Consider the following 71,688-nt stretch of genomic DNA (forward strand, 5'->3'; position numbering starts at 1 on the left):
GGATATCGTTGCTGGTTGTCACTGTACGCTGAGGTATGGCTATATTGATTGAAACAGTTCAGTCCTGGTACCATGATTTGTTATGTTCTAGGTGTAACATAAGCGGCTTCCTTGTGGTGCACTTGACAAAGGAAGGTTCAGACATGGAGATAACTTCAACACGTTTATTAAACTATTTACACTTCTATTACTCGGGTTCGACACTACTGCTAATCCTACTATAGCTACCCAGACTGACTAACCAGTTGCTGCAATCCACGTGGTGGGTGTAATATTGAATCAACCCTGTGTCTCTACTCACTGACTGTCTCCACTGGAAAGAGGCAGATCATGTGTGTGGTGTCCTTTATATATGGGTTGGTGTAATGCCCTCTTGTGGTCGTGTCACCTCTGTGTGTATCGTGAATGTCCATTGGTCGTGTCCTATCTAACTGATCTGTTGGTTGAGTGTGTGTGTGTGTGATGTTTCTAGAGCTCCCTCTAGTGTCTAGCTAGCCTACATGCATTTACACTGATGCACGTCACCACACCACCGACAGTGCGGCTCCCTCAGCACTGACCCTCCGACAGTGCGGTGCTCCCTCAGCACTGACCCTCCGACAGTGCGGTGCTCCCTCAGCACTGACCCTCCGACAGTGCGGTGCTCCCTCAGCACTGACACTCTGACAGTGCGGTGCTCCCTCAGCACTGATCCTCCGACAGTGCCGCTCCCTTGGCAGTGAACGTCCGACAGTGCGGCGCTCCCTCAGCACTGACCCTCCGACAGTGTGGCGCTCACTCAGCACTAAACTTCCGACAGTGCGGCTCCCTCAGCACTGATCCTCCAACAGTGCGGCGCTACCCTAGTACTGATCCTCTGATAGTGCGCTGGTCCCTCAGTACTGACTCTCTGACATTGCAGCGCTCCCTGAGCACTGGCCCTCTGACAGTGTGGCCCTACCTGAGCACTGACCCTCCAACATTGCGGCTCCCTCGGTAGTGAACGTCCGACATTGCGGTGCTCCCACAGTCCTGACCCTCCGACAGTGCAGCGGTCCCTCAGCACTGACCCTCCCACAGTGCAGCGCTCCCTCAGTACTGATCCTCCGACAGTGCAGCGCTCCCTCAGTACTGACTCTCTGACATTGCAGCACCCTCAGCACTGACCCTCCGACAATGCAGCGCTCCCTCAGTACTGACTCTCTGACATTGCAGCACTCCCTCAGCACTGACCCTCCGACAGTGCGGCGCTCCCTTAGCACTGACCCTCCGACACTGCGGCCCTCCCTGAGCACTGACCCTCCAACAGTGCGGCACTCCCTCAGTACTGACCCTCTGACAGTGCGGTGCTCACTCAGCACGGACCCTCAGACAGTGCGGCACTCCCTCAGCACTGACCCTCCGACAGTGCAGCGCTCCCAGCACTGACCCTCCGACAGTGCGGTGCTCCCTCAGCACTGACGCTCAGACAGTGCAGCGCTCCCCCAGCACTGACCCTCCGACAGTGCGGCGCTCCCTCAGCACTGACCCTTCGACAGTGCGGCGCTCCCTCAGCACTGACCCTCCGACAGTACGGCGCTCCCTCAGCACTGACGCTCAGACAGTGCAGCGCTCCCAGCACTGACCCTCCGACAGTGCGGCGCTCCCTCAGCACTGACCCTCTGACAGTACGGCGCTCCCTCAGCACTGACCCTCCGACAGTGCGGCGCTCCCCCAGCACTGACCCTCCGACAGTGCGCTGCTCCCTCAGTACTGACTCTCTGGCATTGCAGCCTCCCTCAGCACTGACCTTCCAACAATAGAGTGCATTCCTTTTTAAAAAAATATTTTTATTCTCCTCCTTTTTCACATTTTCTCCCAAATTTACACCCAACAATGAACAATAATCAGTAACGATGCAATGTCAATCCCCATATCAATAACAACGATCCCATCCTCCCACCAAACCCCAAACATTAGCCCGCATGTTAACAGTAACAAATAAAAAGGAATCTGGAATCACCCATAGTCACCGTTAACACATACAGTGCCCCTCCCCCCAACTCTCCCAACATTCTCTCCCCCCCACCCCCCCCTCCACAATGTTCGATGTAATCCAATTCTCGAAAGTGCATAATGAATAACGCCCATGAATTGTAGAATCCCTCCATCCTTCCCCTCAGTTCAAATTTGACCTTCTCAAGTGTCACGAATTCCAGCAGGTCCCCCTGCCACACTCGGGCCCAGGGTGGAGAGGTTGCTCTCCACCCTAACAGCATCGGCCTTCGGCCGATCAGCGAGGCGAAGGCTACAACATCTGCCTCCACACCCGATTCCAACCCCGGCTGGTCTGACACCCCGAATTTGGCCGCACATCTTCTACCCCTCAAAGAGCCGGCTCACCCTCGCACTTGTGAGGTGTGCTCTATACACCACCTTCATCTGTATCAGCCCCAACCTTGCGCACGAGGTGGGGCACCTCACACCAGAACCCCTCCTCCATACCCTGTCCCAACTCTTCCTCCCACTTTGCTTTGATTCCTTCCAGTGGTGCCTTCTCCTCTTCCAAAAAAGCCCCGTAAACCGCCAACACTACCCCCTGCTCCATTCCCCCTGTCGTCAGCACCTCCTCCAGCAATGTGGAAGCCGGCTCCTCCGGGAAGATCTGTATCTCCTTTCAGGCAAAGTCTCGAACCTGCATGTAATAATAATAATAATAACTTATTGTCACAAGTAGGCTTCAATTAAGTTACTGTGAAAAGCCCCTAGTCGCCATATTCTGCCGCCTGTTCGGGGAGGCTGTGCGGGGATTGAACCCGCGCTGCTTGCCTTGCTCTGCCTTACAAGCCAGCTATTTAGCCCACTGTGCTAAACCAGCCCCTATGTATATAAATGCACTGTACAGTGTATTCTTGTGTATATAAATGTATATAAATATTTCTCCCTGCTCCAGCCCATACTTTGCTCCCAGCTCCTTCAATCCTGCAAACCGACCCCCAAGGAACAAATCTTTTAGTGTCCTAATTCCTTTCTCCTCCCAACTCCGAAAATTTCCATCCCACTTCCCTGGCTCAAATCTGTGGTTCCCCCGAATCGGCATTTCCCTTGACCCTGCCCCCAACCCGAAGTGTTGGCGAAACTGCCTCCAAATTATTCACTCGTGTCTAGATTTAATTTGTACCCCGAGAAAGACCCAAACGCCTGAAGCAGCTCCAATATTCCCCCTATTGACACACTCGGTTCCGACACATATAACAGCAAATCATTGGCATATAGGGAAGCCCTATGCCCTATTCCCCCCCCTGCTCCCCCCCCGGCACTATCCCTTTCCATACCCCGAGCTGATGCCTGTCATTTTGCTCTGACTTGCAATCCACCTTGTCACCTCCCCGCACTCCCCATTCTCTCTGATCTTTATACAGCCTGTTTTGCCACATTTCTTCCATGGCTTTTGATTTGCAGTTGTCATTTTCATCTCTCCCCTACTTCCTCCCCTGCCCTCACTCTTCTTCTATTCTCCTCCTTTCCTGGTCTCTATTTCAACTCTGTCCCCTGCCCTTTTTTCTCCTCTCGCGCCTTCCTCTCTCTACTTCCTCCATCTCTTCTCCCCTCCTTTCCCTCTCTTTCTCTCCTATTCCCTGCTTCCACCCTCCCTCTCTTCTCCATGCCATTGCTCTCTCCCAATCTATTTCTCCTGTCATGTGAGAGTGCCTTTAAGAAATGGATGTTTAAGCAATGTACCTTTAAGAAATGCAGTGATATCAGAGTGTGGGTGGAGCTTGGTTTTAGTTCAGCCATTTTGCAGTTTAGTTTTGAGGAAAAGAGCTTGGGTGTGTCTGTGTTTGCAGTGAGCTGGATCTGCTGTGATCTCTGCCATGAAAAACTATCTCTGGATCATTTGGGTGATTTAAACTCGTAATAGTAAAGCCTTTAACCTGATGTGTTTCTGTTTAAAGGTGTTAAGACTCTTGGATGTTGAAAGGAATAACTGAAGGATTATTTAGTGTTGTAATATTTTCGGGGTTATCTTTGAAGTAAGGGGTGTTAAGAGATCCAATGTTTATTTAAAAGGGTTAAGTTGAGTTCATGGAATAAACATTGTTTTGTGTTTAAAAACCATTTGTCCATAATTGCTGTATCACACCTGGAGAACAAGCCGTGTGCTCGGAAAAGCAACAATACATTAAAGGGGGAGGTTGGTTGAACTCCATGATACATTTTGGGGTTCGGAAAACGCCTCGCCAATAACGCTCCTTTGCCCCTCTCTCTCATCTTCTCCCCTTCACTGCGCTGTTCTCTGCCCTTCTCCCGGACCTTCTCTCCTCTTCTTCGTATTCCCCCTCCCTCTCTCTGCGCTCCACCGCTCTGCCTCTTTCCTCTCCTCTGTGCTTTCCCTTCTCTTCTGCCTCCCTCTCCCTTCCTCCACCCCCGTCTCCTCACTTCACTCACCTTCCCCCCCCCTCCACTTTTCTCTCCTCCATGCTACCTCCTGCATCCACTCCCCTCCCCTCCAGCTATTTTCCTCTCCTCTGACCCTCTCTCTCCTCCCCCCCTCTTTCTCTCCTCTTCACTTCTCTCTCCTCTTTCTCTCCTCTTCACTTCTCTCTCCTCTTTCTCTCCTCTTCACCTCTCTCCTCTTTCCCTCCCCGCTCTCTCTTTTCTACCCCTTCTCTCCCCACTTGCTGTCCCCTCTCTCCTTTCACCCCCTCCCCGCCTCCCTCTTTCCCTACCTCCTTCTCTCCCCTTCTCTCTACCGCCTCACACTCAATTCTCCCCACACTCCTCTCTCACTCTGTCCTCTTCCCAACCCCTCCCCCACCCCATCTCTCTCTGACTCTCTCTACTCAATGATCAGCACGGACATCATGGGGCCAACGGGCCTCTCTCTGCTGTAAAAACTCTCTGAGTCTCTCTATCCCCTTCCTGACTCTTCACTGCTCGCCCTCGTGCCTGTACGAGCCCTGTCTAGATTTCCCCCATGCAGTTGAGGGTGACCTGTGAACCACTCTAGTCGTTGACATTGCAGCCTTTATTCACAAATGAAAAATGGTGGATGAGCATGATCCCGGACCAGACCACAAACGTGGGTAAATTTTACTTAATTTTGTTAAACTGAGGAAAGGATACTTCGCTCCAGGAGTGATCACATCCACAAACAAGGGTTTGCCATGTTACAAAAACGTTATTATTAACACAGTATTACTACCTTTAACATCATAAACAAAATAGCTTACAATTATCGTGGAAGTAGTTGAGTCGGAAACATTAGGGACCTTCAAGCAGCTATTGGATAGGTACATGGATTACGGTAGAATGATATAGTGTAGATTTATTTATCTTAAGGGCAGCACGGTAGCACAGTGGTTAGCACAATTGCTTCACAGCTCCAGGGCCCCAGGTTCGATTCTGGCTTGGGTCACTGTCTGTGCGGAGTCTGCACATCCTCCCCGTGTGTGTGTGGGTTTCCTCCGGTTTCCTCCCACAGTCCAAAGATGTGCAGGTTAGGTGGATTGGCCATGATAAATTGCCCTCAGTGTCCAAAATTGCCCTTAGTGTTGGGTGGAGGTGTTGACTTTGGGTAGGGTGCTCTTTCCAAGAGCCGGTGCAGACTCAATGGGCCGAATGGCCTCCTGCACTGTAAATTCTATTTTTCTATTTTCTATCCATTGAACAATACTTAACAATGACAATAAAAGACTAAATCCTAACTGCGATCTTTTATCTCCACTCAAGCAAAACCCATCTCGGGTCAAAACCCACTTTTAAATACAGTTAGCCAACCCAGGAATAGTTTGATACCCCCACTTGGAGAAAGCAATAGCCTTCAGGACCCAGCGTGCAGTCTCTCGCCTGCCTCAAACTTCTATTTAAACCCACCAGCCTTTGAGAAATTGCTCCTGTCCTGTTCACAGGCAAATCTTTAACTCGCTGTTTGAGAGAAATTGCTACTTGTTCACAGACCGGCCTAAACTTACTGATTTGAAAGCAGCTGCTAGCCTGGCCTGTACCCAGTCCAATCTTTTAACTGAACTGAAACTCTACACCTGACTGCTTCAGCCCCTGGCTCCCCCCAATTAACTACATCATCCCATGAGATAAACACAGTGGGCTGGATTCTCCGCCGGCGGGATGCTCCGTTTTGCCTGCGCCTGGGCTTTATTGACGGCGTGGGGCTGCCCCATAATGGGAAGCCCCATTGACCGGCCGGCGTAACGGGGAACCCCACCAGTGGGTCGGGGCGGAGAATCCAGTCCCAGTGTCTCGAAATATCTACTCCCCAGGCAACCCTTTTTAATATAAAATTCCACTTGCTCAACTCTAATGAACAATATCCATGGCCGGAATGAATTATGATCTTACTTTTATGATGCTTTAATTGCACCACCGTCTCCAAAAAGTGTCTGCTGGTTTTCAAATCAGGATTCTTTAAAAACGCTGCTGCAGCAGTCAAACACACAGTTACCCAGGCTTTTAACCCTTACTGCACGAAATACATAAGGGCAGCACGGTAGCATTGTGGATAGCACAATTGCTTCACAGCTCCAGGGTCCCAGGTTCGATTCCGGCTTGGGTCACTGTCTGTGCGGAGTCTGCACATCCTCCGCGTGTGTGCGTGGGTTTCCTCCGGGTGCTCCGGTTTCCTCCCACAGTCCAAAGATGAGCAGTTAGGTGGATTGGCCATGATAAATTGCCCTTAGTGTCCAAAATTGCCCTTAGCGTTGGGTGGGGTTACTGGGTTATGGGGATAGGGTGGAGGTGTGGACCTTGGGTAGGGTGCTCTTTCCAAGAGCCGGTGCAGACTCGATGGGTCGAATGGCCTCCTTCTGCACTGTAAATTCTATGACATATGCTACAACATATCTGAAATTCCTACATTCATCACACCACCCCTCTTAAAAACATTACTCTAACCCAGTCTTTTAACCCTTATTGCACAAAATATATATAATACAATATATCTGAAATCCCAACATTCATCACACCACCCCCCCTTAAAAACATCACTCTAACCCAGGCTTTTAACAACTACTGTAGCAGATACATATCATACAATATATTTGAAATTCCTACGTCCATTGCAGGAAGGAGTCCCAAACTTCAAATCACAGCATGTCATAGATCTCCCAAAGAAGAAATGACGCCGCTGAGGGCAGTCGAATGGTGTTTAGATGCTGTTTAAAAGTCTGACATCTTCATTCCCGCTGGTTCCGGCGTCGCTGGCAAGTCCGAATTTTGTTGCCATTCCTAGTTGGTCCTCGAGAAGGTTGTGGGTGAGCTGAGTCATGTTGAGCTGCTGCAGCGCCCCTGTGTGGCGTAGGTACACCCACAGTGCTGTTAGGGAGGTAGTTCTAGGATTCAGACCCAGCAACAGCGAAGAAACATCCAAAAGGATTCTAAATCGGGATGGTGTGTAGGGGGGAGGGGGGGTGGCTGGCTCAGCGGGAAGGGGGAACTTGCAAACACTGGTGCTCCCCGAGAAGGATGCGACCCGCCAGGTGGATGGGAGGCACGGCTGTGCTCTACGCACAGGGAGATGCCACTCGGGCCCATTCCAACCAGGCCGTGGGTTCATCTGGACCACAAGTCCATCACTCCACATACCACGCAAGAATTAGAAGCAAGAGTAGGTCACTTGGCCCCTCGAGCCTTGTTTTGAGCTTTTCTCATCCAGAGAAGCAAGTCTGTGTCTGTGATTCACCCCCACCGCCGCACGTGGTTATTTGGACGTGGGTCCGTGTCTGTGATTCACCCCCACACATGGTGATGGGACGTGGGTCTGTGTCTGTGATTCCCCCCACACACAGTGATCGGACGTGGGTCTGTGTGTGTGATTCCCCCCGCACACGGTGATGGGACGGGGGTCTGTGTGTGTGATTTCCCCCCCACGGTGATGGGACATGGGTCTGTGTGTGTGATTCCCCCCCACGGTGATGGGACGGGGTCTGTGTCTGATTCCCCCCCACGGTGATGGCATGGGGGTCTGTGTCTGTGATTCACCCCACCCCCACAGTGATGGAACGGGGGTCTGTGTCTGTGATTCCCCCACACGGTGATGGGATGTGAGTCTGTGTCTGTGATTCTCCCACACGGTGATGGGACGGGGGTCTGAGTCTGTGATTCCCCCACACGGTGATGGGACGGGGGTCTGTGTCTGTGATTCCCCCACACGGTGATGGGATGTGGATCTGTGTCTGTGATTCCCCCACATTGTGATGGGACGGGGGTCTGTGTCTGTGATTCCCCCACACGGTGGTGGGACGGGGGTCTGTGTCTGTGATTCCCCCACACGGTGGTGGGACGGGGGTCTGTGTCTGTGATTCCCCCACACGGTGGTGGGACGGGGGTCTGTGTCTGTGATTCCCCCACACGGTGATGGGATGGGGGTCTGTGTCTGTGATTCCCCCACACGGTGATGGGACGGGGGTCTGTGTCTGTGATTCCCCCACACGGTGATGGGATGGGGGTCTGTGTCTGTGATTCCCCCACACGGTGATGGGATGTGGATCTGTGTCTGTGATTCCCCCACATTGTGATGGGACGGGGGTCTGTGTCTGTAATTTCCCCCACACGGTGATGGGACGGGGGTCTGTGTCTGTGATTCCCCCACACGGTGGTGGGACGGGGGTCTGTGTCTGTGATTCCCCCACACGGTGATGGGAAGGGGGTCTGTGTCTGTGATTCCCCCACACGGTGATGGGATATGGATCTGTGTCTGTGATTCCCCCACACGGTGATGGGAAGGGGGTCTGTGTCTGTGATTCCCCCACACGGTGATGGGATATGGATCTGTGTCTGTGATTCCCCCACACGGTGATGGAACAGGTGATGCACGATCAATTACACTCAAGAAGAAGTGATTTCATAACTGAAGTCTTTAATAGACTAGAACTTGTTCCCCAGCAGCTTCGGTACTGAATGAGGGCTGCTGGGACGGCATCTGTTCTTATACCCCGCCTGTAGGGCGGAGCCACATACCAACATCCAATGGCAAGCTGCTAGGCTTACCCAATGGTCTACAGCCTCTCGGGTACCGCAATACCTGATACTACCACATTCACCCCCTGTTAAAAAAGAATCCGGCGGGGGTGGTGGCCAGTGGTTGCAATTGCAGTTAACATGGTATGATCAGATATGGAGGTACCATGAGTATTTACAAGTGTTTGCAGATGTATATAGTCAGTGTTCATGTACAGATACAGTTAGTGTAGCAATCAGTCGGTCGGATGGTCTGGTCGTCCTGGATCGTCTGAGCCTCTGTGGTGGTCCTGGTGGGTGTCCGAGCGTCTGCGACTCCGGGAGCGTGGCTTTGTTGTCCATGGCAGCTTCGTCACCCCTAGGCGGCGCTGGTGGGGCAAATGGTGGACGAAAAGGGGGGCGCGCCTGTAGGGGGCGTCGGTGGGTGGGATGGCCTAGGCAAGATCCCTCTACGACTTCCAGCACATTTCGGCAGCTCCCGCTATAACGGACTTTTGGGCTCTCCAGAGTAGCCCCAACGGAAATTTTTTGATTTAATCCCATGTGGGAAGGTGAAGTAAGGTCCCCCCCCCTTACGTTGTATGGCGGAAATTAGCGGTGGAGCGTCCGAGAAAGAGGCTCTGGAGCAGCGGCAAAAACGAGGGGGAAAAACAAGATGGCGGAGATCGAGCAGCATGGGGGCCGGACCAGCAGGAATTCCTCAGGCGCTGTGTGGAGGGGCTTAAAAAGGAGGTGCCGGCGCCAATCCGGCTGATCACGTGGAATGTGAGAGGCCTAAATGGGCCGGTTAAGAGGGCCCGAGTGTTCGCGCACCTAAAGGGACTGAAGGCAGACGTGGCCATGCTTCAGGAGACACATCTGAAGGTGGCAGACCAGGTCAGGTTAAGGACGGGATGGGTAGGACAGGTGTTCCATTCGGGCTGGATGCGAAGAATAGAGGGGTGGCAGTATTGGTGGGGAAGCGGGTATCGTTTGAGGCCAAGAACATAGTAGCGGACAATGGAGGCCGATATGTGATGGTGAGCGGTAGGTTGCAGGGGACGGAGGTGGTACTGGTGAATGTATATGCCCCAAACTGGGACGATGCTGGATTCATGAAACGGATGTTGGGGCGTATTCCAGACCTGGAGGTAGGGAGCTTGATAATGGGTGGGGATTTTAACACGGTGTTGGACCCAGCATTAGATCGCTCCAGATCTAGGACGGGGAAGAGGCCGGCTGCGGCCAAAGTGCTCAGGGAGTTTATGGATCAGATGGGGGGAGTAGATCTGTGGAGATTTGCCAGGCCTTTGGCCAGAGAATTTTCTTTTTTCTCCCACGTACATAAGGCCTACTCCCGGATAGATTTTTTTGTTCTGGGCAGGGCATTGATCCCGAAAGTGGAGGGAACGGAGTATTCGGCCATAGCCATTTCAGACCATGCCCCGCACTGGGTGGAGCTAGAGCTGGGGGAGGAGAGGGACCAACGCCCGTTGTGGCGGTTGGATGTGGGACTGTTGGCAGACGAGGAAGTGTGCGGGAGGGTGCAGGGTTGCATCGAAAGGTATCTGGAGGCCAACGACAACGGGGAGGTGCAGGTGGGAGTAGCATGGGAGACGCTGAACGCGGTGGTCAGAGGAGAGTTAATCACCAGGGCTCATAGGATGAAGAGAGAGGGCAGGGAAAGGGAGAGGTTAGTGGGGGAGATTTTAAGGGTGGACAGGAGATATGCAGAGGCTCCTGATGTGGGACTACTCAGGGAGAGACAAAGTCTCCAGACGGAGTTTGACCTGTTGACCACAGGGAAGGCAGAGGCACAGTGGAGGAAGGCACAGGGGGCGATATATGAATATGGGGAGAAGGCGAGCCGGATGCTGGCACATCAGCTCCGTAAGAGGATGGCAGCGAGGGAAATAGGTGGAATCAAGGGTGGCAGGGGATCTACGGTGCGGAGTGCGGTGAAAGTGAATGAGGCATTCAAGGCCTTTTACGAGGAGCTGTATAGGTCCCAGCCCCCAGGGGGAAAAGAGGGGATGCGACGATTCTTGGACCAACTGAGGTTCCCGAGGGTGGAGGAGCAGGAGGTGGCTGGTTTGGGGGCGCCAATTGGGGTGGAGGAGCTGGTTAAAGGACTGGGGAGCATGCAGGCAGGGAAAGCCCCGGGACCGGATGGGTTCCCGGTGGAGTTTTATAGGAAGTTTGTAGACCTGTTAGCCCCGTTGCTGGTAAGGACCTTCAATGAAGCAAGGGAGGGGGGGGACCCTGCCCCCGACAATGTCGGAGGCGTCGATCTCTTTGATCTTGAAGCGGGATAAGGACCCACTGCAATGTGGGTCGTATAGACCGATCTCGCTCCTCAACGTAGATGCTAAGTTGCTGGCAAAAATGTTGGCTACGAGGATTGAGGACTGTGTCCCGGGGGTGATTCACGAGGACCAGACGGGATTCGTAAAGGGTAGGCAGTTAAACACTAATGTGCGAAGGCTCCTAAATGTGATAATGATGCCATCGGTGGAGGGAGAGGCGGAGATAGTGTCAGCCATGGACGCGGAGAAGGCCTTTGACCGAGTAGAGTGGGAGTATCCCTGGGAAGTGTTGAGGAGGTTTGGGTTCGGGGGAGGGTTTATTAGTTGTGTCAAGCTTCTGTATAGAGCCCCAGTGGCGAGTGTGGTCACGAACCGGCGGAGGTCGGAGTATTTCCGGCTGTACCAAGGGACGAGGCAGGGGTGCCCCCTGTCCCCTCTGCTGTTTGCATTAGCAATTGAACCTTTGGCCATGGCGTTAAGGGAGTCAGGGAAATGGAAGGGGGTGGTCCGAGGGGGAGAGGAACATCGAGTGTCGCTGTACGCAGACGACCTGTTGCTGTATGTGGCGGATCCAGTGGAGGGGATGGTTGAGGTCATGCAGATTCTAAGGGAGTTTGGAGACTTTTCGGGCTATAAGCTCAACGTGGGAAAGAGTGAGCTCTTTGTGGTGCATCCAGGGGATCAGGGAAGAGGGATAGACGACCTACCGTTGAGGAGGGCGGGAAGGAGCTTTCGATACTTGGGGATTCAGGTAGCTAGGAGCTGGGGGGCACTGCACAAACTTAATTTGACGCGGCTGGTGGAACAGATGGAGGAGGATTTTAAAAGGTGGGACATGTTGCCACTCTCGCTGGCGGGTAGGGTACAGTTGATTAAAATGGTGGTCCTCCCAAGGTTTCTTTTTGTGTTCCAGTGCCTTCCAATCGTGATCACCAAGGCCTTTTGTAAGAGGGTAGGCAGGAGCATTGAGTTTTGTGTGGGCGAGCAAGACGCCGAGGGTAAGGAGGGGGTCCCTGGAGCGTAGCAGGGATAGAGGAGGGCTGGCGTTGCCGAATCTGGGTGGCTACTACTGGGCAGCCAACGTGACGATGATCCCTAAGTGGGTGATGGAGGGAGAGGGGGCGGCGTGGAAGAGGTTGGAGATGGCGTCCTGCAAAGGAACGAGCCTGGGGGCGCTGGTGACTGCACCGCTGCCACTCTCGCTGACAAGGTACACCACGAGCCCGGTGGTGGCGGCAACGCTAAAGATCTGGGGCCAGTGGAGACAACACAGGGGAGCGTTGGGAGCCTCGGTGTGGTCCCCGATTAGGGATAACCATCGGTTTGTCCCAGGAAGGATGGACGGGGGGTTTCCGAGCTGGCATCGGGCAGGGATTGGAAGAAAGGGGGACCTGTTCATCGATGGGACGTTTGCGAGCTTAGGGGCGCTGGAGGAGAAATTTGGACTACCCCTGGGAAATGCCTTCAGGTACATGCAGGTGAGGGCGTTTGTGAGGCGGCAGGTGAGGGAATTCCCGCTGCTCCCGGCACAGGGGATTCAAGACAGGGTGATTTCGGGCATATGGGTCGGGGAGGGCAAGGTGTCGGCGATATACCAGGAGATGAAAGAAGAGGGGGAGGCTTTGGTAGAGGAGTTGAAAGGTAAATGGGAAGAGGAGCTGGGGGAGGAGATTGAGGAGGGGCTGTAGGCTGATGCCCCAAGTAGGGTTAATTCCTCTTCCTCGTGTGCCAGGCTTAGCCTGATACAGTTTAAGGTAGTGCACAGAGCGCATATGACGGGGGCGAGGCTGAGTAGGTTCTTTGGGGTGGAGGACAGATGTGGGAGGTGCTCAGGAAGTCCGGTGAACCATGTCCATATGTTTTGGTCATGCCCGGCACTGGAGGGGTTCTGGAGGGGAGTTGTGGGAATAGCATCTAAGGTGGTGAAAGTCTGGGTCAAGCCAAGCTGGGGGCTAGCACTATTTGGAGTAGTGGAAGAACCGGGAGTGCAGGAGGCGAAAGAGGCCGGCATTCTGGCCTTTGCGTCCCTAGTAGCCCGGTCAATGATCTTGTTAATGTGGAAAGAGGCGAAGCCCCCCAGCCTGGATAAATGATATGGCAGGGTTTATCAAGTTGGAGAGGATAAAGTTTGCCTTGAGAGGGTCTGCGCAGGGGTTCTACAGGCGGTGGCAACCGTTCCTAGACTATCTCGCGGAGCGTTAGATGAAGGTCGGACAGCAGCAACAGCAACCCAGGGAGGGAGGGGGGAATATCTGTCGTGGGGGGGTGGAGGAGGGAGGGAGGGGGAAGGGTTTTTTTCTGGGGCGCATTTGAGCAAAAAAACACATGAATGATCCGGAAAACTGACATGTACAGGAGGAATCCAATGTACAAAGTTCTGTATCATATTGACTTGCCATGTTCATGTCTTGCTATGCGAGCTTTCTTTCTTTTTTTTGTTACTGGGGGGGGGGGGGGGGTTGTTTGTATGGTTGAAAATTTTGTTAAAAAACGCTTAATATACATATTTTTTTTTTTTAAAAAGCTCCCTCTACACTGTCACCATCAAACACTCCCAGGACAGGTACAGCCTGGGGTTAGGTACAGAGTAAAGCTCCCTCTACACTGTCCCCATCAAACACTGTAAGGACAGGTACAGCCCGGGGTTAGGTACAGAGTAAAGCTCCCTCCACACTGTCCCCATCAAACACTTCCAGGACAGGTACAGCACAGGGTTAGATACAGAGTAAAGCTCCCTCTACACTGTCCCCGTCAAACACTCCCAGGACAGGTACAGCACGGGGTTAGATACAGAGTAAAGCTCCCTCTACACTGTCCCCGTCAAACACTCCCAGGACAGAGAGTAAAACTCCCTGTACACTGTCCCCATCAAACACTCCCAGGACAGGTACAGCACGGGATTAGATACAGAGTAAAGCTCCCTCCACACTGTCCCCATCAAACACTCCCAGGACAGGTACAGCACTGGGTTAGATACATAGTAAAGCTCCCTCTACACTGTCCCCATCAAACACTTCCAGGACAGGTACAGCATGGGGTTACATACAGAGTAAAGCTCCCTCCACACTGACCCCATCAAACACTCCCAGGACAGGTCTGCCATGTCAGCTTAGCTGTGGACTAAAGGAATAGTGGGGGTGGGTTAGATTTGGCTTTGTGCTTTTCCTTCCCACCAGCCTTGTCAGAGTTTCTGAAGACAATGTCAGCAGGGTTGGTGGAAGATGGTGAATGCTGGTGTCAAATATCTGACCAACGTAACCGCCACCATGTGCAGTACTATTGGTGTTGGGGAGGTGAAGGAGCTGGAGGCATGGAGAAAGAAAGGCAGCTATTCGACTCGTTGTGCTGTGCTCACTGTGTCAGTAATTGCACCTGTGAGCATTAGAAACAAGATGTAGCTTTCGTAAGTTTAATTTTGTGTTTCTGTGTGAGAAAGGGTTAGTTAGCTTCATGTGAAACAAAAGTGCCTGCCTCTCTTTGGGTTTCTGTTTCATTTAAAACCGTGCCTGCATTGTAACTATAGGGTTTATGACGTGAAAACAAACCAGGTTTAAAGAGAGATGGGCAGTTACTTATCAACCAGGGGCCCACGCTGAAAGATATAAGCACTTGTAGTTCAGTTGGAACCAGGTATCTGAGATGAAAGTAGCTCCCACAGAAAAGGTCAGAAGAGAGACAGGACAATGGAGTAAGGAACAGAATGCAAGTCCCAGAAGCTAAGGATCAGATAGTTCTAGAAACCAAAGAACGGAAGAGAAGTCCCAGCAAGACTGAAGTCAAATGGAACAAAGGAATTGGAATCAGAACAAGCTACTGTTCAGTGAAGTTAAAGGAGTGGAGGGGGGAGGCTCCCTGTTAAAGACAGACCCGGTGAAGATGGCTAGCGAGAAGCCTGATGAGATCTGAAGTAATCTTCAGGTTGGGGACACCTTCATACAGCCTGTGAAGCGGCGGTGCCCTGTTGGCGTTGCTCGGGTACCCGAGAGAATGCGCTGCAGCTTGAAGGCAGGCGGCAATGCAGGGCAGAGGACTGTCGACAGAAGAGCTTAAAATCCTGGAAGTGGATCCTTGACGAAGGCGTGCAAAAGAAAGCCATTTGGGAGAGGATTATAAGGCATATTTTTTGAAAACGGAGATTGGCAAGAAGTGCATAGAAGCCCGACTGGTTGCCTCAAGGTGTGTCAAGTATCTAAGGTGCGGACTTCCGGTTGCGGCGATGCCCAGCTAAGCCGCACGTTTCGGCGGCTCCAGCTCCAACGGACCTTCGGGCTCTTTTAAGAGCCCCAACGGGAAATCTTTGGACGACGAAACCCGGTGTGGGGTGAGTGAATAGGGAGTCCCCCCCCCCCCCCCGTCCCCCCCCCCCCCCAACGAAAGAGGAAAATATCGTCGGCGGCGGCTGCAGCGCGAGGAATCTTCGACGAAAGGGACAGAAAGGGAGAAGACACAAGATGGCGGCGGAGAAAGCCCAGGCGACATGGGGGCCCGAGCAAGACGAATTCCTGAGACGGTGTGTGGAGCTACTAAAGGAGGTGCTGACCCCGATGCTACAGGCAATTGAGGGGCTCAAGGAGGCACAACGGACCCAGGAGACAGAGCTCCGCGTGGTGGAGCAGAAGGTGACTGATAATGAGGACGAGATCCTGGGCCTGGCGGTCAAAACACAGACGCACGAGGCACTCCATAAAAAGTGCATTGAAAGGATTGAGGCCCTAGAAAACAGAGCGCGAAGGAAGAACCTTCGGATACTGGGTCTCCCTGAGGGAGTGGAAGGAGCGGACTGTGGCGCTTATGTAAGTACGATGCTAAGCTCATTGATGGGAGCTGAGGCCCCTACGGGCCCCTTGGAGGTGGAGTGGGCACATCGGATCCCGGCGAGAAGACCAAAAGCGGGAGAACCACCCAGGGCGACAATCGTGCGATTTCACCGCCTTAAAGATAGAGAAGAGGTCCTGAGATGGGCTAAAAAGGTGCGGAGTAGCAGATGGGAGAATGCAGTGGTACGGGTGTACCAGGATTGGAGTGCGGAGGTGGCGAGAAGGAGGGCGAGTTTTAACCGAGCCAAGGAGGTGTTACACAAAAAGAAGGTGAAGTTCGGGATGCTGCAGCCGTTGTTGGTGAGGACGTTCAATGAGGCCAGGGAAGGAGGGACTTTACCCCCGACAATGTCGGAGGCGACGATATCGCTAATTCTGAAGAGGGATAAAGATCCGTTGCAGTGCGGGTCCTATAGACCTATTTTATTATTGAATGTGGACGCCAAATTGCTGGCAAAGGTACTGGCATCGAGGATAGAGGACTGTGTCCCGGGGGTGGTGCACGAAGACCAGACAGGGTTCGTAAAGGGGAGACAACTGAATGTCAACGTGCGACGACTATTAGGGGTGATAATGATGCCCCCAGTGGAGGGGGAGGCAGAGATAGTGCCGGCAATGGATGCAGAGAAGGCATTTGATAGGGTGGAGTGGGCGTACTTATGGGAGGTGTTAAGGAGGTTTGGGTTCGGGAACGGGTTTATTAGCTGGGTCAAACTTCTTTATGGGGCCCCAACGGCAAGTGTAGTCACGGGTCGGCAAAGATCGGAGTATTTCCGATTATATTGGGGAACAAGACCGGGATGCCCGCTATCTCCACTGTTGTTCGCGTTGGCAATTGAACCTCTGGCCATGGCGTTGAGAGACTCCAGGAAATGGAGAGGGGTGATTAGAGGGGGAGAAGAACACCGAGTCTCGCTATACGCGGATGACCTACTGTTGTATGTGTCGGACCCAGCGGGGGGATGATAGAGGTCATGCAGATGTTGAGGGAGTTCGGAGATTTCTCGGGATATAGGCTTAACATGGGGAAGAGTGAACTATTCGTGATACACCCAGGGGACCAGAGTAGAGAGATAGAAGGCCTGCCTCTAAGGAAAGTGGAAAGAAACTTCCGATACCTGGGGATTCAGATCGCTAGGAGCTGGGGAACCTTACACAGACTTAATCTGACACGATTGATAGAACAAATGGAGGAGGACTTCAAGAGGTGGGACATGCAGCCTCTGTCGTTGGCGGGCAGAGTGCAAGCAATTAAGATGATGGTCCTCCCGAGGTTCTTATTTGTATTTCAATGTCTCCCTATACTAATCGCTAAGACCTTTTTTAAAAAAATAGACAGGAGCATCACGAGTTTCGTGTGGGCAGGGAAAGTCCCGAGGGTAAGGAGGGGGTTCCTACAACGTAGCAGGGACAGAGGAGGATTGGCGCTACTGAATTTGGGCGACTACTATTGGGCCGCCAATGTGGCGATGATTCGTAAATGGATGATGGAGGGAGAGGGAGCAGCGAGGAAAAGACTGGAGAGAAAGTCCTGTAAAGGGACGAGCTTAGAGGCGCTGGTGACGGCGCCGCTACCGCTCTCACCAAAAAAGTTTACCACGTACTTGTGGCGGTGGTGGCAACATTGAATATCTGGGGACAATGGAGGCGACAGAGAGGTGTGCGGGGAGCCCTGTGGGGTCCCCAATCAGGAACAACCATAGGTTTGCCCCAGGAAGAATGGATGGAGGATTTCAGAGCTGGCACCAGTTGGGAATTAGGAGGGTGGGAGATTTATTTATAGATGGGACGTTTGCGAGCTTGGGAGCATTGGAGGAAAAGTATAAGTTGCCCCGGGGAAACTTCCTTAGATATATGCAGGTGAGGGCGTTCACAAGACAACAGGTGAGGGAATTTCCGCTGCTCCCGGCACAGGGGATTCAGGACAGGGTGCTTTCAGGGGTGTGGGTCGGAGAGGGCAAGGTGTCAGAGATATACCAAGAGATGAGGGAGGAGGGGGAGGAGTTGGTGGGCGAATTAAAAGGAAAGTGGGAAGAAGAGCTAGGGGAGGAGATAGAAGAGGGTATGTGGGCTGATGCCCTAAGCAGGGTAAATTCCTCTTCCTCGTGCGCCAGGCTTAGCCTGATTCAATTCAAGGTGCTACATAGAGCACACAGAGAGTAGTGGGGGCATGGAACGCACTGCCTGTGGAAGTAGTTGAGTCGGAAACATTAGGGACCTTCAAGCGGCTATTGGATAGTGTCATAATATACACCAGTATATCATGGTGCAGACACACACTGATGGACACAGTGGGACCAATCAGGATACACAACACCACAGCCAATCACCAGTGAGAGCACACACACTATAAAGATAGGGGACAGGAGAGTTCCCGCTCATTCTAGTAGCAGCCAGCTCGGAGCACAGAGCTCACAGCCTGCAACACAGACATGTGCTGAGTGCATCGACTGGTTAGGACTAGGCAAGGGTCAACAGTTAAAGCTGGTATTGCATTTACCCACAGTTCAAGTATGTTAATTTAGTTAACCTTATAAGAAAATAGAGTTGCACCACTTCCAGTGTTGGTGACCTGTTTGTGATCCAGGACACCCAACACATCCGATAGGTACATGGATTACGGTAGAATGATGAGGTGTAGATTAATTTGATCTTAATCTAGGACAAAGGTTCGGCACAACATTGTGGGCTGAAGGGCCGGTTCTGTGCTGTATATTCTGTGTGTTTATAACGGGAGAAAGACTGAGCAGGTTCTTCGGAGTGGAGGACAAGTGTGGGAGGTGCGGCGGAAGCCCGGCAAACCACACACATATGTTTTGGTCGTGCCAGGCACTGGAGGGGTATTGGAAGGGAGTGACGGGAGTGATTTCCAAGGTGGTGAAGGCCCGGGTCAAACCAGCCTGGCGGCTAGCTTTATTTGGAGTTGCGGAAGAGCCGGGAGTGCAGGAGGCGAAAGAGGCCGACGTTGTGGCCTTTGCGTCCCTAGTAGCCCGGCGTAGGATTCTACTCATGTGGAAGGAGGCGAAACCCCCCGGACTGGAGGCCTGGGTAAACGATATGGCGGGGTTCATAAAACTGGAGCAGATAAAGTTTGCGCTGAGAGGATCGGCTCAAGGGTTCACCAGGCGGTGGCAGCCATTCCTCGACTACCTAGGGGAACGTTAGAGGGAAGACAGATGACCAGCAGCAGCAACCCGGGGGGAAGGCGGGGGGGGGGGGGGAGTTTTAGTTTATGTTAAACGATTAGATTACCATGTTGATTAGCCATTTGTTTATTGTTAAATTTTCTTTACTGTTATGTTTGATTTGTAAAGGGGAAAAATTTTGATCGGAAAAATTTTCAATAAAATATATATTTTTAAAAAAGTATCTAAGGTGCAGCGGTGGGGTGGGCGGGCGGGCGGGGGGGTGTTTGGATTTGATGTGAGACCCATAGAAGTTGTATTATCTGGATTCAGAGTGGTGTGTGTCTGACCACAGTTGGCCTGTTGATTTGCAGGGACTGTGTGCTTACCGAGAACTTTATATTATAAGATGTATTTCATAACTATAGTCAATCTTTTCGTGTTTAATAAATGTATTTTATTCGTTTAGCAAATGTCCATCGGCAGTCTCATGAAACTGTTCGCCCCGTCTCCGAAAAAAAGATACAAGTTGCTGAGCCAGGGGCCTGACTGCCCGGTAGTAACGTCTGCTGAGATCGTAACAACTGACGGTGGTTCACACCCCCCCCCCCCCCCCCCCCCCACACTACCACCCCCGCCACACACCCACACCACACACCCACACCAAGCCAACCCCATTCTCCTCCTTAGCACTGTTTCTCCTTCCTCCCCCACAGAGCTCGGCAGAACCTCCTCAGCGCCAGAAGCGTGAGAGCGGCTAGGGCGCACCAGACCAGCCCCACAAGGGCCAGCACGTCCAGGTTGTGGTAGGTGTACCAGGGCAGGCCAAAGGAGGCGGAGCGGAGGTGGGTGGCCCCCCGGTGCCGCAAGACGAACTCGACCCAGAAGACGGCACGCTCCATGGGCAGCTGGGGCTGGTCGCGATGCAGGGCCGAGAGCCGGGCCATGCTGCGTCGGTACGAGGGCTGGGTCAGCACTTCGGTCAGGCCATCCAGCAGTTGCCCTGAATCCAGCTGCATGAGGTCCACGACCTTGGCGGCTCCCCGGGCCTCCAGCCGCACCAGGTTGTCAAACTGGTCGAACATGAGGGGAAGGCCAAGCACTGGCACGCCGTGGTAGATAGCTTCGTAGAGTCCGTTGGTGCCACCGTGGGACACAAAGGCCCGGGTCTTTGGGTGGCCCAGGATGTCGCTCTGGGGCACCCAGCTGGCCAGGAGGGTGTTGTTGCCCAGGTTGGTGGGCCTCTCGCCCAGGTGCCGCCAGATCACCTTCTGTGGGAGCCGGGCGAAGGCCTCAGCGATGCTCATCGTCAGCTCGGTGGGCAGCGAGGTCACGAAGGTGCCCAGCGACATGTAGACCACGCCGTGCTCGCCTGAGCTCTGCATGAAGGCTTCCAGCTCAGGGCCCACAGGGGCCGGTGGCTGACATTGGAAGCCTCCGATGTACACCACGTTGGGCATGGTGGGCCGGGGGAAGTCAAAGACAAAGTCCACCCGCATAAGCCAAAGGTCAGCCATCTGTGTCAGCCCGTCGATGCTGGTGCCTGGCCCCACGTACCGCCGGCACAGCTCATCATAGCCTGGGTGGATCATGGCGCCGGCCAGCATGATGGTAACAAAGTAGTGGAAGACATTTGCCAGCCGCTGCAGGAGGGACATCTTCTCAGTGTAGCGGGAGCCAACCACAGGCACGAAAGAGGTGGGTGAGGGGGCAATGAGGTGGTGGCCGTCGCCGTTGCCGAGCCAGCGGGCGTTGTACACCAGGGGCAACGCCAGGTGGTGGGCCAGCATGACGCCGATCGGGAAGAAGGGGTCGGTCAGTACCAACTGGAATTGGGTGCTCCGCAGCCGGCCCATCAGCTCGCTGTCCCCGAAGAGCAGGACGATGAGCTCCCGCTGCTGGCCGTGCATCTCCTGCAGCACATCCCTCATGGCCTGCATGTTGCGGAGGAGAGCCGTCAGGGTGTACCCACCCCGGAAGATCTCCAGCGAGTTGAGCACTAACTGCGAGAGCCGCTGGTGGTCCTCCAGGATGCCCCGGCTAACGGAGGCCTGGATGGTGATGGAGTGGTAGAGCGTTGGGTCGTCGGTGATGTACCAGCTGCTGGACGAGCGCAGCACGCTGATGTTGTGCCCGCGGTTGTGCAGCTCCAGCACCAGCAGCTTCATGTTGACCCAGTGGCTTCCGTCCACGGGCACCACCAGGATGTTGGCGCAGCGTCCGCAGGTCAGCCACAGGGTCTGCGATGCCAGGACAGTGGCAATCTTCAGCCAGGTTCTCCAGGTGGGCGGTGTCTGCTGACCCATCCTCGCTGGCAGTTAGCCCCTGCGGCCAATGTGAAAGGAAAACACAGTTAGATCGGTCAGACAGAACAGCAAAGCTCACAGGGCAACTGACACACACAAGGGTCTGGCATATGATTAACATGGCAGGCACATGTTGGGGCAGTATGGAGGGAGCTTTACTCTATCTAACCCCGTGCTGTACCTGTCCTGGGAGTGTTCGATGGGGACAGTGTAGAGGGAGCTTTACTCTGTATCTAACCCGGTGCTGCATCTGTCCTGGGAGTGTTGGATGGGGACAGTGTAGAGGGAGCTTTACTCTGTATCTAACCCCGTGCTGTACCTGTCCTGGGAGTGTTTGATGGGGACAGTGTAGAGGGAGCTTTACTCTGTATCTAACCCGGTGCTGTACCTGCCCTGGGAGTGTTTGATGGGGACAGTGTCGAGGGAGCTTTACTCTGTATCTAACCCCGTGCTGTACCTGTCCTGGGAGTGTTTGATGGGGACAGTGTCGAGGGAGCTTTACTCTGTATCTAACCCCGTGCTGTACCTGCCCTGGGAGTGTTTGATGGGGACAGTGTCGAGGGAGCTTTACTCTGTATCTAACCCCGTGCTGTACCTGTCCTGGGAGTGTTTGATGGGGACAGTGTCGAGGGAGCTTTATTCTGTATCTTTTTTCTTTATAGTACGAAGTCTTACAACACTAGGTTAAAGTCCAACAGGTTTGTTTCGAATCACTAGCTTTCGGAGCGCTGCTCCTTCCTCAGGTGATTGAAGAGGTATGTTCCAGAAACATATATATAGACAAATTCAAAGATGCCAAACAATGCTTGGAATGCGACCATTAGCAGGTGATTAAATCTTTACAGATCCAGAGATTTTTTCTTTATGTATTTTATTGCAAACATATATGAAAAGTGAAAACACCTAACCAATTGGGGAAACAAGCTTCCCAACACACGAGGAGATTGTTTGTTCAAATGTCTCGCCCCACCTTGCCTCGAAACCCTCCGCTGAGCATCTTAACTCGTATTTGAACTTTCCCAGCCTAAGGAAGTCATACAAGTCCTGCAGCCAGGCTGCTACCCCTGGTGGCGTTGCTGAACATCACTCCAGTAAGATTCGTCGCCGGGCAATCAGAGAGGCGAAGGGCACAACATCGACCTTCCTCATCTCCATGAGCTCTGGCTTCTCTAATATCCCGAATATCACCACCAAAGGTAGCTTCACCTCCTCCCCCACTATTCTTGCTCGCTCTGCGAACACTCCCGCCCAGAATCTCTCCAACTTTCTACTTTCTGCAGCCCCAGAATATGTGCGTTATTCGCTGGTCCCCGCTCACACTCGTCTGCCACCCCCTGAAAGAACCCACTCATTCTTGCCCACGCCATATGTACCCTGTGTACGACCTTGAGCTGCATCAGGCTCATCCTTGCACACGAGGGGGTCGCGTTTACCCTTCGTAGCGTCTCACTTCATACTCCCCAGTTTATCTCCCCAGCTCCACCTCCCACTTCTCCTTAAACTTCACCACCCGCTCACCTCCCTGTTCTCCGAGCCACCTGTATAAACTAGGGGCTGGTTTAGCACAGGGCTAAATCGCTGGCTTTGAAAGCAGACCAAGGCAGGCAAGAAGCACGGTTCAATTCCCTTAGCAGCCTCCCCGAACAGGTGCCGGAATGTGGCGACTAGGGGCTTTTCACAGTAACTTCATTTGAAGCCTACTTGTGTCAATAAGCGATTTCCATTTCATTTCATGTCTCCGATCCTGCCCTCCCTTTCCACATCCGGAAGCAGCAGTCGCTCCAACAGGGTGTACCTCAGCAACCTGCGGAACTCTTTCCAAACCTTCCGTGCAAAGTCCCTTGCGTGCAGATACCTAAACTCACTTCCTCTCGGGAGCTCTACCCTTTCCTTCAATTCATCTATACTGGCGAACCCATCTTCCAGATACAAATCCCTCACCTTAACCAGCCCCACTTCTCTCCACTTCCTGTACGTGCCATCTATCCCCCCCCCCCCCCGCCCCGGCACGAACCGTGATTTCCACACAATGGCATTAACACCGACAGCCCCTCTATCCTGTGGGCAGCACGGTAGCGTAGTGGTTAGCACAGTTGCTTCATAGCTCCAGGGTCCCAGGTTCGATTCCCGGCTTGGGTCACTGTCTGCGCGGAGTCTGCACGTTCTCCCCGTGTCTGCGTAGGTTTCCTCCGGGTGCTCCGGTTTCCTCCCACAGTCCGAAGATGTGCAGGTTAGGTGGATTGGCCATGCTAAAATTGCCCTCCGTGTCCAAAAAGGTTAGGAGGAGTTACTGGGTTACGGGGATAGGGTGGAAGTGAGGGCTTAAGTGGGTCGGTGCAGACTCGATGGGCTGAATGGCCTCCTTCTGCACTGTATGTTCTATGTGCTGTCTGCCTCCTCTCTGGATGCCCTTCCAGCTTTTAGCGTCTCGCAGAGCGATCGCCAGGGGTTCAATTGCCAGGGTGAACAGGAGCGGGGACAGGGGGCATTCCTGCATGTGTGCCTCTGTGCAGCTGGAAGTATTCAGAGCTGGTGGTGTTGGTCCGAAAGCTCGCCTTGGGGGCGTTGTACCCGGGTTTCACCCACTAGGCGAACCCCGACCCTAGCCCAAACCGCTCCAGTACCTCAGCGAGGGACTTCCACTCAACTCTGTCGAAGCTCTTTCTGCATCCGGGAGTGCAGGAGGCGGCCATTCGGCCCATCGAGTCTACACCGGCCCCTGAAAGAGCATCCTACCTAAGCCCACACCTCCACCCTAACCCAGTAGCCCCACCTAACTTTTAGGACACGACAAAATAATTTAGAGTGACCAATCTACCTAACCCACACATCTTGTGGGAGGAAACCGGAGCACCCGGAAGAAACCCACGCAGAAACGGGGAGAACGTGCAGACTCCGCACAGACAGTGACCCAGCGGGGAATCGAACCCGGGTTCCTGGCGCTGTGAAGCAACAGTGCTAACCGCTGTGCTACTGTGCCTCTGGTGTTCTCCCTTCGGAGGGGGGGGACGGGGGGTCATTATTCAGCAGTCGCCTGATGTTCGCAGTTAGCTGCCTACCCTTGTCAAAGCCTGCCTGGTCTTCTGTGACCAACTCTGGTACACAGTTCTCCAATCTCTTGGCCAGAACTTTCGCAGGTATTTTCGCGTCAATGTTGAGCAGCGAAATGGATCTGTATGATCCGCTTTCCGTCGGGTCTTTGTCTTTTTTGGGTATCAGCGATATCGTGGCCTGCATTAGCGTAGGAGGCAGGGTGGCCCTTGCTAGCGAGCCTGCGAACATATTGTTTAGGTTTGGGGCTAGGGCTGGTGCACATTATTTATAGAAGTCCGCAGGGAACCCATCAGGTCCGATGCTCTCCCCGCCTGCATGGAGCTGATGCTCTCTATGACCTGTCCCAGTCCTAATGGTAATTCCAGTTCCCCCCTGCCTATCATCCCCCACGACTGTTCATCGAGGGACCGTTTCATCCCTGCGCCCCCATCGGGGGGCTCGGAGGTGTACAGCCCTCTGTAGAAGGCCTCAAATGCCCGGTTGACCTCTCATGGCTCTGTTGCCAGTCTGCCTCTGCTGTCCATTACCTGCGCTATCTCCCTCGTGGCTGCCTGCTTTCTCAGCTGGTGAGCCAGCAGGCGGCCAGCCTTTTCTCTGTGTTCGTAGAAGCTCCCCTGTGTCTGGTGGAGTTGGTACACTGCTTTCCTGGGATAGCAGGTTGAAGTCCATTTACAGCTTCTTCCTCTCCGCCAGAAGCTCTGCGAGCGGGGCCTTGGAGTACTTCCTGTCGACTTCCAGGATGGAGTTGATCAGTTGTTGCCTGGCCGCCCTCTCTTCCCTATATCTATGTGCCTTAAAGGCTATAATTTCTCCCCCAATCACCGCCTTCGGTGACTCCCAGAATGTGGAAAGTGAGACTTCTCCGTTCTGGTTGTTAGTAGCGTACTCACCTACGGCCTGTGATGTTTTTTTGGCAGGAGACCCTATTGGCCAAATGGTCTGTGTCCAACCTCCACATGGGGCGCTGGGCGCGACCCGTCTCCAACCTCACACCCATGGAATGCAGAGCATGGTCGGAGATGGTTGTAAGGTGACCATTGCCTCCGTCACCGCCAGCTTGACTGCCACCTGGAATTCAGTTCTGATCGCCTCTTTCATGGCGGCCAGCTCCTTCCTGAGGAAGGTCTTCCCTCCATCTCCGGGTGGTGAGGGGGAGGCGGGGATGTTTGGGTCGATGGTCTCCTCTCTCCTGGGTGGCAGGGGCCGCCTTGCATCGTGGGTCCTCCGTCCGCTTGCTGTCCGTGGCTCTTTCTTCCACTTATCCTGTCCCTTCGGCCCCTCAAGCTCCCGTTTGCTGGCATTTATTGTAGCGGTCGTTTTCTTTCCTCCACTGAGGTTAATTTGTCTTCGCCGAATGTTTAAATAAATGCTCGGTTAGCATTGCCTTTCCTCACTCTCTCTCTCTTCTCCCCCCCCCCCCCCCCCCCCCGTCCCGTCCCGTCCCATCCCTGTGCTGCTTTTCGGCCACGAGGGGATGCTCCGAGGTCAGGACGCTGTCCGACGCCATCCAGCTTCGATAGTCCCTTGCGGCCTTTCTACCACCCCCCAACCCCACCCCCACCAATCCCCCCCGTGACAGTGACGGGTCTGTGCGTTCAGACGCTGTGGTTCAATTCCCGCACCGGCCTCTCCTCGCCAGAATGTGGCGACTAGGGGCTTTTCACAGTAACTCCACTGAAGCCTACTTGTGACAATAAGCGATTATTATTATTATTATTATTATTATTATTATTATTATTATTATTATTATTATTATTATTATTATTTATTATGCTGTGATTCATTGCCTGCGGAAGGTGAGACTCTGTTGATGGCGGGAGGTGAGGGAGCGCCGGGGTGGGTGGGAGGGGGGTGCGGAGGAATGCAGTAGTTTTCCTCGCGCTCTCTCATTCTCTGTGTTTGGCCGCCATTCCCCCCCCCCCCCCCCCCCCGAACGCCCCTTCGCCCGGGCCTGTTCTTTGGTCTTATCACGATGGGCTGAGTTTCAATATGCAGGACCGCAGTGTCTCACACCCTGAGGAGGGCAGGGCGAAGCAGCCTGGCGAGGCGATCACCACCACCCCAATCCCTCCCCTATTGGACCTGCGGTCGCCCTGCCTCCGGGGACCACTCTTGGAAATGCTCAGGAGAGCTGGCGGCAGGGGAGTGTTTGATGGGGACAGTACAGAGGGAGTTTTAATTAGTGTCTATGATTTAATATTCTGCTATAAGAGGACAATTAATTTCTCGCCTCCGCTTAACATATTAACTGGTGAAGGGGGAGTGTGGTCTTACGTTTTCTACCCCTCTGCTCTCCGCCTGCGGCAAGGGGAATGCTCTGGCGAGCCCCGCTTAGCTCTCCAACGTGCTGGGAAGGTAGGATTATAATAGTTGGCTGCTCAATGGGCCAGCTCAGACACGATGGGCTGAAGGGCCTCTTTATGTGCTGCAAAACTCTACGAAGCGGTGACTCTGCTGTTTGTCAGAACAGCTGTCCGGAAGACACAACACCCAGACTCTCCGGGTTCTGGGCATGCAGCAACATGCCTGGAGTTGGCAGCTAAAGGTAGGGCAATGACTCTGATTGGTCATTGCTGTCAGAGCTGAGGAGGAGGAGACACAGTTCACAGGGCAAGGGTCACCCAGAGAGGTCCTCAGTTAATATGTTAAACGGAGGCGAGAAATTATTTGTACTCTTATAGCAGAATATTAAATCATAAATACTAATTAAAACTCCCTCTGTACTGTCCCCATCAAACACTCCCAGGAAAGGTACAGCAAGGGGTTAGATACAGAGCAAAGCTCCCTCTACACTGTCCCCATCAAACACTCCCAGGGCAGATGCAGCACGGGATTAGATACAGAGTAAAGCTCCCTCTACACTGCCCCCATCAAACACTCCCAGGACAGGTACAACACGGGGTTAGATACAGTGTAAAGCTCCCTCTACACTGTCCCCATCAAACATTCCCAGGACAGGTACAGCACAGGGTTAGATACAGAGTAAAGCTCCCTCTACACTGTCCCCATCAAACATTCCCAGGGCAGATACAGCACGGGGTTAGAGACGGAGTAAAGCTCTCTCTACACTGTCCCCATCAAACACTCGCAGGACAGGTACAGCACGGGATTAGATACAGAGTAAAGCTCCCTCTACTCTGTCCCCATCAAACACTGCCAGGGCAGGTACAGCACGGGATTAGATGCAGAGTAAAGCTCCCTCTTCACTGTCCCCATCAAACACTCCCAGGACAGGTACAGCACGGGGTTAGATACAGAGTAAAGCTCCCTCCACACTGTCCCCATCAAACACTCCCAGGGCAGGTACAGCACGGGGTTAGATACAGAGTAAAGCTCCCTCTACACTGTCCCCATCAAACACTCCCAGGATAGATACAGCACGGGGTTAGATACAGAGTAAAGCTCCCTCTATACTGTCCCCATCAAACACTCCCAGGACAGGTACAGCACGGGATTAGATACAGAGTAAAGCTCCCTCTACTCTGTCCCCATCAAACACTGCCAGGGCAGGTACAGCACGGGGTTAGATACAGAGTAAAGCTCCCTCTACACTGTCCCCATCAAACACTCCCAGGACAGGTACAGCACGGGGTTAGATACAGAGTAAAGCTCCCTCTTCACTGTCCCCATCAAACACTCACAGGGCAGATACAGCACGGGATTAGATACAGAGTAATTCTCCCTTTACTCTGTCCCCATCAAACACTCCCAGGACAGGTACAGCACGGGGTTAGATACAGAGTAAAGCTCCCTCTGCACTGTCCCCATCAAACACTCCCAGGACAGGTACAGCACAGAGTTAGATACAGAGTAAAGCTCTCTCTACACTGTCCCCATCAAACACTCCCAGGACAGGTACAGCACGGGGTTAGATACAGAGTAAAGCTCCCTCTACACTGTCCCCATCAAACACTCCCAGGACAGGGACAGCACGGGGTTAGATACAAAGTAAAGCTCCCTCTACACTGTCCCCATCAAACTCTCCCAGGACAGGTACAGCACGAGGTTAGATACAGAGTAAAGCTCCCTCTACACTGTCCCCATCAAACACTCCCAGGACAGGTACAGCACGGGGTTAGATACAGAGTAAAGCTCCCTCTACACTGTCCGCATCAAACACTCCCAGGACTGGTACAGCACGGGGTTAGATACAGAGTAAAGCTCCCTCTACACTGTCCGCATCAAACACTCCCAGGACTGGTACAACACGGGGTGAGATACAGAGTAAAGCTCCCTCTACACTGTCCCCATCAAACACTTCCAGGACAGGTACAGCACAGGGTTAGATACAGAGTAAAGCTCCCTCTGCACTGTCCCCATCAAACACTCCCAGGACAGGTACAGCACAGGGTTAGATACAGAGTAAAGCTCTCTCTACACTGTCCCCATCAAACACTCCCAGGACAGGTACAGCACGGGGTTAGATACAGAGTAAAGCTCCCTCTACACCGTCCGCATCAAACACTCCCAGGACAGGTACAGCACGGGGTTAGATACAGAGTAAAGCTCCCTCCACACTGTCCCCATCAAACACTCCCAGGACAGGTACAGCACAGGGTTAGATACAGAGTGAAGCTCCCTCTACACTGTCCCCATCAAACACTCCCAGGACAGGTACAGCACGGGGTTAGATACGGAGTAAAGCTCCCTCCACACTGTCCCCATCAAACACTCCCAGGACAGGTACAGCACGGGGTTAGATACAGAGTAAAGCTCCCTCCACACTGTCCCCATCAAACACTCCCAGGACAGGTACAGCACGGGGTTAGATACAGAGTAAAGCTCTCTCTACACTGTCCCCATCAAACACTCCCAGGACAGGTACAGCACGGGGTTAGATCCAGAGTAAAGCTCCCTCTACACTGTCCCCATCAAACACTCCCAAGACAGGGACAGCATGGGGTTAGATACAAAGTAAAGCTCCCTCTACACTGTCCCCATCAAACACTCCCAGGACAGGTACAGCACAGGGATGGATACAGAGTAAAGCTGCCTCTACACTGTCCCCATCAAACACTCCCAGGACAGGTACAGCACGGGGTTAGATACAGAGTAAAGCTCCCTCTACACTTTCCCCATCAAACACTCCCAGGACGGGTACAGCACGGGGTTAGATACAGAGTAAAGCTCCCTCTACACTGTCCCCATGAAACACTCCCAGGGCAGGTACCGCACGGGGTTAGATACAGAGTAAAGCTCCCTCTATACTGTCCCCATCAAACACTCCCAGGACAGGTACAGCACAGGGTTAGATACAGAGTAAAGCTCCCTCTGCACTGTCCCCATCAAACACTCCCAGGACAGGTACAGCACAGGGCTAGATACAGAGTAAAGCTCCCTCTACACTGTCCCCATCAAACACTCCCAGGACAGGTACAGCACGGGGTTAGATACAGAGTAAAGCTCTCTCTACACTGTCCCCATCAAACACTCCCAGGACAGGTACAGCACGGGGTTAGATCCAGAGTAAAGCTCCCTCTACACTGTCCCCATCAAACACTCCCAAGACAGGGACAGCATGGGGTTAGATACAAAGTAAAGCTCCCTCTACACTGTCCCCATCAAACACTCCAGGACAGGTACAGCACAGGGATGGATACAGAGTAAAGCTGCCTCTACACTGTCCCCATCAAACACTCCCAGGACAGGTACAGCACGGGGTTAGATACAGAGTAAAGCTCCCTCTACACTGTCCCCATCAAACACTCCCAGGACGGGTACAGCACGGGGTTAGATACAGAGTAAAGCTCCCTCTACACTGTCCCCATGAAACACTCCCAGGGCAGGTACCGCACGGGGTTAGATACAGAGTAAAGCTCCCTCTATACTGTCCCCATCAAACACTCCCAGGACAGGTACAGCACAGGGTTAGATACAGAGTAAAGCTCCCTCTGCACTGTCCCCATCAAACACTCCCAGGACAGGTACAGCACAGGGCTAGATACAGAGTAAAGCTCTCGCTTCACTGTCCCCATCAAACACTCCCAGGACAGGTACAGCACGGGGTTAGATACAGAGTAAAGCTCCCTCCACACTGTCCCCATCAAACACTCCCAGGACTGGTACAGCACGGGGTTAGATACAGAGTAAAGCTCCCTCTACACTGTCCCCATCAAACACTCCCAGGATAATTAGAACATGGGGTTAAATTTCAAAATGCTCCCTTGTGATTTCAGTGTGCCCAAACGCGAAGTGAAGCCAAGCCTGTCGTGCGATTATGTACGGGGTTAGATACAGAGTAAAGCTCCCTCTATACTGTCCCCATCAAACACTCCCAGGACAGGTACAGCACGGGATTAGATACAGAGTAAAGCTCCCTCTACTCTGTCCCCATCAAACACTGCCAGGGCAGGTACAGCACGGGGTTAGATAAAGAGCAAAGCTCCCTCTACACTGTCCCCATCAAACACTCCCAGGACAGGTACAGCACGGGGTTAGATACAGAGTAAAGCTCCCTCTACTCTGTCCCCATCAAACACTCCCAGGACAGGTACAGCACGGGGTTAGATACAGAGTAAAGCTCCCTCCGCACTGTCCCCATCAAACACTCCCAGGACAGGTACAGCACAGGGTTAGATACAGAGTAAAGCTCTCTCTACACTGTCCCCATCAAACACTCCCAGGACAGGTACAGCACGGGGTTAGATACAGAGTAAAGCTCCCTCTACACTGTCCCCATCAAACACTCCCAGGACAGGGACAGCACGGGGTTAGATACAAAGTAAAGCTCCCTCTACACTGTCCCCATCAAACTCTCCCAGGACAGGTACAGCACGAGGTTAGATACAGAGTAAAGCTCCCTCTACACTGTCCCCATCAAACACTCCCAGGACAGGTACAGCACGGGGTTAGATACAGAGTAAAGCTCCCTCTACACTGTCCGCATCAAACACTCCCAGGACTGGTACAGCACGGGGTTAGATACAGAGTAAAGCTCCCTCTACACTGTCCGCATCAAACACTCCCAGGACTGGTACAACACAGGGTTAGATACAGAGTAAAGCTCTCTCTACACTGTCCCCATCAAACACTCCCAGGACAGGTACAGCACGGGATTAGATACAGAGTAAAGCTCCCTCTACACTGCCCCCATCAAACACTCCCAGGACAGGTACAACACGGGGTTAGATACAGTGTAAAGCTCCCTCTACTCTGTCCCCATCAAACATTCCCAGGACAGGTACAGCACAGGGTTAGATACAGAGTAAAGCTCCCTCTTCACTGTCCCCATCAAACACTCCCAGGACAGATACAGCACGGGGTTAGATACAGAGTAAAGCTCCCTCCACACTGCCCCATCAAACACTCCCAGGGCAGGTACAGCACGGGGTTAGATACAGAGTAAAGCTCCCTCTACACTGTCCCCATCAAACACTCCCAGGATAGATACAGCACGGGGTTAGATACAGAGTAAAGCTCCCTCTATACTGTCCCCATCAAACACTCCCAGGACAGGTACAGCACGGGATTAGATACAGAGTAAAGCTCCCTCTACTCTGTCCCCATCAAACACTGCCAGGGCAGGTACAGCACGGGGTTAGATACAGAGTAAAGCTCCCTCTACACTGTCCCCATCAAACACTCCCAGGACAGGTACAGCACGGGGTTAGATACAGAGTAAAGCTCCCTCTACTCTGTCCCCATCAAACACTCCCAGGACAGGTACAGCACGGGGTTAGATACAGAGTAAAGCTCCCTCTGCACTGTCCCCATCAAACACTCCCAGGACAGGTACAGCACAGGGTTAGATACAGAGTAAAGCTCTCTCTACACTGTCCCCATCAAACACTCCCAGGACAGGTACAGCACGGGGTTAGATACAGAGTAAAGCTCCCTCTACACTGTCCCCATCAAACACTCCCAGGACAGGGACAGCACGGGGTTAGATACAAAGTAAAGCTCCCTCTACACTGTCCCCATCAAACTCTCCCAGGAGAGGTACAGCACGAGGTTAGATACAGAGTAAAGCTCCCTCTACACTGTCCCCATCAAACACTCCCAGGACAGGTACAGCACGGGGTTAGATACAGAGTAAAGCTCCCTCTACACTGTCCGCATCAAACACTCCCAGGACTGGTACAGCACGGGGTTAGATACAGAGTAAAGCTCCCTCTACACTGTCCGCATCAAACACTCCCAGGACTGGTACAACACGGGGTGAGATACAGAGTAAAGCTCCCTCTACACTGTCCCCATCAAACACTTCCAGGACAGGTACAGCACAGGGTTAGATACAGAGTAAAGCTCCCTCTGCACTGTCCCCATCAAACACTCCCAGGACAGGTACAGCACAGGGTTAGATACAGAGTAAAGCTCTCTCTACACTGTCCCCATCAAACACTCCCAGGACAGGTACAGCACGGGGTTAGATACAGAGTAAAGCTCCCTCTACACCGTCCGCATCAAACACTCCCAGGACAGGTACAGCACGGGGTTAGATACAGAGTAAAGCTCCCTCCACACTGTCCCCATCAAACACTCCCAGGACAGGTACAGCACGGGGTTAGATACAGAGTAAAGCTCCCTCTGCACTGTCCCCATCAAACACTCCCAGGACAGGTACAGCACAGGGTTAGATACAGAGTAAAGCTCTCTCTACACTGTCCCCATCAAACACTCCCAGGACAGGTACAGCACAGGGTTAGATACAGAGTAAATCTCCCTCTGCACTGTCCCCATCAAACACTCCCAGGACAGGTACAGCACAGGGTTAGATACAGAGTAAAGCTCCCTCTGCACTGTCCCCATCAAACACTCCCAGGACAGGTACAGCACAGGGTTAGATACAGAGTAAAGCTCTCTCTACACTGTCCCCATCAAACACTCCCAGGACAGGTACAGCACGGGGTTAGATACAGAGTAAAGCTCCCTCTACACTGTCCCCATCAAACACTCCCAGGATAATTAGAACATGGGGTTAAATTTCAAAATGCTCCCTTGTGATTTCAGTGTGCCCAAAAGCGAAGTGAAGCCAAGCCTGTCGTGCGATTATGTACATTTGAGAACAGCTCCACCTTGGATAAGGGATTATGTATCCACAGGTGTAAACCTCATTTGACATGCCCCCAATCTGCAGGTAGTTTAACAAGTCCTTCAGTGGCAGTGAAATAAATTGGGTAACCGGAGAGTTGTGGAAGGCATTACAGCCACAAAATCGTTTCATTGCACAAGGAAGAATTTGGTTTTGTTCAGTAATCTTCAGTTTTGTCTTTTCTGGTCTACAATGTCTGATGAACACTGGTAAGATCGAAGGCTCAGAGACGGCCGACAGCACAAATTCCCTCCGGTTCCGGTCTCGCCCCGATCACCTCCTTCTGTAACCTCCTCCAGCCCCGACAGCCTCCTTCTGTAACCTCATCCAACCACTACAACCCCCCCTATCTCTGTAACGTCCTTCAGCCTCTACAACCCTCCCTATCTCTGTAACCTCCTTCAGCCTCTACAACCCTCCCTATCTCTGTAATCTCCTCGAGCCCCCACAACCCTCCCTATCTCTGTAACCTCCTCCAGCCCCGACACCCCTCCCTATCTCTGTAACCTACAACGCTCTCTATCTATATCACCTCCTTCAGCCCCTACAACCCTCCCTATCTCTGTAACCTCCAGCCTCTACAACCCTCCCTATCTCTGTAACCTCCTTCAGCCCCTACATCCTCTCTAGTACCAGCCTCCCCGAACAGGCGCCGGAATGTGGCGCCTAGGGACTTTTCACAGTAACTTCATTTGAAGCCTACTTGTGACAATAAGCGATTTTCTTTTCATTTCATTTCATTTCATTTCATCTCTGTAACCTTCTCCAGTCCCTACATCCTCTCTATCTCTGTAACCTCCTCCAGCCCCTACAACCCTCTCTATCTCTGTAACCTCCTCCAGCCCCTACAACTCTCCCTATCTCTGTAACCTCCTTCAGCCCCTACAACACTCCGGTAACCTCCTCCAGCCCCGACAACCCTCTCTATCTCTGTAACCTCCTCCAGCCCCTACAACCCTCCCTATCTCTGTAACCTCCTCCAGCCCCTACTACCCTCTCTATCTCTGTAACCTCCTCCAGCCCCTACAACCCTCCCTATCTCTGTAACCTCCTTCAGCCCCTACAGCATTCCGGTCACCTCCTCCAGCCCCGACAACCCTTCCTATCTCTGTAACCTCCTTCAGCCCCTACAACACTCCGGTAACCTCCTCCAGCCTCTACAACCCTCCCTATCTCTGTAACCTCATCCAACCCTTACAACCCTCCCGATCTCAACTACCCCCGGATTCCCATCGCTCCACCATCGGCATCGGTGCCTTGAGCTGCCTGGGGGCCCTAAGCTCTGGAACACTCTCCTTAGAGCTCTCCTCTCGCTCTGTCTCGCTCTCTCCCTCTCCCTCTGCCTGTCTGTGTCTCTCCTTTAAGACGGTTTTAAAAAAACGATCTTTTTGACAAAGCTTTTGCTCCCTAATATCTCCTTGTGTGGCTTGGGGTACGGAGTAAGGGGCAGGGGGGGGGGGGGGGGGGGTGTCAAATTCTTCCACGGTAAAGGGGCTATGGAGATGTAATTCCGCAGAAGGGGCCGGAGGAGGTTGCACCGCAGGAGCGAGTGAGGCTTTGAACAGGAGAGTTGACGGTTTTAAAACTGGGGTTCCCCGAGAGAGCGGACAAGTGCCGAGGTGGGGGGAGGGCGGGTCGAGGGGATACAGGGACTCGGGCACAGTTCCACGTGAACAGCTGTCGATTAGGGAGGGTGTAACGGTTCGCTGCCGTCCTGAAGGCTGCCGGCACTATCTGTGCAGCTGAGGAGCGGGCAACTGTACAGCGGGGGACGTGGAATGGGTGTTGAAAAGTGTCAAATTATACCTCCGTTCAGAGGGTGACTGCATTTATTTTGCCAGCATGGCATCTGTGCAGTTACAGACCACGGGCTGGAGGGAGGGGTGGCATTTAATCATCGGCGAGCGCGTTGCAGTCCAGGCAGCGGCATCGAAGGTAGCGAAACCGGGACGGCTTACCTGGTGGAGAGAGAGAGAGATTCTGAAGGTGTCAGCAGCACACTGCAAGTTGTCAACCAACCTGCTGGAAATCTCAGATGTAAGGATTGACTTCTTTTCACTGCTGGGAGCTGGCCAACTCTCAGATGCCTCAAGGGACAGGTCGGTAGATAGGGGAGGCTGTTGGAATGCTCAAGACCTGTTTTTTTTTTTTTGCCACCTTCACTTGGGAGAGCCCTATGGACCAAGGGACGACGAAACCCTCCTCTTCCCGCTCCCCCGACCACACCCAGTCCCGTACCCCGCCCGTCGCACCCACTCGCAACCTTCCCAATGGCACGTAGGCACCTCACTACCTTGACTGTTGTAGGGGTGCGGGCGCTACTGAATGCAGTCTTGGGTGGGTCACAATACGGAAAGCTCAGAGGGAGGGGAGGAAGAGGATGGTAGTCTGGGGACTACAGCGGGGGGTGGGGGGAGACATGAAGGGAGTGTTGTAGCGGAGACCACCTCCCACAGACTCTTAGAGAAGTTCACTCGCCAGTGAGGTCAGCTTGAGCATTGGACCTTCCTGCGTTGCAAGGCGTCAGTAAATACTTGGATTTAAAAGGGATTAAATTTAACTTGCGTGACTGGGGGGGAGGGGGTGTGTGGTTGCCATTAAGACTCGTAATCTGATACACGCTAGGAGGGCGGTTGGAGTGCGTGTGGGTGGGAGGTGGGAACTATATTCACAGAGCTTATATTCTGCTGTGCTGAGGACAGAGATTCTACCTCCTCCCCCTCTTCCCCCCCCCCCCCCCCCCCACCCGCCCCGGCAAAATGGTGGGAGAGGGGCAAACGGGTGGATACTATGTGCCTCTGTAGCGCCCATCACGTCCTTGTGAGGTGCTGCCAGCAACTCGGTAGGCGCTTATCAATGTCCACCAGCGCACAGGAGGATCAGATACCAGGGGGCAGGATGCAGGAATAGAAGACCACTCAATCCGTTTGCGGGGGGGAGGGTGCGCAGTAACAGACATCTCACACATTGCACCCGACTTCTAGGTAAGCTACATCCTGTCACCCATTCCTGATCCTGCCGATATCCTTTGTTATTCATCAGGAAGAACAAAGCAGAGATTTAGCATGGTCTTGCAAAATCGTTCCTAAACGGCAGTGTACACCATTAGAGGCAGTGTCCACCAGGCAATATGACTGGAGATTTGAGGGAAGGATATTCAACGCCAAAGAAGATCTTGCTCCCTCAATAGTTTCCAACTGGCTTTTAAAAGTAGTTGAACTGTCAACGCAAGAGTTGGGTTAAAGTCCAAATCATAACACAGTGCCTCGGACTGTCCTGCACTCTCAGCACTGACCTCTGACAGTGCGGTGCTGCCTCAGCACTGACCCTCTGACAGTGCGGTGCTCCCTCAGCACTGACCCTCCGACAGTGAGGCGCTCCCTCAGCACTGACCCTCCAACAGTGTGGTACTCCCTCAGCACTGACCCTCCGACAGTGCGGTGCTCCCTCAGCACTGACCCTCTGACAGTGCGGGGCTCCCTCAGCACCGACCCTCCGACAGTGCGGTGCTCCCTCAGCACTGACCCTCCGACAGTGCGGCGCTCCCTCAGCACTGACCCTCTGACAGTGAGGCGCTCCCTCAGCACTGACCCTCCAACAGTGTGGTACTCCCTCAGCACTGACCCTCCAACAGTGCGGTGCTCCCTCAGCACTGACCCTCTGACAGTGCGGGGCTCCCTCAGCACCGACCCTCCGACAGTGCGGTGCTCCCTCAGCGCTGACCCTCCGACAGTGCGGCGCTCCTTCAGTACTGCCCTCCGACAGTGTGGTGCTCCCTCAGCACTGACCCTCCGGCAGTGCAGTGCTCCCTCAGCACTGACCCTCCGACAGTGCGGCGCTCTCTCAGCACTGACCCTCCGACAGTGCGGCGCTCTCTCAGCACTGACCCTCCGACAGTGCGGTGCTCCCTTAGCACTGACCCTCCGACAGTGCAGCGCTCCTTCAGTACTGCCCTCCAACAGTGTGGCGCTCCCTCAGCACTGACCCTTCAACAGTGCGGCACCCCCTCGGCACTGACCCTCCGACAGTGCGCCGCTCCCTCAGCACTGACCCTCCGACAGTGCAGCGCTCCCTCGGCACTGACCCTCCGACAGTGAGGCTCTCCCTCAGCACTGACCCTCCGACAGTGCGGCACACCCTCAGCACTGACCCTCCGACAGTGCGGTGCTCCCTCAGTACTGACCCTCCGACAGTGAAAGTGAAAATGAAAATAAATCACTTGTTGTCACAAGTAGGCTTCAATGAAGTCACTGTGAAAAGCCCCTAGTCGCCACATTCCGGCGCCTGTTCGGGGAGGCTGGTACGGGAATTGAACTGCTGACCTGCCTTGGTCTGCTTTAAAAGCCAGCGATTTAGCCCAGTGTGCTAAACGAGCCGCGGCATTCCCTCAGCAGTGACCCTCCCTCCGACAGTGCGGCGCTCCCTCAGCACTGAAACTCCGACAGTGCTGCGCTCCCTCAGCACTGACCCTCCAACAGTGCGGCGCTCCCTCAGCACTGACCCTCAGACAATGCGGCGCTCCCTCAGCACTGACCCTCCGACACCGCGGCGCTCCCTCAGCACTGACCCTCTGACAGTGCGGCGCTCCCTCAGCACTGACCCTCCAACAGTGCGGCGCTCCCTCAGCACTGACCCTCCCACAGTGCGGCGCTCCCTCAGCACTGACCCTCCAACAGTGCGGCGCACCCTCAGCACTGACCCTCAGACAATGCGGCGCTCCCTCAGCACTGACCCTCCGACACCGCGGCGCTCCCTCAGCACTGACCCTCCGACAGTGCGGCGCTCCCTCAGCACTGAAACTCCGACAGTGCGGCGCTCCCTCAGCACTGACCATCCGACAGTGCGGCGCTCCCTCAGCACTGACCCACCGACAGTGCGCCCCTCCCTCAGCACTGACCCTCCGACAGTGCGGCTCTCCCTCAGCACTGACCATACGACAGTGCGGCGCTTCCTCAGCACTGACCCTCCGACACCGCGGCGCTCCCTCAGCACTGACCCAACGACAGTGTGGCGCTCCCTCAGCACTGACCCTCCGACAGTGCGGCGCTCCCTCAGCACTGACCCTCCGACAGTGTGGCGCTCCCTCAGCACTGACCCTCCGACAGTGTGGCGCTCCCTCAGCACTGACCCTCCGACAGTGCGGCGCTCCCTCAGCACTGACCCTCCGACAGTGCGGCGGTCCCTCAGCACTGACCCTCCGACAGTGCGGCGCTCCCTCAGCACTGACCCTCCAACAGTGCGGCGCTCCCTCAGCACTGACCATCCGACAGTGCGGCGCTCCCTCAGCACTGACCCACCGACAGTGCGCCCCTCCCTCAGCACTGACCCTCCGACAGTGCGGCTCTCCCTCAGCACTGACCATACGACAGTGCGGCGCTTCCTCAGCACTGACCCTCCGACACCGCGGCGCTCCCTCAGCACTGGCCCAACGACAGTGCGGCGCTCCCTCAGCACTGACCCTCCAACAGTGCGGCGCTCCCTCAGCACTGACTCTCCGACAGTGCGCCGCTCCCTCAGCACTGACCCACCGACAGTGCGGCGCTCCCTCAGCACTGACCCTCCGACAGTGCGGCGCTCCCTCAGCACTGACCCTCCGACAGTGCGGCGCTCCCTCAGCACTGAACCTCCGACAGTGCGGCGCTCCCTCAGCACTGACCCTCCGACAGTGCGGCGCTCCCTCAGCACTGACCCTCCGACAGTGCGGCGCTCCCTCAGCACTGACCCTCCGACAGTGCGGCGCTCCCTCAGCACTGACCCTCCGACAGTGCGGCGCTCCCTCAGCACTGACCCTCCGACAGTGCGGCGCTCCCTCAGCACTGACCCTCCGACAGTGCGGCGCTCCCTCAGCACTGACCCTCCGACAGTGCGGCGCTCCCTCAGCACTGACCCTCCGACAGTGCGGCGCTCCCTCAGCACTGACCCTCCATCAGTGCGGCGCTCCCTCAGCACTGACCCTCCGACAGTGCGGCGCTCCCTCAGCACTGACCCTCCGACAGTGCGGCGCTCCCTCAGCACTGACCCTCCATCAGTGCGGCGCTCCCTCAGCACTGACCCTCTGACAGTGCGGCGCTCCCTCAGCACTGACCCTCCGGCAGTGCGCCGCTCCCTCAGCACTGACCCTCCGACAGTGAGGCTCTCCCTCAGCACTGACCTCAGTGGATCAGAAATTGGCTAGCTGAAAGAAGACAGAGGGTGGTGGTTGATGGGAAATGTTCAGAATGGAGTTCAGTCACAAGTGGAGTACCACAAGGATCTGTTCTGGGGCCGTTGCTGTTTGTCATTTTTATCAATGACCTAGAGGACGGCGCAGAAGGGTGGGTGAGTAAATTTGCAGACGATGCTAAAGTCGGTGGTGTTGTCGATAGTGTGGAAGGAAGTAGCACGTTACAGAGGGATATAGATAAGCTGCAGAGCTGGGCTGAGAGGTGGCAAATGGAGTTTAATGTAGAGAAGTGTGAGGTGATTCACTTTGGAAGGAATAACAGGAATGTGGAATATTTGGCTAATGGAAAAATTCTTGAAAGTGTGGATGAGCAGAGGGATCTAGGTGTCCATGTACATAGATGCCTGAAAGTTGCCACCCAGGTTGATAGGGTGGTGAAGAAGGCCTATGGAGTGTTGGCCTTTATTGGTAGAGGGATTGAGTTCCGGAGTCGGGAGGTCATGTTGCAGCTGTACAGAACTCTGGTACGGCCGCATTTGGAGTATTGCGTACAGTTCTGGTCACCGCATTATAGGAAGGACGTGGAGGCTTTGGAGCGGGTGCAGAGGAGATTTACCAGGATGTTGCCTGGTATGGAGGGAAAATCTTATGAGGAAAGGCTGATGGACTTGAGGTTGTTTTCGTTGGAGAGAAGAAGGTTAAGAGGAGACTTAATAGAGGCATACAAAATGATCAGGGGGTTGGATAGGGTGGACAGTGAGAGCCTTCTCCCGCGGATGGAAATGGCTGGCACGAGGGGGCATAACTTTAAACTGTGGGGTAATAGATATAGGACAGAGGTCAGAGGTAGGTTCTTTACGCAAAGAGTAGTGAGGCCGTGGAATGCCCTACCTGCTACAGTAGTGAACTCGCCAACATTGAGGGCATTTAAAAGTTTTTTGGATAAACATATGGATGATAATGGTATAGTGTAGGTTAGATGGCTTTTGTTTTGGTGCAACATCGTGGGCTGAAGGGCCTGTACTGCGCTGTATTGTTCTATGTTCTATGACCCTCCGACAGTGCGGCGCTCCCGCAGCATTGACCTTCCGACAGTGCCTGCTCCCTCAGCACTGACCCTCCGTCAGTCCGGCGCTCTCTCAGCACTGACCCTCCGACAGTGCGGCGCTCCCTCAGCACTGACCCTCCGACAGTGCGGCGCCCCCTCAGCACTGACCCTCCGACAGTGCGGCGCCCCCTCAGCACTGACCCTCCGACAGTGCGGCGCCCCCTCAGCACTGACCCTCCGACAGTGCGGCGCTCCCTCAGCACTGACCCTCCGACAGTGCGGCGCTCCCTCAGCACTGACCCTCCGACAGTGCGGCGCTCCCTCAGCACTGACCCTCCGACAGTGCGGCGCTCCCTCAGCACTGACCCTCCGACAGTGGGGCGCTCCCTCAGCGCTGACCCTCCGACAGTGCGGCGCTCCCTCAGCACTGACCCTCCGACAGTGCGGCGCTCCCTCAGCGCTGACCCTCCGACAGTGCGGCGCTCCCTCAGCACTGACCCTCCGACAGTGCGGCGCTCCCTCAGCACTGACCTTCCGACAGTGCGGCGCTCCCTCAGCACTGACCTTCCGACAGTGCGGCGCTCCCTCAGCACTGACCCTCCGACAGTGCGGCGGCCCCTCAGCACTGACCCTCTGACAGTGCGGTGCTCCCTCAGCGCTGACCCTCCGACAGTGCGGCGCTCCCTCAGCGCTGACCCTCCGACAGTGCGGCGCTCCCTCAGCACTGACCCTCCAACAGTGCGGCGCTCCCTCAGCACTGACCCTCCGACAGTGCGGCGCTCCCTCAGCACTGACCCTCCGACAGTGCGGCGCTCCCTCAGCATGACCCTCCGACAGTGCGGCGCTCCCTCAGCACTGACCCTCCGACAGTGCGGCGCTCCCTCAGCACTGACCCTCCGACAGTGCGGCGCTCCCGCAGCACTGACCTTCCGACAGTGCGGCGCTCCCTCAGCACTGACCCTCCGACAGTCTGGCGCTCCCTCAGCACTGACCCTCCAACAGTGCGGCGCTCCCTCAGCACTGACCCTCCGACAGTGCGGCGCTCCCTCAGCACTGACCCTCCGACAGTGCGGCGCTCCCTCAGCACTGACCCTCCGACAGTGCGGCGCTCCCTCAGCATGACCCTCCGACAGTGCGGCGCTCCCTCAGCACTGACCCTCCGACAGTGCGGCGCTCCCGCAGCACTGACCTTCCGACATTGCGGCGCCCCCTCAGCACTGACCCTCCGACAGTGCGGCGCCCCCTCAGCACTGACCCTCCGACAGTGCAGCGCTCCCTCAGCACTGACCCTCCGACAGCGCGGCGCTCCCTCAGCACTGACCCTCCGACAGCGCGGCGCTCCCTCAGCACTGACCCTCCGACAGTGCGGCGCTCCCTCAGCATGACCCTCCGACAGTGCGGCGCTCCCGCAGCACTGACCTTCCGACAGTGCGGCGCTCCCTCAGCACTGACCCTCCGACAGTGCGGCGCTCCCTCAGCACTGACCCTCCAACAGTGCGGCGCTCCCTCAGCACTGACCCTCCGACAGTGCGGCGCTCCCTCAGCACTGACCCTCCGACAGTGCAGCGCTCCCTCAGCATGACCCTCCGACAGTGCGGTGCTCCCTCAGCACTGACCCTCCGACAGTCCGGCGCTCCCTCAGCACTGACCCTCCAACAGTGCGGCGCTCCCTCAGCACTGACCCTCCGACAGTGCGGCGCTCCCTCAGCACTGACCCTCCGACAGTGCGGCGCTCCCTCAGCACTGACCCTCCGACAGTGCGGCGCTCCCTCAGCATGACCCTCCGACAGTGCGGCGCTCCCTCAGCACTGACCTTCCGACAGTGCGGCGCTCCCTCAGCACTGACCCTCCGACAGTCCGGCGCTCCCTCAGCACTGACCCTCCAACAGTGCGGCGCTCCCTCAGCACTGACCCTCCGACAGTGCGGCGCTCCCTCAGCACTGACCCTCCGACAGTGCGGCGCTCCCTCAGCACTGACCCTCCGACAGTGCGGCGCTCCCGCAGCACTGACCTTCCGACAGTGCGGCGCTCCCTCAGCACTGACCCTCCGACAGTCCGGCGCTCCCTCAGCACTGACCCTCCAACAGTGCGGCGCTCCCTCAGCACTGACCCTCCGACAGTGCGGCGCTCCCTCAGCACTGACCCTCCGACAGTGCGGCGCTCCCTCAGCACTGACCCTCCGACAGTGCGGCGCTCCCTCAGCATGACCCTCCGACAGTGCGGCGCTCCCGCAGCACTGACCTTCCGACAGTGCGGCGCTCCCTCAGCACTGACCCTCCGACAGTCCGGCGCTCCCTCAGCACTGACCCTCCAACAGTGCGGCGCTCCCTCAGCACTGACCCTCCGACAGTGCGGCGCTCCCTCAGCACTGACCCTCCGACAGTGCGGCGCTCCCTCAGCACTGACCCTCCGACAGTGCGGCGCTCCCTCAGCATGACCCTCCGACAGTGCGGCGCTCCCTCAGCACTGACCCTCCGACAGTGCGGCGCTCCCGCAGCACTGACCTTCCGACAGTGCGGCGCCCCCTCAGCACTGACCCTCCGACAGTGCGGCGCCCCCTCAGCACTGACCCTCCGACAGTGCAGCGCTCCCTCAGCACTGACCCTCCGACAGCGCGGCGCTCCCTCAGCACTGACCCTCCGACAGCGCGGCGCTCCCTCAGCACTGACCCTCCGACAGTGCGGCGCTCCCTCAGCATGACCCTCCGACAGTGCGGCGCTCCCGCAGCACTGACCTTCCGACAGTGCGGCGCTCCCTCAGCACTGACCCTCCGACAGTGCGGCGCTCCCTCAGCACTGACCCTCCAACAGTGCGGCGCTCCCTCAGCACTGACCCTCCGACAGTGCGGCGCTCCCTCAGCACTGACCCTCCGACAGTGCGGCGCTCCCTCAGCACTGACCCTCCGACAGTGCGGCGCTCCCTCAGCACTGACCCTCCGACAGTGCAGCGCTCCCTCAGCATGACCCTCCGACAGTGCGGCGCTCCCTCAGCACTGACCCTCCGACAGTGCGGCGCTCCCGCAGCACTGACCTTCCGACAGTGCGGCGCTCCCTCAGCACTGACCCTCCGACAGTCCGGCGCTCCCTCAGCACTGACCCTCCGACAGTGCGGCGCCCCCTCAGCACTGACCCTCCGACAGTGCGGCGCCCCCTCAGCACTGACCCTCCGACAGTGCGGCGCCCCCTCAGCACTGACCCTCCGACAGTGCAGCGCTCCCTCAGCACTGACCCTCCGACAGCGCGGCGCTCCCTCAGCACTGACCCTCCGACAGCGCGGCGCTCCCTCAGCACTGACCCTCCGACAGTGCGGCGCCCCCTCAGCACTGACCCTCCGACAGTGCGGCGCCCCCTCAGCACTGACCCTCCGACAGTGCGGCGCCCCCTCAGCACTGACCCTCCGACAGTGCAGCGCTCCCTCAGCACTGACCCTCCGACAGCGCGGCGCTCCCTCAGCACTGACCCTCCGACAGCGCGGCGCTCCCTCAGCACTGACCCTCCGACAGTGCGGCGCTCCCTCAGCACTGACCCTCCGACAGTGCGGCGCTCCCTCAGCACTGACCCTCCGACAGTGCGGCGCTCCCTCAGCGCTGACCCTCCGACAGTGCGGCGCTCCCTCAGCACTGACCCTCCGACAGTGCGGCGCTCCCTCAGCGCTGACCCTCCGACAGTGCGGCGCTCCCTCAACACTGACCCTCCGACAGTGCGGCGCTCCCTCAGCACTGACCTTCCGACAGTGCGGCGCTCCCTCAGCACTGACCCTCCGACAGTGCGGCGCTCCCTCAGCACTGACCCTCTGACAGTGCGGCGGCCCCTCAGCACTGACCCTCTGACAGTGCGGTGCTCCCTCAGCGCTGACCCTCCGACAGTGCGGCGCTCCCTCAGCACTGACCCTCCGACAGCGCGGCGCTCCCTCAGCACTGACCCTCCGACAGTGCGGCGCTCCCTCAGCACTGACCCTCCGACAGTGCGGCGCTCCCTCAGCACTGACCCTCCGACAGTGCGGCGCTCCCTCAGCGCTGACCCTCCGACAGTGCGGCGCTCCCTCAGCACTGACCCTCCGACAGTGCGGCGCTCCCTCAGCGCTGACCCTCCGACAGTGCGGCGCTCCCTCAGCACTGACCCTCCGACAGTGCGGCGCTCCCTCAGCACTGACCTTCCGACAGTGCGGCGCTCCCTCAGCACTGACCCTCCGACAGTGCGGCGCTCCCTCAGCATGACCCTCCGACAGTGCGGCGCTCCCTCAGCACTGACCCTCCGACAGTGCGGCGCTCCCGCAGCACTGACCTTCCGACATTGCGGCGCCCCCTCAGCACTGACCCTCCGACAGTGCGGCGCCCCCTCAGCACTGACCCTCCGACAGTGCAGCGCTCCCTCAGCACTGACCCTCCGACAGCGCGGCGCTCCCTCAGCACTGACCCTCCGACAGCGCGGCGCTCCCTCAGCACTGACCCTCCGACAGTGCGGCGCTCCCTCAGCATGACCCTCCGACAGTGCGGCGCTCCCGCAGCACTGACCTTCCGACAGTGCGGCGCTCCCTCAGCACTGACCCTCCGACAGTGCGGCGCTCCCTCAGCACTGACCCTCCAACAGTGCGGCGCTCCCTCAGCACTGACCCTCCGACAGTGCGGCGCTCCCTCAGCACTGACCCTCCGACAGTGCAGCGCTCCCTCAGCATGACCCTCCGACAGTGCGGTGCTCCCTCAGCACTGACCCTCCGACAGTCCGGCGCTCCCTCAGCACTGACCCTCCAACAGTGCGGCGCTCCCTCAGCACTGACCCTCCGACAGTGCGGCGCTCCCTCAGCACTGACCCTCCGACAGTGCGGCGCTCCCTCAGCACTGACCCTCCGACAGTGCGGCGCTCCCTCAGCATGACCCTCCGACAGTGCGGCGCTCCCTCAGCACTGACCTTCCGACAGTGCGGCGCTCCCTCAGCACTGACCCTCCGACAGTCCGGCGCTCCCTCAGCACTGACCCTCCAACAGTGCGGCGCTCCCTCAGCACTGACCCTCCGACAGTGCGGCGCTCCCTCAGCACTGACCCTCCGACAGTGCGGCGCTCCCTCAGCACTGACCCTCCGACAGTGCGGCGCTCCCGCAGCACTGACCTTCCGACAGTGCGGCGCTCCCTCAGCACTGACCCTCCGACAGTCCGGCGCTCCCTCAGCACTGACCCTCCAACAGTGCGGCGCTCCCTCAGCACTGACCCTCCGACAGTGCGGCGCTCCCTCAGCACTGACCCTCCGACAGTGCGGCGCTCCCTCAGCACTGACCCTCCGACAGTGCGGCGCTCCCTCAGCATGACCCTCCGACAGTGCGGCGCTCCCGCAGCACTGACCTTCCGACAGTGCGGCGCTCCCTCAGCACTGACCCTCCGACAGTCCGGCGCTCCCTCAGCACTGACCCTCCAACAGTGCGGCGCTCCCTCAGCACTGACCCTCCGACAGTGCGGCGCTCCCTCAGCACTGACCCTCCGACAGTGCGGCGCTCCCTCAGCACTGACCCTCCGACAGTGCGGCGCTCCCTCAGCATGACCCTCCGACAGTGCGGCGCTCCCTCAGCACTGACCCTCCGACAGTGCGGCGCTCCCGCAGCACTGACCTTCCGACAGTGCGGCGCCCCCTCAGCACTGACCCTCCGACAGTGCGGCGCCCCCTCAGCACTGACCCTCCGACAGTGCAGCGCTCCCTCAGCACTGACCCTCCGACAGCGCGGCGCTCCCTCAGCACTGACCCTCCGACAGCGCGGCGCTCCCTCAGCACTGACCCTCCGACAGTGCGGCGCTCCCTCAGCATGACCCTCCGACAGTGCGGCGCTCCCGCAGCACTGACCTTCCGACAGTGCGGCGCTCCCTCAGCACTGACCCTCCGACAGTGCGGCGCTCCCTCAGCACTGACCCTCCAACAGTGCGGCGCTCCCTCAGCACTGACCCTCCGACAGTGCGGCGCTCCCTCAGCACTGACCCTCCGACAGTGCGGCGCTCCCTCAGCACTGACCCTCCGACAGTGCGGCGCTCCCTCAGCACTGACCCTCCGACAGTGCAGCGCTCCCTCAGCATGACCCTCCGACAGTGCGGCGCTCCCTCAGCACTGACCCTCCGACAGTGCGGCGCTCCCGCAGCACTGACCTTCCGACAGTGCGGCGCTCCCTCAGCACTGACCCTCCGACAGTCCGGCGCTCCCTCAGCACTGACCCTCCGACAGTGCGGCGCCCCCTCAGCACTGACCCTCCGACAGTGCGGCGCCCCCTCAGCACTGACCCTCCGACAGTGCGGCGCCCCCTCAGCACTGACCCTCCGACAGTGCAGCGCTCCCTCAGCACTGACCCTCCGACAGCGCGGCGCTCCCTCAGCACTGACCCTCCGACAGCGCGGCGCTCCCTCAGCACTGACCCTCCGACAGTGCGGCGCCCCCTCAGCACTGACCCTCCGACAGTGCGGCGCCCCCTCAGCACTGACCCTCCGACAGTGCGGCGCCCCCTCAGCACTGACCCTCCGACAGTGCAGCGCTCCCTCAGCACTGACCCTCCGACAGCGCGGCGCTCCCTCAGCACTGACCCTCCGACAGCGCGGCGCTCCCTCAGCACTGACCCTCCGACAGTGCGGCGCTCCCTCAGCACTGACCCTCCGACAGTGCGGCGCTCCCTCAGCACTGACCCTCCGACAGTGCGGCGCTCCCTCAGCGCTGACCCTCCGACAGTGCGGCGCTCCCTCAGCACTGACCCTCCGACAGTGCGGCGCTCCCTCAGCGCTGACCCTCCGACAGTGCGGCGCTCCCTCAACACTGACCCTCCGACAGTGCGGCGCTCCCTCAGCACTGACCTTCCGACAGTGCGGCGCTCCCTCAGCACTGACCCTCCGACAGTGCGGCGCTCCCTCAGCACTGACCCTCTGACAGTGCGGCGGCCCCTCAGCACTGACCCTCTGACAGTGCGGTGCTCCCTCAGCGCTGACCCTCCGACAGTGCGGCGCTCCCTCAGCACTGACCCTCCGACAGCGCGGCGCTCCCTCAGCACTGACCCTCCGACAGTGCGGCGCTCCCTCAGCACTGACCCTCCGACAGTGCGGCGCTCCCTCAGCACTGACCCTCCGACAGTGCGGCGCTCCCTCAGCGCTGACCCTCCGACAGTGCGGCGCTCCCTCAGCACTGACCCTCCGACAGTGCGGCGCTCCCTCAGCGCTGACCCTCCGACAGTGCGGCGCTCCCTCAGCACTGACCCTCCGACAGTGCGGCGCTCCCTCAGCACTGACCTTCCGACAGTGCGGCGCTCCCTCAGCACTGACCCTCCGACAGTGCGGCGCTCCCTCAGCACTGACCCTCTGACAGTGCGGCGGCCCCTCAGCACTGACCCTCTGACAGTGCGGTGCTCCCTCAGCGCTGACCCTCCGACAGTGCGGCGCTCCCTCAGCGCTGACCATCCGACAGTGCGGCGCTCCCTCAGCACTGACCCTCCAACAGTGCGGCGCTCCCTCAGCACTGACCCTCCGACAGTGCGGCGCTCCCTCAGCACTGACCCTCCGACAGTGCGGCGCTCCCTCAGCACTGACCCTCCGACAGTGCGGCGCTCCCTCAGCATGACCCTCCGACAGTGCGGCGCTCCCTCAGCACTGACCCTCCGACAGTGCGGCGCTCCCGCAGCACTGACCCTCCGACAGTGCGGCGCCCCCTCAGCACTGACCCTCCGACAGTGCGGCGCCCCCTCAGCACTGACCCTCCGACAGTGCGGCGCCCCCTCAGCACTGACCCTCCGACAGTGCGGCGCCCCCTCAGCACTGACCCTCCGACAGTGCGGCGCCCCCTCAGCACTGACCCTCCGACAGTGCGGCGCCCCCTCAGCACTGACCCTCCGACAGTGCGGCGCCCCCTCAGCACTGACCCTCCGACAGTGCGGCGCCCCCTCAGCACTGACCCTCCGACAGTGCGGCGCCCCCTCAGCACTGACCCTCCGACAGTGTAGCGCTCCCTCAGCACTGACCCTCCGACAGTGCAGCGCTCCCTCAGCACTGACCCTCCGACAGCGCGGCGCTCCCTCAGCACTGACCCTCCGACAGCTCGGCGCTCCCTCAGCACTGACCCTCCGACAGTGCGGCGCTCCCTCAGCGCTGACCCTCCGACAGTGCGGCGCTCTCTCAGCACTGACTTTCCGACAGTGCGGCGCTCCCTCAGCACTGACCCTCCGACAGTGCGGCGCTCCCTCAGCACTGACCCTCTGACAGTGCGGCGGCCCCTCAGCACTGACCCTCTGACAGTGCGGTGCTCCCTCAGCGCTGACCCTCCGACAGTGCGGCGCTCCCTCAGCGCTGACCCTCCGATAGTGCGGCGCTCCCTCAGCACTGACCCTCCAACAGTGCGGCGCTCCCTCAGCACTGACCCTCCGACAGTGCGGCGCTCCCTCAGCACTGACCCTCCGACAGTGCGGCGCTCCCTCAGCACTGACCCTCCGACAGTGCGGCGCTCCCTCAGCATGACCCTCCGACAGTGCGGCGCTCCCTCAGCACTGACCCTCCGACAGTGCGGCGCTCCCGCAGCACTGACCTTCCGACAGTGCGGCGCTCCCTCAGCACTGACCCTCCGACAGTGCGGCGCTCCCTCAGCACTGACCCTCCGACAGTGCGGCGCCCCCTCAGCACTGACCCTCCGACAGTGCGGCGCCCCCTCAGCACTGACCCTCCGACAGTGCGGCGCCCCCTCAGCACTGACCCTCCGACAGTGCGGCGCCCCCTCAGCACTGACCCTCCGACAGTGCAGCGCTCCCTCAGCACTGACCCTCCGACAGCGCGGCGCTCCCTCAGCACTGACCCTCCGACAGCGCGGCGCTCCCTCAGCACTGACCCTCCGACAGTGCGGCGCTCCCTCAGCACTGACCCTCCGACAGTGCGGCGCTCCCTCAGCACTGACCCTCCGACAGTGCGGCGCTCCCTCAGCACTGACCCTCCGACAGTGGGGCGCTCCCTCAGCGCTGACCCTCCGACAGTGCGGCGCTCCCTCAGCACTGACCCTCCGACAGTGCGGCGCTCCCGCAGCTACATACATGCCCCTGGTTTTGTGTGTTTGACACTTCTGAGACTCCTGACTGTTCCAGTCCACTTCTGTCCGGTCCCCCACAATTTACCAGTGATAAACTTTAGGTCTGCAAAGTCTCTGCTGCCTGTGTCTGAACTGGCACCAAATTCCATTCAGCTATCAACCCTCATACTTGAGACCGAAATATACACCCAGGCAAGCAACAACTTGATCTAAAAATCCTCACCCCTGTTTTCACATTGTTCCTTGACCTCGCCATCTCCCGTCTGTACGGGCTGGAGGTTACAGAGATAAGGGGGTTGTAGGGAATGGAGGAGATTACGGAGATCAGGAGAGTTGTAGGGGCTGGGGGAGGTTACAGAGTTAGGCATGGTTGTCGGGGCTGGAGGAGGTTACAGAGATAGGGAGGGTTGTAGAGGCTGGAGGAGGTTACAGAGATAGGGAGGGTTGTAGGGGCTGGAGGAGGTTACAGAGATAGGGAGGGTTGTCGGGGCTGGAGGAGGTTACAGAGATAGGGAGGGTTATAGGGGCTGGAGGAGGTTACAGAGATCGGGAGGGTTGTAGGGGATGGAGGGGGTTACAGAGATAGGGAGGGTTGTAGGGGCTGGAGGAGGTTACAGAGATCGGGAAGGTTGTAGGGGATGGAGGGGGTTACAGAGATAGGGAGGGTTGTAGGGGCTGGAGGAGGTTACAGAGATCGGGAGGGTTGTAGGGGATGGAGGGGGTTACAGAGATAGGGAGGGGTAGTGAAGAGACCATGGAGGGATTTATGACACGACCGGAAGGCAGGATTGGCTGTTCCTTCGAAGGTCAGACCTGCGGAACTGATGAAAGGAAGGGGCATCCCACCCTCAACCAATAATTTAGAGGGAGCTGATTCGTAATTGGAGTGGGGGGGGGTGGTCAAGATTGGCTGTCCTGCCTTGCTCTGCTAGACCCCCTCTCCCCTCCCCCCATGAACTTGCACGGATTGGCTCCTGAGGGATAGTTGATCGAATTCCCAGCTCCGTGGTTTGTGACGACCGGTCTGGCCCCCTATCCCGGTGGGGAGGGTTGGGGGTGTGGTCTCGTAACCCGGCTGCAGCCTGGCGGCAGGGACAAGGGCGTTGTCCGCGCGATCAGAATGCCACATGTTCGTGCCAGATATGCTGATGTAACACGAGAGCCCCTACCCGCTTCTGAGCTCATGGCATGGAATGTTCCCGAAACACAAAACCAGAACCTTGCCAGATCACATTCCAGAAACAGGTTTCCTCTTGGCACCGAGTTGCAGCGGCGGAGCCAGCCTGGCTGGAACCCGCGGGGCGGGGGGGGCGAGCAATACAGGATCGCCCGGTCAGCCAAGCAAAGAGGGGACTGAGATCCTGCAAGGGTACTGCGCTGGCTATTCGGCACATCACACCTGCGACTCGGGGCTTTCCACAGTAACTTCATTTGAGGCCTACTTGTGACAATAAGCGATTTTCAATTAATTTCATTTAATTTTCCCCCCCCCCGGTGAAAGAGCTCGCCAATATTCCACGCACTCTCTTCCCCCCCCCCTTCCCTACTCTTCCTCCCTTATCATCGCCCCGTACATTTTAATTTTGCCCCTTCCAAGTATTTATCCAACCTCCACCCTCCCCAAATTTTGAGGGTGAATCTACTCCCGCCGCCTCTTTCGGGCAGCGACTTCTAGATCGCAACTAGTTTGCCCAAAACAAAATGAATTCTCTTCATATCATTCCCTCCCCTCCCCACCAACCCCTCTCCTCTGGTTCACTGCCTTTCTTCAATCTGTATGCCCCCCTCTCTGAAATCCACATTACAGGAGGAATGCGATAGCCCTGGACAGGTGCGGAGGAGATTTACCAGGATGTTGCCTGGGTTGGAGAGTTTTAGCTATGAAGAGAGATTGGATAAGACTGGGGTTGTTTTCCTTGGAGCAGAGGAGACTGAAGGGAAGGCGGGGGGGCGGGTTGGGGGGGGTGGGGGAGACGTGTTATTTGTTTGAATTATTTTTAAAAAAGTACCCAATTGATTTTTTCCAATTAAGGGGCAATTTAGCGCGGCCAATCCACCTACCCTGCACATCTTTGGGTTGTGGGGGCGAAACTCGGGGAGAATGTGCAAACTCCACACAGACAGTGACCCAGAGCTGGGATCGAACCTGGGTCCTTGGCGCCGTGAGGCAGCAGTGCTAACTGCACCACCGTGCTGCGCCTGGGGGGGACATGATTGATGTATAAAATTATGAAGAAACTTTGACCCCTCTGACCAGTGGAGGTATAGATTTAAGGTAAGGGCCAGAGGATGGTATTTGCTGCCTGAAAGGGTGGTGACGGCAGAGACCCCCGTAACATGAAAGAAGTATTTAGATGTGCACTTGCTATCCCAGGGCATACAGGGCTATGGGCCAATTGCTGTAGACTCAATGGGCTGAAGGGCCTTTTCTGTGCTGTTTGACGCTATGAGAATCCTTACAGTGCTGAAGGAGGCCATTTGGCCCGTCGAGTCTGCACCCGTCCTCTGAAAGAGCACCTGACCTCGGTCCACTCCCCCGCCGTAACCCCAACAAACCTGCACATCGTTGGGAGGGAACCGGAGCACGTGGAGGAAACGCAGGCAAACATGGGGAGAACGTGCAAATTCCACACAGACAGTCACTCGAGGCTGGAATCAAACCCAGGTCCCTGGGTGCTGTGAGGTTGCAGTGGCAGCCGCCACACTGCCCCTCGTTGTAAACCAAGTATTTAATCGATTACGTAAATATTATCTCTCTACGTCCACTTTGTATATTGTGGAAATTAATAGACTGTGATGGGCTGCATTTACTTCTTGGGGCATGGTAGTGTCCCTGAAGGGTTTTTAAAATTCATTCAGGGGGGAATTGCTGGCCAGGCCTGGCATTAAGGGCAGCACGGTAGCACAGTGGTTAGCACAGTTGCTTCACAGCTCCAGGGTCCCAGGTTCGATTCCCGGCTTGGACCACTGTCTGTGCGGAGTCTGCACGTCCTCCCCGTGTGTGCGTGGGTTTTCTCCGGGTGCTCCGGTTTCCTCCCACAGTCCAAAGATGTGCAGGTTAGGTGGATTGGCCATGCCTAATTGCCCTTAGTGCCTAAAATTGCCCTTAGTGTTGGGTGGAGTTACTGGGTTATGGGGATAGGGTGGAGGTGTGGGCTTGGGTAGGGTTTCCAAGAGCCGGTGCAGACTCGATGGGCCGAATGGCCTCCTTCTGCACTGTAAATTCTATGAACATTTGTTGCCCCATCCCTAATTGCCCCTCGAGAAGGTGGCGGGTGAGCCGCCATCTTGAACGGCTGCAGTCCCGGTGTGGTGTAGGTACACCCACAGTGCTGTTAGGGAGGCAATCCCCGGACTTTGACCCAGATACATACTTCCACGTCGGGGACTTCCGGTGGCGACCATGGGGTGAACGGTCACACATTTAGAAGCTCCCGCTCTTAGTGTTTTTTTAAATGGCTTTTTAAGTTGGAATATCTGTGGGAATTTTGCAATGTAAGTGGATAAAAGCGAGAGGAGAAGAAGGATCTTATGGAGCTGCGCCCAAGAAACAATCGTAAAAGAAGAAATCAAAAGTTGGATGGGAGTGAAGTTCAGAATTTGGCGGATGCAATGGCAGAGAAGCGAAGATCGACCACGCCAGCTCGGGCTGCCAGAGGGAAAGGAGGGCTCGGATGCCGGTGCAGATGCTGGGAAGATGCGTTTGACAGGCCGTTAGAGGTGGACCGGGCTCACAGGGTGCCCAGGCGTAAACCCCAGGGCCGTCAGCCCCCGGGGACGATGGTGGTGAGACTGCACCGGTTCCTGGACAAGGAACGCATGAAAAGGTGGGCCAGGCAGACAAAACGGTTCATGTGGGAAGAGGCAGAGATCCGGGTGTATCAAGATTTGGGAGCAGAACTCGCAAAGAGGAGTTTTAATAATCATAAGGCGGTCCTGTATGCGAAGGACATAAAATTCGGACTGCTCTACCCGGCCCGTCTTTGGGTGACCTACGAGAACCGGGAACTGTATTTGGGCTCGCCGGAAGAAGCGGCGGTCTTCATGAAAGACTTTAATCTGGGAGAGGCATAATGACTTTAAAATCTAGATGGTAGTGGGCTGAGTTTAAAGTTTTGTGTTGCTTTATATTTATAGAATCTCAGCCTTTCACTGTATCGTAAGTTGCGTTGATCGGGAAAAGAAGGATGTCTCTGGTTGATTTGATTTTGATTCGCTGTTATATGTACCGAGATACAGTAAAAAACGTTTTTAAGTTGCTATGTTCGAGGGAAGAAAAGGAAAAGATGTCTGAGTTTCTGCATGCACAATCTTTTGTTTTTGGCTCTGTTTGAAGGTGATGGGACTGATGAGATGTACAGGGAGGAGGGCTGGGCCTCGGCGCCCGGACCTTGGAGGATTGTTTGTTTGCGTTCTGTGTTGTTTTGAGAACTTATGCTAAGAGTGGAGGGGGGGGGCGCGGTGAGAATCCAGCAGGTGGTAGGATACTAGGCGCTGGCGACGGGAGCTGCTAGGATAGCTGGGTGAGCTGTTTCACGGGAGCATAGTGGGGGGAGAGCTAAAGAGAGACGGAGTGGGGGGGTGGGGGAGGGGTCTGCTGATGATTAGGGGACTTTTTGGAGACCAGGAGCGAAATTCTCCGGTATCGGCACGATGTCCGCCGACTGGCGCCCAAAATGGCGCAAATCAGTCGGGCATCGCGCCGCCACAAAGGCCGCGCCGGACGAATTTCCGCCCCGCCAGCTGGCGGAAAAGGCTTGGTGCCCCGCCAGCTGGCGCGGAAATGACATCTCCGGGCGGCGCATGCGCGGGAGCGTCCGCTGACGGCATTCCCGCGCATGCGCAGTGGAGGGAGTCTCTTCCGCCTTCGCCATGGTCTCCATGGCACAGGCCCGCCCGTGGATTGGTGGGCCCCGATCGCGGGCCAGGCAACCGTGGGGGCAGCCCCCGGGGCCAGATCCCCCCCCCCCCAGGACCCCGGAGCCCGCCTGCGCTGCCTTGTCCCGCCGGTAAGGCAGGTGGTTTAATCTACGCCGGCGGGGCAGGCATTTTAGCGGCGGGACTTCGGCCAACAGGGCCGGAGAATCGCGGGGGGGGGGGGGGCCCGCCAACCGGCGCGATTCCCGCCCCCGCCGAATATCTGGCGGAGGGTCGGAGACTCTTGCCCCAGAGGGCGGTAGCTGCCGAGGGGTGGGCTGGGGAGGTGCAGGACATAGGCTAAGGGCTGGCCTAAGGGCCCCCCCCCGACCAGACTGGTTACGTGGAACATTCGTGGACTGAATGGGCAGGTCAAAAGGGCCCGTGTGTTCGCACACTTGAGACAGCTAAAAGCGGACGTTACAGGAGACACACTTGAAGCTGGGAGACCAGGTTAGACTGAAGAAGGGATGGGTCGGATGGGTATTCCATTCGGAACTGGACTTTAAACCAAGGGGGGGGGGGGGGTGGCCATCCGCATTAACAAAAGGGTGGCACTTGAGGTAGGGAAGCTAGAGGCAGACCGGGGAGGCAGATGTATTATAGTTAGCGGGAAACTGAAGGGAATGGCAGTGATGCTGGTAAATATATATGCCCCAAACTGGGATGATGTTGCGTTTGTCAGGAAACGGAAAGATACCGGACCGTGACTCGCACCGATTGGTTAAGGGGGGGTGACTTCAACAGGGTCCGAGATCGAGAATTGACCGGTCGTGTTCTAGGCCAGGGAAAAGTATCAGCAATGGCACAGGAACAAAGAACAAAAATGTACAGCACAGGAACAGGCCCTTCGGCCCTCCAACACCGTGCCGACCATGCTGCCCGTCTAACCTAAAATCTTCTACACTTCCTGGGTCCGTATCCCTCTATTCCCATCCTATTCATGTATTTGTCAAGATGCCCCTTAAATGTCACTATCGTCCCTGCTTCCACCACCTCCTCCGGTCGCGAGTTCCAGGCACCCACTACCCTCTGTAAAAAAACTTGCCTCGTACATCTACTCTAAACCTTGCCCCTCTCACCTTAAACCTATGCCCCCTAGTAATTGACCCCTCTACCCTGGGGAAAAGCCTCTGACTATCCACTCTGTCTATGCCCCTCATAATTTTGTAGACCTCTATCAGGTCGCCCCTCAACCTCCGTCGTTCCAGTGAGAACAAACCGAGTTTATTCAACCGCTCCTCATAGCAAATGCCCTCCAAATCTCTTCTGCACCCTCTCTAAAGCCTCCACATCCTTCTGGTAGTGTGGCGACCAGAATTGCGAGGCTTTATGGAGCGTATGGGAGGGGTTGATCCGTGGAGATTCGGGAGCAAGGAATATTCATTCTACTCTCATGTGCACAAGGTATACTCCAGGATAGATTTCTTTGTAATGGATAAAACACTGTTAGTGGGGGTGGAGGACAGTGAGTACTCAGCAATTGTGGTGTCAGACCACACGCCACATTGGATAGACCTACGGGTAAGCACGGGAAAGTCCCAGCGCCCACAGTGGAGATTAGATGCAGGGCTGGTAGCGGACAACGAGGTCTGTGAGGGAGGCCATTCAGGGGTATATAAATAACAACGACACGGGAGAGACCGCGGCTGGGGTGGAGAGGGAGGCATTGAAGGCGGTATTTCGAGGGGAATGTATTTCGATTCGGGCCCATAGGGAGAAGACCAAACGGGCAGAGCTGGACGTGTTGGTAGGAGAAATCGTACAGATGGACAGGAGATATGTGGAATATCCGGATGAGGAGCTCCTGAAGGAGCGTCAGAGACTTCAAATGGAATTTGGGCTCCTTGCCACAGGTAAGGCGGAGGAGGGTCAGCTGAGGAGGGTAAAAGGGGCAATATATGAATATAGGAAGAAGGCTAACAGGATGCTGGCGCATCAGCTGAGGAAGCTGGAGGTGGCGAGAGAAATAGGGAAATTAAAGGATATGAGGGGGGAGACGGTGACGGACCCGGGGGCGGTGAATGACGTGTTCCGTGAATTCTATAGTCGACTACATGAGTCGGAACCCCCGGTTGGAGAGGAGGATATGAATTCCTGGCGAGGCTAGAGTTCCCGAAGGCAGATGAGGAGCTGGTGGAAGTCCCGGGGGGCCCGATTGGGCTCGGGGAGGTGACAGATGGACTGGGGCGATGCAATCGGGTAAAGCCCCGGGACCTGACGGATTCCCAGTGGAATTTTATAAGAAGTTCTCTGGGTTACTGGGGCCGCTCCTGGTTAAGGCTTTTAACGAGTCCAAGGAGCTGGGACTACTCCCCCCAACGCTATCACAGGCATCAATTCCTCTCATCCTGCAGCGAGACAAGGATCCGGAGAGCTGTGGATCGTACAGGCCAATTTACCTTTTGAATGTAGATGCTAATTGCTGGCAAAGATCTTGGCCACTCGAATAGAGGATTGTGTCCCGGAGATAATTGGGGAGGATCAGACGGGATTTGTGACGGACAGGCATCTGACGTCCAATATTAGACGGCTTCTTAATGTAATTATGATGCCAGCGGAGGGGCGCGAGGTTGAGGTGGTAGTTGCCATGGACGCGGAGAAGGCTTTCGACCGGGTGGAGTGGAAGCATCTATGGGATATTTTAGGCAGGTTTGGGTTCGGGCAGGGATTTGTGGATTGGGTCCGGCTGTTATATCAGGCTCCGGTGGGCAGATGTAAGAACCAACCGAGTCCGGTCAGAATACTTTAGTCTCTGTCGGGGGACAAGGCAGGGATGCCCGCTCTCCCCATTACTGTTTTCCCTGGCCATAGAGCCCTTAGTGATGGCCCCTAGATCATCGAATGGCTGGCAGGAGATAGTGAGGGGGTGGGGGGGGGGGTTGGAACACAATCGTCTCTATGCGGACGATTTGCTGCTCTATGTCACAGGCCCGGTGGGGGGGGGATGGCCAAAATCATGGAGATTCTAGGAGAATTTGGGCGATTTTCAGGCGACAAGTTAAGTATGAGAAGGAGCGAGATAGAACATAGAACACTACAGCACAGTACAGGCCCTTCGGCCCACGATGTTGTGCCGACCACTTATCCTAATCTAAGATCAATCTAACCTACACCCCTTCAATTTACTGCTGTCCATATGCCTGTCTAAAGAGTTGCTTAAATGTCTAATGACTCTGACCCCACCACCTCTGCTGGCAGTGCATTCCACACACCCACCACTCTGTGTAAAGAAGATGTTCATGATCCAGGCACCGGGGCAGGAAAGACTGAAGGAGATACCTTTTAAAGTGATTGAGAGGAGTTTTAGATATCTGGGGACTCAAGTTGCTAAGGATTGGGGGCAGCGTCACAAGTTAAATCTGGGTAAAGCGGTGGATCAAATGAAAAGGGATTTCCGTAGATGGGACATGCTGACGCTGGCGGGGAGGGTTCAGACGGTGAAGGTGACGGTCCTTCCGGGACTGCTCTTCTCTTTTCATTGTCTTCCGATTTTTGTGCCAAAGGCTTTTTTCAGGGAAATGAAAGTGCCGATATTGGGAACGGGGTCGCGGAGAGGGGGCTTGGCCCTCCTGAACTTTATTAACTATTACTGGGCGGCCAACATATCGATGGTCAGGAAGTGGGTAGAGGGGGAGGGGTTGGGTTGGGAGCGAGTGGAAGCGGCATCCTGCAAGGGTACAAGTTTGGAGGCTTTGCTAACGGAGCCTCTGCCATTCTCGCCGGCTCGGTACTCTACAGGTCCTGTGGTGGTGGCAGCCCTAAGGGTGTGGGGGCGATAGAGGCAGCACATGAGACTGGAGGGGGCGTCAGTGTGGTCACCGATCTGTGACAACCACCGGTTTGTCCCGGGGGGGCTGGATGGGGGCTTTAAGAGATGGCAGCGGGCAGGGATTGAGAGGTTTGGGGACCTATTCATCCAGGAGGGCTTCCCGACCCTGGAGGAGTTTGATTTGCCTGGTCGGAACGGGTTTCGGTACCTTCAAGTGCGGGACTTTGTAGGGAGGCAGGTCCCAAGCTTTCCTCGCCTCCCCCTGAGGGGACTACAGGATAAGGTGATGTCAAAAACGGGGGTTGGAGAGGGGAGGGTTTCGGAGATATACAAGGAGTTGATGGAGTGGGAAGGGGCCCCTATCAGAGGGGTGAAGAGGAGCTGGGAGGAGAGTTGGAAACTGAACTATGGGGAAAAAAACTTGAAGAGAGTCAATTCATCCTCGTTGTGTGCCAGACTCAGCTTGATCCAGTTCAAGGTGGTCCACAGGGCCCACATGACGGTAGCCCGGATAAGTAGGTTCTTCGAGGAGGTGGAGGACAGATGTGGGCGGTGTGGGGGTAGGCCCGGCCAACCATGTTCATATGTTTTGGGCATGCCCGAAACTAAGGGAATTCTGGCAGGGATTCGCGGACGTTATGTCGGAAGTCCTGGAGGGGAGGGTCACTCCCGAGTCCAGAAGTGGCAATATTTGGGGTGTCGGAAGATCCGGGGGCAAAGGGGGGGGAGGGAGGCCGATGTCCTGCCCTTCTCCTCCCTGGTGGCCCGGAGGCGGATCTTGCTGAGATGGAGGCTCTCGGAGCCCCCGGAGTGTGGGTCAGCGATATGGTAGAGTTTCTCAGTCTGGAGAAAACCAAGTTCTCTTTGAGAGGATCAACACAGGGATTCGCCCGTAGATGGCGGCCATTCATCGATTTCTTCAAGGAAAATCGAACGTCGGCAGTAGGGGGGGGGGGGGGGGGGGGGGGGAGGAAAACAGGAGGCATGGCGATGTTCGATAAGGACAGGGGACTCCGTATACGGGTAATTAGGGGAAAGGGCGGGGGTAGTAGGGGGATGTTGTTTACTGTTTTTTAGGTGTGAATGCGGCCCGCGCGATTGTTTAAGAAATGTTAGTGTGTCAAACTGAAAATTACAAATGCTTCAATGAAATATTTTCTTTAAAAAAAAAAGAAATGTCCACATCGGGATGGTGTGTGTGTGTGTGTGTGTGGATGGGGCTCAAAGGGAGCAACGTGCAAGCGGTGGGTGTGCCCTGTGCGTCTGCCACCCTCGCCCTTCTAGGTGGCAGAGGTGGAGGGTTTGGAAGATGCTGTCGAAGGAGCCTTGACGAGTTGCCACAGATTACCTGGGTTCCGTGGACAACCCACAAGATATTCCATTGACCGTAGCCCACGCGCAGGGTTGACGCTTTCCGCTGATTTTCGTCCGCGTGGATTTATTTCCCGACCGGTATGACTGAAGTGATCCACACGTAAAGCAAGGGCAAGTGAGGGGCGAGCTGATCGCTCACAACATTGACTGTGAGAGCCCTCTGCCTCCAAAGTGTAAATATTGCTTTCCATTGTACCATTTGAAGTTGATGACAATGCTATTAATATACAAATGATTAAGCACGGTCTTCAACGTGTGATGAAATACTCGGCGTGTATTAAATGTATTTTGTCTTATTCATGGGTTTGTGGTTAGTGATTTCAAGCTTGCAGCCCCCTGAGGTGAAGGAGGCCCCCTCCTGCGGCCCATTCACCAGCCTAGGTTGCCTATCGCTGTTGTAGATGACACACACTGCTGTCACTATGTGCCGGTGGTAGAGGTGGCGGGTTTGGCGGTGCTGTCTGAGGAGTGTTGGCGAGTGGCTGCAGTGCATCTTGTAGACGGTGCACACGGCTGCCGCGGTGCGTCGGTGGGTGGAGGGAGTGGATGTTGAAGGTGGGGGTTAGCGTGTCGATCGAGCGGGGGAGGGGGGCTGCTTTGTCCTGGATGGAGTTGAGCTTCTCGTGTTTTAGAACATAGAACAGTACAGGCCCTTCAGCCCACGATGTTGTGCTGACCATTTATCCTAATCTAAGATCAACCTAACCTATACTCCTTCAATTTGAGTATAAGAGTAGGGATGTTTTGCTGCAGTTATACAGGGCCTTGGTGAGTATTGCATGCAGCCTTGGTCTCCCCAACTAAGAAAGGATGCACCTGGAGCAGAGGGAATGCAGGGATACTCAGCCGGCTGGTACCAGCGTTGGCGGGACTGTCCAATGAGGAGAGATTGGTTCGAATGTGGTCTGTGTTCACTGTTGCTTAGAAACGGAAGGAGAGATCTGATTGAAACACTAAGATTCTGATGGGGCTGGACAGACACGGTGTGCGGATGTTGTTTCTTCTGCCTGGGGGAGGAGGATCGAGAACAAGGAGTTCCCCAGGGTAGTGTCCTAGGCCCCAACCATCTTCAGCTGCTTCAACAACGAGTTCCCTCCCATCATAAGGTCAGAAATAAGGATGTTCGCTGATGACTGCACAATGTTCAGCACCATTCGCGACTCCTCAGATAATGAAGCAGCCCATGTCCAAATGCAGCAAGACCTGGACAATATCCAGGCTCGGGCTGACAAGTGGCAAGTTGCATTCACGCCATCCAAGTGCCAGGAAATAACCATCTCCTGCAAGAGAGATTCAAGGTCTTCCCATGACATTCAATGGCATTCCCATCGCTGAATCCCCCACTATCCTGGGGGTTACCATTGATCAGAAACTGAACTGGACCCAGCCATATTGTTGTGCCATCAATGACCACAAGACGAGTAGTGAACGAAACTGAGGCTTTAATAAGCTAAACAGAAAGCCTCCTGGCCTCTGATCCCGAACTGGGGCAGGGCCGGAGGTCAGCCGCCTTTATACCGAGCCTGAGGGGAGGCGGAGCCATCAGGCAGTGGTTTACCACAATACATGTAATACAGTAACAGTTTACCACAATACATATAATACACTAACAGTGGTTTACCACATTCACCCCCTGTTCAAAAACAGGGGGGGCCGGTGTAGGGGCGGGGTGGTGGTGATGGTCGCCAGTGGGCCTGCGGGTGCCAAATCTTGAATTAGCCATGTAGTGGTGGGGGGAGACGGCGTAGGGGTGGTGGTGATGGTCGCTGGAGAACCTGCAGGTGCCAAATCCCGGAGGGAGACTGTGTCCTGCCGCCCGTCATGATGTGCCACGTAGGCATATTGTGGGTTGGCATGGAGGAGCAGGACCTTCTTCGCATGCTTCCGGAGGAGGACGGGTCCTGGGACTGTCAGCCAGGACGGGAGCGAGACCCCTGAGGTGGACTTCATAGGGAAGGCAAACATACGTTCGTGAGGGGTCTCACTGGTGGCAGTGCACAGGAGTGACCGGATGTAGTGGAACGCATCGGGAAGGACCTCCTGTCAGCGGGAGACTTCTAGACCGTAGGGCCAGAAGGACGACCTCCCAGACCGTCGCGTTCTCCCGCTCCACCTGTCCGTTTCCCCGAGGGTTGTAGCTGGTCATCCTGCTGGAGGCGATGCCCTTGCTGAGCAGGAACTGACGCAACTCGTCGCTCATGAAGGAGGAACCCCGATCGCTCTGGATGTAGGTGGGGAAACCGAACAAAGTGAAGAGACTGTGCAGGGCTTTGATGACGGTGGCAGAGGTCATGTCAGGGCATGGGGTGGCAAAGGGGAATCGTGAGTACTCGACAACAACGTTGAGGAGGTACACGTTACGGTCAGTGAAGTCGATGCTGAGGCGCTCAAAGGGGCAGGAGGCCTTTACCAGGTGTGCTCTGTCGGGCCGATAGAAGTGCAGTTTGCACTCCACGCAGACCTAGCAGTCCCTGGTCATGGTCCTGACCTCCTCGATGGAGTAGGGCAGGTTGCGAGCCTTGATTAAAGTGAAAAAACGGGTGACCCCCGGATGACAGAGGTCATTGTGGAGGGCTCGAAGTCGGTCTACTTGTGCGCTGGCACATGTACCGCGGGAGAAGGCATCTGGGGGCTCATTGAGGTCGATACAAGATATTGTAGTTGTAGGTGGAGAGCTCGATCCTCCACCTCAGACTCTTGTCATTCTTAATCTTGCCCCGCTGTGTGTTATTGAACATGAAGGCAACCGACCATTGGTCAGTGAGGAGAGTGAATCGCCTGCCGGCCTGGTAATGCCTCCAATGTCTCACAGCGTCTACAATGGCTTGGGCTTCATTTTCGATGGAGGAGTGTTGAATTTCGGAGGCATGGAGGGTACGGGAGTAGAAAGCCACGGGCCTGCCCGCCTGGTTGAGGGTAGCGGCCAGAGCAAAGTCCGACCCATTGCTCTCCACCTGGAACGGGATGGACTCGTCCACAGCGTACATCGCGGCTTTGGCAATATCTGCCTTGATGCGGTTGAAGGCCAGGCGGGCTTCAGCCGTGAGGGGAAAAATGGTGGATTTGATCAGTGGACAGGCCTTGTCCGCATAAGTGGGGACCCACTGGGCATAATAAGAGAAGAACCCCAGGCATCTCTTCAGGGCCTTGGGGCAGTGGGGGAGGGGAAGTTCCAGGAGTGGGCGCATGCGGTCGGGGTCGGGCCCTAGAACTCCATTTTCCACAACGTAGCCAAGGATGGCTAGGCGAATTGTGCGGAAAACGCATTTCTCCCTATTGTATGTGAGGTTAAGGAGCTTAGCGGTGTGGATGAAATGCCAGAGGTTTGCGTCATGGTCCTGTTGGTCATGGCCACAGATGGTGACATTATCTAGGTACAGGAACGTGTCCCACAGCCCGTACTGGTCAACCATTCGGTCCATTTCTCGCTGGAAGACCGAGACGCCGAAGGGAACCCTGAGGAAGTGGTAGAGGCGGCCATCTGCCTCGAAGATAGTGTATTGGTGGTCCTTCGGGTGGATAGGGAGCTGGGAGAAGACTCTATACTGCGCAATCTGATTGACCATGTCAGATTTGCGGGGGAGCAGGTACGCACCGAGCTGCGTGTACCGGTTGATCGTCTGACTGTAGTCGATGACCATCCGGTGCTTCTCCCCAGTCTTGATGACCACCACTTGGGCTCTCCAGGGGCTGGTACTAGCCTCAATGATCCCCATGCGTAGGAGTCGCTGGACCTCCGACCTGATAAAGGCCCTGTCCCGGGCACTGTATCGTCTGCTCCTAGTGGCGACGGTCTTACAGTCCGGGGTGAAGAGCGAGGGTGGGGCGACCTTAAGGGTTGCGAGGCTACAGACAGTGAGGGGGGGGCAGGGGTCCACCGAACGTTAAGGTAAGGCTTTGGAGGTGGCACTGAAAGTCGAGCCCCAGTAATAGGGCAGCACAGAGATGGGGGAGGACGTAGAGCTTAAAGTCTGTGTACTCTACACCCTGTACCGAAAGGGTCGCGACACAGTACCCCCGGATTTCTACGGAATGCGATCCGGAAGCCAGGGAGATTTTCTGGGTCGCGGGTAAAATTGGGAGGGAGCAGCGCCTTACCGTATCTGGGTGGATAAAGTTGTCTGTGCTCCCGGAGTCGAAGAGGCAGGTCATCTCGTGCCCGTTGATTCAGGTGGTCATCGTGGATTTCGTGAGATGATGCGGTTGAGACTGGTTGAGTGTGATGGAGGCGAGCTTCGGAAGCTGGTGGGTGGGCCGGTTGGAGGTAGCAGTGGCCAGCGTACGACCGGGTGAGCAGGGGCCCCGGGAGGTGGCGGAGCGGTTCCAAGTTGGCGGCCCCCATGGGTCGCACGTGGCGGGTGAAATCAAAGATGGCGGCGAAGATTGCGGGTTGCACATGGCGGGTGGCAGCGAAGATGGCGGCGCCCACGGGTTGCACATGGCGGGTGGCAGCGAAGATGGTGGCGCAGATGGCCCCCACAGGGTCGCACATGGCGGGTGGCAGCGAAGATGGCGGCACCCACGGGTCGCACATGGCGGGTGGAGCGGCAGATGGGAGCGGTCCCGACAGACAACAGGCAACGCTGCTGGGCCGAGGAACGTTAGGGACAGGTCGGGCCTGGCAGACTTTGGCGAAGTGGCACTTCCTCCCGCACCTGTTGAAAATCTCGTTACGTGCAGGGCAACGTTGTCTGGGGTGCTTACCCTCGCCGCAGAAGTAGCATTTCGGGCTTACGGCGTTGGCAGGCTGCTGCGTGGCACAGGCTTGCGTCGCACTCTAGTTGGGTGATGGCGGCGCCCACGAGGGTGCCGCGTGGCCGGAGGTGTAGTCCTCCAAGTTCTGGAAAACCACTTAAGAGTTTCAGAGCTGCACTGTCTCTGGGAGGCCGAGTGTACCCCCTTCTAGCAAGCGCCGGTGGATGTAGTTGGATTTAATGCCCGCGACATAGGCGTCCCTGATCAGCAGCTCCGTGTGTTGGACAGCCGATACCGCCTGGCAAGCACCGTTCCGGCCGAGTACCCGCAAGGCACGCAGGAAGTCAGCTTGTGATTCTCCGGAGCGTTGTCGCCCCGTGGCAAGGAGGTGCCTGGCGTACACCTCGTTTACTGCCTTTACGTACTGTCCCTTCAGCAGCATTATCGCCTCCGTATTCGAGGGGGCGTCTCTGATAAGAGGGAAAACTTGCGGACTCACCTGTGCATTGAGTATTTGAAGCTTTTGGAGGTCGGAGACGTCGTCGGTGGAGGATCCGAGGTAAGCTTCGAAGCAGCTTAGCCAGTGCTCGAATGTCGCAGTGGCGTCGGCTGCTTGTGGGTCCAGCTCCAGGTGGTCAGGCTTGAGTGATGAATTCATCTTAAAAGTTTAGCTTATTAAATTGATGTGCCATCAATTAATCACAAGACGAGTAGTGAACGAAACTGAGGCTTTAATAAGCTAAACAGGAAGCCCCCTGGCCACTGATCCTGAACTGGGCAGAGCCGGAGGTTATACCGAGCCCGAAGGGTGGCGGAGCCAACAGGCTGTGCTTTACCAGAATACATGTAATGCAGTAACAGTTTACCACAATACATATAATACACTAACAGTGGTTTACCACACATATTAACACTGTGTCTACCAGAGCAGGTCAAAGACGAGACATCCTGCGGAGAGTAACTCACCTCCTGACCTCCCAAAGCCTGTCCACCATCTACAAGGCAGAAGTCAGGAGTGTAATGGAATACTCTCTACTTGCCTGGATGAGCGCAGCTCCAGCAACAGTCAAGAAGCTTGACAGCGTCCAGGACAAAGCAGCCCCGCTTGATTGCTCCTCCCACAAACATTCAAACCCTCCACCTCCGACGAACAGTGGCTGAGTTCTTTGAGAAGGTGACCAAACAGGTGGATGAGGGTAAAGCAGTTGATGTGGTGTATATGGATTTCAGTAAAGCGTTTGATAAGGTTCCCCACGGTAGGCTACTGCAGAAAATACAGAGGCATGGGATTCAGGGTGATTTAGCAGTTTGGATCAGAAATTGGCTAGCTGTAAGAAGACAAAGGGTGGTGGTTGATGGGAAATGTTCAGACTGGAGTCCAGTTACTAGTGGTGTACCACAAGGATCTGTTTTGGGGCCACTGCTGTTTGTCATTTGTATAAATGACCTGGAGGAGGGTGTAGAAGGATGGGTGAGTAAATTTGCCGATGACACTAAAGTCGGTGGTGTTGTCGACAGTGTGGAAGGATGTTACAAGTTACAGAGGGACATAGATAAGCTGCAGCGCTGGGCTGAGAGGTGGCAAATGGAGTTTAATGCAGAAAAGTGTGAGGTGATTCATTTTGGAAGGAATAACAGGAAGACAGAGTACTGGGCTAATGGTAAGATTCTTGGCAGTGTGGATGAGCAGAGAGATCGCGGTGTCCATGTACATAGATCCCTGAAAGTTGCCACCCAGGTTGAGAGGGTTGTTAAGAAGGCGTATGGTGTGTTAGCTTTTATTGGTAGAGGGATTGAGTTTCGGAGCCATGAGGTCATGTTGCAGCTGTACAAAACTCTGGTGCGGCCGCATTTGGAGTATTGCGTGCAATTCTGGTCGCCGCATTATAGGAAGGATGTGGAAGCATTGGAAAGGGTGCAGAGGAGATTTACCAGAATGTTGCCTGGTATGGAGGAAAGATCTTATGAGGAAAGGCTGAGGGACTTGAGGCTGTTTTTGTTAGAGAGAAGAAGGTTAAGAGGTAGGTGACTTAATTGAGGCATACAAGATGATCAGAGGATTGGATAGGGACAGTGAGAGCCTTTTTCCTCGGATGGTGATGTCTAGCACGAGGAGACATAGCTTTAAATTGAGGGGAGATAGATACAGGACAGATGTCAGAGGTAGGTTCTTTACTCAGAGAGTAGTAAGGGTGTGGAATGCCCTGCCTGCAACAGTAGTGGACTCGCCAACACTAAGGGCATTCAAATGGTCATTGGATAGACATATGGACGATAAGGGAATAGTGTAGATGGGCTTTAGAGTGGTTTCACAGGTCGGCGCAACATCGAGGGCCGAAGGGCCTGTACTGCGCTGTAATGTTCTATGTTCTAAGATGCACTGCAGTATCTAATCAAGGTTCCTTAGAAAACACCTTCCAAACCCACGACCACTACCATCTAAAACAGTCATTTTCACACCCAGGGTCGTGACCCGCGGGTGGGTCACGGGCGGGCGTTGGCAGGGTCGCGGAGCCGTGCACTGGGGTGTTCCCGATCACGGGGCCATGCGCCGCAGAGTCCCTGACCGTGGAAAGTAGTGCCCAACGGCATGACCGGCTTATAAAAATGCCGGCCGCGACCAGCTTGCAGAATGCCGGCCGTTCTGTGCATGCGTGCTCCGTCAACAGTGCCCACCGCGCAGCGGGGCAGAACGCCTCCTCCTGACGTCACGCGTGCTGACCCGGGAGGAGATTGTTCTTTTAGTCGCTGGAGACTTCCTGCCTGGAGCAGCGGCAGAGAGCAGGTCACGCTGACATCACGTGTTCTGGGCGCGAGTGATATTGCTCCATTCTGCAGCTGATAGCAGTGCTAGTGTGAACTCCAGGGCTTCTGGTGAATAACCCATGAGGAAGAAGCTGAAAACAGGAACAAAGCAGCATAACGATGATCACTTGAGGTGTGGTTTCATTAATTGCGCCATTGCAAACCAGGATTCAAAGTTCATGTGTGTTATGTGCAGGCAAGCATTGGCAAATGAGATTTAAACTCTCAAAACATCAAAAGCGTTATAAGATTAAGCATGGTGAGTTCAAGGACAAACCTCGGCATTGTTTTTCAATGATGCAGTGAGATCTTAACTCATCAGCTGAAGCCCTGAGCAGGAATGTAACATTGAATGACACAAGAAGTGAGATTGTGAGGACCGCGCAGGCTCACCTGTCACATGACAGGTAAATGAAAATGGTGCATCATGAAGTTCGGCCCACCTGGGTCACGAAGGTGGGCCAGTGTTGGTCGCGAAGGTTCGCCGACGTGGGTTGCGAAAGACGGGCCAACACGAGCCGCGAAGGTCAGCTGGCGTGGGTCCCGAAGGAAGGCCGGCTGGCAAAATGGGTCCCTCAGCACTGACCCTCCCACAGTGCAGCGCTCCCTCAGCACTGACCCTCTGACGGTGCGGCGCTCCCTCAGCACTGACCCTCTGACAGTGCAGAGCTCCTTCAGCACTGACCCTCTGACAGTGCGGCGCTCCCTCAGCACTGACCCTCCGACAGTGCGGTGCTCCCTCAGCACTGACCCTCCGACAGTGCGGCGCTCCCTCAGCACTGACCCTCCGACAGTGCGGCGCTCCCTCAGCACTGACCCTCCGACAGTGCGGCGCTCCCTCAGCACTGACCCTCCGACAGTGCGGCGCTCCTCAGCACTGACCCTCCGACAGCGCGGCACTCCCTCAGCACTGACCCTCCGACAGTGCGGCGCTCCCCTCAGCACTGACCCTCCGACAGTGCGGCACTCCCTCAGCACTGACCCTCCGACAGTGCAGCACTCCGTTAGCACTGACCCTCCGACAGTGCGGCTCTCCCTCAGCACTGACCCTCCGACAGTGCGGCGCTCCCTCAGCACTGACCCTCTGACAGTGCGCCACCCCGTCAGCACTGACCCTCCGAGAGTGCGGCACTCCGTTAGCACTGACCCTCCGACAGTGCGGCTCTCCCTCAGCACTGACCCTCTGACAGTGCGGCACTCCCTCAGCACTGACCCTCTGACAGTGCGGCACTCCCTCAGCACTGACCCTCTGACAGTGCGGCGCTCCCTCAGCACTGACCCTCCGACAGTGCGGCGCTCCCTCAGCACTGACCCTCCGACAGTGCGGCGCTCCCTCAGCACTGACCCTCCGACAGTGCGGCTCTCCCTCAGCACTGACCCTCTGACAGTGCGGCACTCCCTCAGCACTGACCCTCCGACAGTGCGGCGCTCCCTCAGCACTGACTCTCTGACAGTGCGGTGCTCCCCTCAGCACTGACCCTCCGACAGTGCGGCGCTCCCTCAGCACTGACCCTCCGACAGTGCGGCGCTCCCTCAGCACTGACCCTCTGACAGTGCGGCACTCCCCTCAGCACTGACCCTCTGACAGTGCGGCACTCCCTCAGCACTGACCCTCTGACAGTGCGGCACTCCCTCAGCACTGACCCTCTGACAGTGCGGCACTCCGTTAGCACTGACCCTCCGAAAGTGCGGTGCTCCCTCAGCACTGACCCTCCGACAGTGCGGCGCTCCCTCAGCACTGACCCTCCGACAGTGCGGCGCTCCCTCAGCACTGACCCCCCGACAGTGCGGCGCTCCCTCAGCACTGACCCTCTGACAGTCCGGCGCTCCCTCAGCACTGACCCTCCGACAGTCCGGCACTAGCCCTCAGCACTGACCCTCTGACAGTGCGCGGCTCCCTCAGCACTGACCCTCCGACAGTCCGGCGCTCCCTCAGCACTGACCCTCCGACAGTCCGGCACTCCCTCAGCACTGACCCACCAACAGTCCGGCACTCCCTCAGCACTGACCCTCCGACCAGTGCGGCGCTCCCTCAGCACTGACCCTCCGACAGTGCGGGGCTCCCTCAGCACTGAATCTCCGACAGTGCGGTGCTCCCTCAGCACTGACCCACCGACAGTGCGGCGCTCCCTCAGCACTGACCCACCGACAGTGCGGTGCTCCCTCAGCACTGACCCACCGACAGTGCGGCACTCCCTCAGCACTGACCTCCGACAGTGCGGCGCACCCTCAGCACTGACCCTCCGACAGTACGGCGCTCCCTCAGCACTGGACCCACCGACAGTGCGGCACTCCCTCAGCACTGACAGTGCGGCGCTCCCTCGGCACTGACCCACCGACAGTGCGGCACTCCCTCAGCACTGACAGTGCGGCACTCCGTTAGCACTGACCCTCCGACAGTGCGGCGCTCCCTCAGCACTGATCCTCCGACAGTGCGGTACTCCCTCAGCACTGATCCCTCCGACAGTGCGGTACTCCCTCAGCACTGACCCTCCGACAGTGCGGCGCTCCCTCAGCACTGACAGTGCGGCACTCCGTTAGCACTGACCCTCCGACAGTGCGGTGCTCCCTCAGCACTGACCCTCCGACAGTGCGGCGCTCCCTCAGCACTGACCCTCCGACAGTGCGGCGCCCCCCTCAGCACTGACCCTCCGACAGTTGCGGCACTCCCTCAGCACTCACCCTCGTCCTTAACTGGGGGACGTTAACAAAAACAGGAGTGGCGGGAGCAGACTGCGGTGGGATTTGGGAACAATAAATGGGGAAATTTAAAATCGAAATGTTCCTTAAACCGGTAGCCAATGTCGGTAAGCATTAACGGGCTGGGGGGAGGTGGAAAGTCAATAAATATCTGTCACGTTTTCCAAGGGTAGGGTGTTAGGAATGTCCCTGTTTGGTTTTATTCGTGTGCACCCAGTGAGGAGACAGATGTAAGGTGTAGAGTGTAAAGTATCGTGTTCTCCTTTGGGGTCCAGCAGAGTGTGCGAGACCGGCCGTCACTGGCCCTGTAATCCCAGACTCTCACACAAGGTGGCGCACCTCACCAATAACTACACAGGGTTCGCTATCGGGAAGGGAGCACAGCACACAAGTCTCTGCAAACCGTTGCATTGCAGGTGGTGGAATCTGCTCGCTGCGCTCCATAGTCCCACTCACCCAGCTCCTCCCACACCTCCCCCCCCCCCCCCCCCCCCCTCCCCAGCAGCTCCCACACCTCCTCCCCCCTCCCAGCAGCTGCCAGCCTTAACGGCGGACATCTTTCGCCACACCCTTGCAGCGAAGGAGAGGGCCTGGTATAACTCGGACACCTCCTACCGCCTCACGAGGTGCAAGCATGCCGCGGTGGCTGGTGAAGGCGCTTGTCCCAGCAGTTGTGTGATGGAGGTGTGGTGGTATGTATTAGGGGTATTACGGTACCCTGTGACGCCGAGAGGCTATTGGTGGATAGACGCTAGATCCCGATTGGATCAGCCGCCGACTGGCTCCACCCAGTAATGCGGAGTATAAGAGGCCGGGTTTTCCCAGCAGCCGCATTCTGTAACACTGTGCTGCTGGGGAACGAGTCTGCGTAATAAAGCCATCGATTGACTCCTTCTCATCTCGTCTCGTGAGTGATTGATCGTGCTACAGAAGGAAAGCCCTTATTTAAAGTGAAACGACACAACAAGGTCCAACAATCGGCTTATTGATATGCAGTGTCCGTTTTGCTGCTCCCAGAGGGTTAACTCACTCCAGCTGCTCCCTCACAACGCTGACCCGCTGTTGAACTCACACTGTTTCTCATTCACCCTTCAACCCCCGGCCCCCCCACTGCCTCTGTGCGCACTGACACCGTGCCCCTCGGGTTTACCAGGCTCAACCTTCGGTTTAAATCTCCCCTAACACCCTTCAACATCTCTGCAACCTCCTCCAATCCTACCTATCTTTGTAACTTCCCCACTTCCTCCCTCAGCACTGACCCTCAGACAGTGCGGCGCTCCCTCAGCACTGACCCTCCGACAGTGCAGCGCCCCTCCACACTGAACCTCGGACAGTTCGGCGCTCCCTCAGCACTGACCCTCCGACAGTGCGGGGCTCCCTCAGCACTGACCTCCCACAGTGCGGCGCTCCCTCAGCACTGACCCTCCGACAGTGCGGCGCTCCCTCAGCACTGACCCTCCGACAGTGGGCGCTCCCTCAGCACTGACCCTCCGACAGTGCGGGGCTCCCTCAGCACTGACCCTCCCACAGTGCGGCGCTCCCTCAGCACTGACCCTCCGACAGTGCGGCGCTCCCTCAGCACTGACCCTCCGACAGTTCGGCGCTCCCTCAGCACTGACCCTCCGACAGTTCGGCGCTC

At 56.3% G+C, this 71,688-nt stretch overlaps 1 pseudogene; it reads right to left on the reverse strand.

Annotated features, from left to right (window-relative positions):
• Nucleotides 1-19,805: 19,805 nt before the first annotated feature.
• Nucleotides 19,806-36,003, reverse strand: LOC140398960 (UDP-glucuronosyltransferase 2C1 pseudogene; annotated as a pseudogene).
• Nucleotides 36,004-71,688: the final 35,685 nt, after the last annotated feature.

Source organism: Scyliorhinus torazame, chromosome 22 (assembly GCF_047496885.1).
Source record: "Scyliorhinus torazame isolate Kashiwa2021f chromosome 22, sScyTor2.1, whole genome shotgun sequence".
In the NCBI taxonomy this organism is placed as follows: Eukaryota; Metazoa; Chordata; class Chondrichthyes; order Carcharhiniformes; family Scyliorhinidae; genus Scyliorhinus; species Scyliorhinus torazame.